The 72089-nt window shown below is 39.8% G+C and overlaps 3 protein-coding genes and 2 long non-coding RNA genes across 8 annotated transcripts in view; 3 read left to right on the top strand and 2 right to left on the bottom strand.

Annotated features, from left to right (window-relative positions):
- Positions 1-10021: 10021 nt before the first annotated feature.
- Positions 10022-12745, top strand: LOC125244481 (piggyBac transposable element-derived protein 4-like). Its single transcript, XM_048154561.1, has 2 exons — positions 10022-10487; positions 10872-12745. The coding sequence occupies exons 1-2, from the start codon at positions 10175-10177 to the stop codon at positions 11885-11887; spliced, it is 1329 nt and encodes a 442-aa protein (XP_048010518.1). The 5' UTR covers positions 10022-10174; the 3' UTR covers positions 11888-12745.
- A 6087-nt stretch (positions 12746-18832) lies between these two features.
- Positions 18833-26642, top strand: LOC125245310. 3 transcript variants are annotated; one of them, XR_007179486.1, is made up of 6 exons: positions 18833-22571; positions 23081-23153; positions 23781-23913; positions 24072-24177; positions 24551-24663; positions 24739-26642. It is a non-coding gene; the product is annotated as an uncharacterized LOC125245310 (long non-coding RNA). The 3 variants fall into 3 exon arrangements; XR_007179484.1 differs by having other exon boundaries at positions 18835-23153; XR_007179485.1 differs by having other exon boundaries at positions 18837-23153; positions 25252-26637.
- Positions 26643-28538: 1896 nt separating this feature from the next.
- Positions 28539-29831, bottom strand: LOC125245349. The gene is made up of 3 exons (XR_007179495.1): positions 29683-29831; positions 29101-29173; positions 28539-28597 (listed from the first exon to the last, which is right to left on the bottom strand). It is a non-coding gene; the product is annotated as an uncharacterized LOC125245349 (long non-coding RNA).
- Positions 29832-30629: 798 nt separating this feature from the next.
- On the bottom strand, positions 30630-33747 carry LOC125244732. The gene is made up of 6 exons (XM_048154948.1): positions 32405-33747; positions 31882-32311; positions 31629-31798; positions 31283-31537; positions 30883-31190; positions 30630-30794 (listed from the first exon to the last, which is right to left on the bottom strand). The coding sequence occupies exons 2-6, from the start codon at positions 32015-32017 to the stop codon at positions 30713-30715; spliced, it is 951 nt and encodes a 316-aa protein (XP_048010905.1). The 5' UTR covers positions 32018-32311; positions 32405-33747; the 3' UTR covers positions 30630-30712.
- A 32144-nt stretch (positions 33748-65891) lies between these two features.
- LOC125244041 (NACHT, LRR and PYD domains-containing protein 3-like) overlaps positions 65892-72089 on the top strand; it is a 58791-nt gene continuing 52593 nt past the window's right edge. For both annotated transcript variants that reach the window (XM_048153973.1, XM_048153965.1), the window contains exons 1-2: positions 65892-66450; positions 66567-66654. The gene's annotated coding sequence lies outside the window, so the exon portion shown is untranslated. The remainder of the gene's footprint in view (positions 66451-66566; positions 66655-72089) is intronic.

Genomic DNA, 72089 nt, shown 5'->3' with positions numbered 1-72089 from the left:
TCGGACCCTTCGTTCCTGCGGGCCGGAGTTCCCCTCGAACAAGTGTCCAGGCACGCTGTGGTCTCCACAGATGCCTCTGCCACGGGATGGGGGGCCACGTACAACGGGCATGCAGTGGCAGGTCTTTGGACGGGGCCTCAGCTGCATTGGCATATCAATTGCCTCGAGTTGCTAGCGGTACGTCTTGCGCTGGCCCGCTTCAAGAAGCTGTTGTCAGGCAAGCACGTTCTAGTCCGCTCAGACAGCACTGCGGCCGTTGCGTACATCAACCGTCAAGGTGGTCTACGCTCCCGTCGCATGTCGCAACTCGCCCGCCATCTCTTGTTGTGGAGTCAGAAGTATCTGAGGTCCCTTCGGGCCACTCATGTCCCAGGTGTGCTCAACCGTGCAGCCGACGAGCTGTCACGGCAGCCTCCACTTGCGGGCGAGTGGCGGCTCCACCCCCAGGCGGTCCAGCTGATTTGGCAGCGTTTCGGCGAGGCCCAGGTAGACCTGTTTGCCTCCCCGGAAACTGCCCACTGCCAGTGGTTTTATTCCCTGACCGGCGGCACGCTCGGCACGGATGCCCTGGCACACAGCTGGCCCCCGGGTCTGCGCAAATATGCGTTTCCCCCAGTGAGCCTTCTCGCACAACTCCTGTGCAAGGTCAGGGAGGACGGGGAGCAGGTTCTGTTAGTGGCTCCGTATTGGCCCACTCGGACCTGGTTCTCAGACCTCATTCTCCTCGCGACAGCCCCTCCCTGGCCGATTCCTCTGAGGAAGGACCTCCTGACTCAGAGACGGGGCACCCTGTGGCACCCGCGTCCCGACCTATGGAACCTCCACGTGTGGTCCCTGGACGGGATGCGGAGGTTCTGAGTGATCTCCCGCAAGCGGTTGTAGACACCATCACTTCCGCTAGAGCTCCTTCCACTAGGAGTCTCTATGCGTTGAAGTGGAACCTGTTCGTCGAATGGTGCGCCTCTCGCCGAGAGGACCCCCGATCATGTTCGGTCGGATCCGTGCTTTCCTTCCTGCAAGAAGGGTTGGAGCGAAGGCTGTCTCCCTCCACCCTGAAGGTGTATGTTGCCGCTATCGCCGCACATCACCACGCAGTTGAGGGTAAGTCCCTGGGGAAACACGATCTGATCGTCAGATTCCTGAGGGGAGCGAGGAGATTAAATCCTCCTCGCCCTTCCTCCGTACCCTCTTGGGATTTGACCCTGGTTCTCACAGCTCTCCGGGGTCATCCCTTTGAGCCTTTGCAATCAGTCGACCTGAAACTATTGTCTCTTAAGACGGTTCTTCTGGTTGCATTGGCTTCCCTGAAGAGGGTAGGGGATCTGCATGCATTTTCGGTCGACGAAACGTGCCTAGAATTCGGGCCCGGTGATTCTCACGTCATCCTGAGACCCCGGCCTGGATACGTGCCCAAGGTTCCTACCACTCCCTTCAGAGATCAGGTAGTGAACCTGCAAGCGCTGCCCTCGGAGGAGGCAGACCCAGCCCTAGCTTTGCTCTGTCCCGTCCGCGCTCTGCGCGTTTACGTGGATAGAACGCGAAGCTTCAGGACCTCAGATCAGCTCTTCATCTGTTACGGAGGCCAGCAGAAGGGAAAGGCTGTCTCCAAGCAGAGGATGGCCCACTGGATAGTGGATGCCATCGCCTTGGCGTATGATTCCCAGGGCGTGCCTTGCCCGCTCGGGTTGAGAGCCCACTCCACCAGAGGGGTGGCCTCTTCCTGGGCGCTGGCTCATGGCGCCTCGCTGACAGATATTTGTAGAGCTGCGGGCTGGGCGACACCCAACACGTTCGCTAGGTTTTATAGCCTACGTGTAGAGCCGGTATCTTCACGTGTACTCGCATCCACTAGTCGGTAGACGTGTTGTACCCACTCTAAGTGTCGGCTTGCAATGCCATTCCCGCCACTGGCCGGATACGTGCATACTTCTCTCCAGTCGTGTTCCCCGCTTGGCGAACCCTGTCGAGCTCCTCCGCCTCCCCCTTCGGCTCGGACATTGCGGAGTGTCTGATGCCAGGCCTACATCCGTCGCTGACGCTGTCTGTTGGCTGGGGCCCATATGTCGTGACCCCTCTACGTGAGCGGTCCCATATGTGTATTTTCCACGGTTTAAAACTCCCTACGGGCCGAGTCCGTGTCTTTCCCTTAGCAGAGCCAGCTCTGCTGTCACCTGTCAGATGAGTCTCCCCCTAACCAGGTGGAGCCATCCCAGGGACTCCATATGCGTACTGCCCCCCGGGCCAGTCCATATGTGTATTCCCACGTAAACTCCTCCCCCATTGGGTAGGTAGTGGTCTCCGCAGCGTCCCTTCGGGTTCGCTTCCCCAGTGTGTCTAGTTTACTTAGTGGGTAGTGGTTAGACAGCAGTAGACTCTCTCGGTGTAAGCTCGCCCCCTTCACCGCCAGCCGGTGCTATGGGCGGCTGAGCTTGCGCTGGGCACTGGAAGGGGTTTCGTAACTGTGGCGCTTTAGTTGGGATCCCAATTCGTCGGTCACTACTGACGTACGTCGAACGTGACCGACTGAAAGGGAACGTCTCGGTTACGTATGTAACCCTCGTTCCCTGAAGGAGGGAACGGAGACGTACGTCCCGTCGCCACAGTTTCTGTACCCTCGCTGTAGCGCGGACACCAGTTGTCTCCTCAGCGAAAAACAGAGTGCGATTGCATCTGCTTCCTATTTATATACACCTGTCGGGGGCGGTGCGCATTATGCAAATATCGCACGCCAATTCCATTGGCTTGTTTTAGTTTACACGAAGCTGATAGGGCTCTCTAAGCGATATCCCAATTCGTCGGTCACTACTGACGTACGTCTCCGTTCCCTCCTTCAGGGAACGAGGGTTACATACGTAACCGAGACGTTTCCTTTTAGTGTCTTGACTCCTGGGATTTGTAGTCCAACTAATTTGTAGTCCTACACCTTCTACCCCATTACAGAGGCAAATCCCCAGTAAAAGTAATAAATCATAATAATAAAGTTATACAAATCATAACAATAATGTCAATTTAAGCTTTGATTTCATTAATTAAATGTAAGCACTTCACGTTTCAAAGCCTGAATGTGGCGCTGTTGTGCGTTTGACAGGCGTTCTTCAGACTGCTTCAGAGCAGTTCACAATAGGAGGGGAGGGGGTATTCATATTCAGTGAACTGCGAACAGGTGCGCGTGCCAGAAGGGAGTGCGAGTGCATGGAAATATTAACGCGAAGGGCCTTGCATCACCAGTGCAGACCACCATCAGAAGCTGAAAGCATGCCTGGACTCGGCGATTTACCTGACTGAATTTGGTGAGTGATGGTTTCAGGCCCGGATTGGCTAATCGGGAGCACCGGGAGAATTCCCGGTGGGCCGGTCTGTTTATTTGGCCGTGAGGGCTGGTGTTGTCATGGCACTGGGTTGAAATATGGATGCTCTAGAAACTGTGGACGCGGCTAAATGTACTAAGCTGAGTAGCCTAACTTTTTCCTAAAAAACATTCAGTGACGGATTTAGGCCTGGACGGCCCAGGGTGGCACGGGGCACCCGTGCAAGAAAAAACAAACAAACGAATGAGCGATCGGGTTTTTACCGCTCATTTGCACGCAGCGTCAATGATATCATGTCACTCGGTGGGTAAATTAACCTGGTCGAGAGGGACTCGGAGTGTGCGCTCGGAGAAGACAACTCACTCAAAAGTATACGAGAAGAAGGGATGAGGTGACGTCTGTAGGGACAGTGGGACAAGTTCTAAATCAACGCTAAATTATGGTAAGGCGAAAGGTCTAAGCCACCGGAGGCCAATTTAAGTAACGTAAACAAATAAAAAGGAAGAGGGGGAAAACATGCAAAAGATAAAGGCATGTATGCAGCTTACTCATATCATAATAATAGTAGGCAAATAATAAAATATGGCCTATCACTTATGTTATGTTGCTTGCTATGCTATTACACATTGGCCAACAATATTCATTTTTCTGTCCAACTAGCTTAACCAGAGAGTAAAATGTGATTTTGTAACATGTAACTTTTTTTTAAACAAACATAATAGCCTACTTTAATATTTTACTGTAAAGTTGTGCAATTTTGTAGGATTTATGGTATTTTGTTTTATTTGCCCCAATTTGTAATCATTTAAGTATATACATTTATATAAAATAGCAAAATTTTATGCTAAATTCACTTTAATAAAGATCTACATTTCTAAATTTCATTCATAGTGATAGACATGAAAAATGTGCATGGGTTTAGTGGACGATTACTGCCATCTACTGGAGAGCAAACACTTAATTAAATTAAAATTAAAATAACATGAATTTTTAACTACAGCCACTAGATGGCTAGAGAATTAATAAATGGTTCTCATTATAAAATCATTATTATAACTATAAAAATAACTTTATATCAAATTTTAGCATTTTTTTGTACTATCATTTGTACTATCATGAGTATTTGAAGATATTTTTGAAAAATACAATTATTTACAAGGTTGTAGAGAACAGTGCACTATTGCAGACTTATACTGAGGTTTTAATTACATTATTTTAACATAGTCAGTTGTGAGTTAAAGTGGGCCGGTCTAAGGCATGAAACTGCAGGGCTGGAAATGAGTCCCAATCCGGCTTTGGATGATTTCAATAATTTTAATATTTTATAATATTCTAAGTTAAATTACAAAAGGAGCTCTGTTGACATAGACTTAGCTAACGTTAGCTACAGCTTGATGAATTGAGTCATTGAACACAGCAGGAGAGAACGCAATGTTAGCCAGATAGCTAAAGCTCCGGTGGAAAATTATTAGCTAACGCTACCGTTTTTGAGGAGGTAGATTTTGAGGTGAGGGGACTGACAAGGCAGAAGGTAAAGTAGTCCACCGTTCTATCAATAAGCAGACCTGCCAACCTGTACGCAATTTGTGTAGCGGATACGCATTTTGACTTCAAAGTACGCTGGTACAATTTGTCACTCTAAACTACGCAAAAACCTGGTGACGCCTCTGTGCACACACAGTCCTCAAATCAAGCAACAGCAAAAGAAGAAGAGTTTGACCAATCATAGCGCTAGGTTCTTCCCCCAAATAGCAAGTGGGGATGATTGACAGATGCGTAAAGCATATCATTAAAAAGAGACTGAAAATCGACACCAATAAAGATTCCCACTCGATCCCCCTTCATAATACTTAGCAAGGAGGCCATAATAATTTTTGACTCATGGCTGAAGTTAAGTTTCTCCAGCTCTCCCCAGGTTGGCAAAAAAAGCATCTCAAAATGCATCAGATTGATGCTTTAAAATATGGAATATTTAAATTTTTCTTCCGGGGGAGCAAGCCCCCGGACCCCCCCTTATTATCTTTTGTTTTATTTTCAAAATAAAGTTTGAATTTCATCTTTAAAAAACAAGAAGTCAGTTTTTATACACTGCTGTGGCATCATGATAGGCATCATGACCTTTTTGGAGAGTATCATGGGTAAGATAGAAACTTCTGGTAAGCAACATAGTAAGAAAAGTGGCAGTCATGAGATATTAATAAGAAAACCACAAATACAACACCCTTCAGTATAATTATGATTGTCTTCAGAAATAAATGGAAATGTACCATATTTATATCAGCAGGATCTTTTAATTGGAGGTCCAAAGTAATTTAACAAAGACAATTATTTCAACATAGATATTGTAATTCCAAAGGAAAAAACAGAAAACCAGCATGTGCACTAATATTGGCACCCCTCCTTAATATTTGGTTGCACACCCTTTGGCAGCGATGACAGCCTCCAAACATTTCTTATATCCATCATAAGCTTCTTGCACTTCTCGGGTGGTATTTTCTCCCACACTTCCTTTGCAATATGCTCAAGCTCTTGAACATTTGCAGGGTTCCTTTCTCCAATGGCAGATTTCAGCTCCCCCCAAAGACTTTCAATTGGATTGAGATCAGGACTCATTGCTGGCCATTTTAAAATAGTCCATTTTTTCCCTTTCAACCATTCCTGCATGCTTTTGGAGGTGTGCTTTGGGTCTTTATCTTGCTGGAGGACCCATGATCTTCTCCTCAAACCAAGTTTCCTTACACTGGGCAAGACATTTCGCTCTAGAATTGCTTGATAATCTTCTGATTTCATGATGCCTGTGATACGGTCAAGTCCTCCAGTACCAGATGCAGCAAAGCAGCCCCACAGCATTATGGATCCTCCACCATGCTTGACTGTTGGTATGGTGTTCTTTTCCTTAAAGGCTTCATTGGGCCGTCTGTAAACATACTGTTTGTGTGCATTACCAAAAAGCTCCACTTTTGTTTCATCTGTCCATAAAACATTGTCCCAGAAAACTTGAGGTTTGTCCAGGTTCTCTCTCGCGAAGATCAATCATTCCTTTTTATGTCTTTTCTTCAGCAATGGGGTCTTCCTTGGCCTCCGCCCATAAAGCCCCACTTTGTTTAGTGTGCAGCATATGGTACTTGTTGAAACAATTACACCAGACTGTGTTTTTTCCACCATTCGCACCAACTTTCGAAGACTTCTGTCATCAATTTTTTTCTTCCCCCCACGTCCAGGGAGGTTCTTGACAGTTCCATGCCTGGAAAACTTCTTAATAACATTACGCACCGTTGCCCCTTCATGCCCCTTCATGAAACAGGGATACCAAGGTCTTTGGAGATGGCCTTATACCCTTTGGAGGTCTTGTGCTTGCAAATAATAGCATTTCTGGTGTCCTCAGACAGCTCCTTTGTCTTTACCATTGTCACGCATGAAGAGGGAATAACAGGTGGCTTTTTAAAACACCAAAATGATCATTCATTGGCTAATTCATGTCACATGGGTGGAGGCAATTCATCACAGGTGATCCTCATTTGTGATTTGCAACGGGTGAGCCAAATTGGGTTTCCATACTGATTTGCAGCAAAGGGTGCCAATACTATTGACACGGCAAGCATTATGTTTTTCTATGTTTTCCTCATAATGTTTATCTTTTTAAATGTTCTTTATCATTTGCTGTTTTGTATCAAACACAAGCTATCTGTGGTAATATGTTGTTTCACTTGATAAATTTCAGTAGATATTCCACAATATGTACATAAACTTCATGGGTGCCAATAATGGTGAGCAGGACTGTACATTTATTAAGTATTTAAAACATGTGAGTTAAAACACGCAGTTATATCTGCATTATTAATTATTTATAATGCATTTTTAAATTACTTATTACTCATTAACAAACACCTTTATAAACCTTTACAAAGGGAACCTTTGTATGTAACAAAAAACAAGAATGTAAAGTGTTACCAACCACATCAATCAGATAAGCTGTACCAAGACTTTTTCTATTATAAACCCACTTACCTGGACAGCTTTCTCTGCTGTGTTGTTGATTCATCTGCTTTCAATAAACCTGCTGTTGTTTACATCACTTACCTCTGTGTTCCTCGTCTATCTGTTGACACTCCAAGAGTCCACCTTTGCACCCCTCCTTTCACTTGTTGGCCTTGAGAACCTCCTCCCCTTCATGGATGTGAAATGCTTTTGCTTTGTTAATGTTGTCCAGAACCTTATAAAATAATGTATAATAGGTTTTTAAAATTAGCATTTCATTGTAATTGACAATGTGAATACATTGTTGTTTCACTTGATTTTTTTTTGAAATAGTGTGTTAAATTTGTTGTCAGTTTTTTGTTTTTAATAATGTCAGTGCAATGAAAGACAGCACATCTTAAATTCTTTCAGGTAAAGGACAAACTAATACATTCATAATATAGTATACAATAATAGTGTTGAAAGTGTTATCACGTTTTTTTAATACTATATTTATATATCTATAGACACACACATATATATACATATATATCATATTAAAAATATATACACACACAAAAATGGCTAGGAAACAGTGCATTTGTACAAAATGGCATAGTGGTTACAGCTGTTTGAGTTCATTTGTACTTTCTGAATTTAGTATGTAGTAGTGAATGTAGTACTGAATGTAGTAGTGGGTAGTAACACTAAGGATTGTGTGTTTTAACCCTTAAATGGATACCTCAGGTCTTTAGTGACCCGGGACATCATTCACTACCCTCCTCCTTGTTCATTTTTTAAAGTTAGACATCAACCTTCTTGGTATTCTTCAATCAATTCATTCTAAAGAATATAACAAGAAAAAAATCATAAAATTATAAAAGAATGCCTATTTTTGTATTCATTTTTTGTCAAAATTGTATCGACCCGAGGTGTGTATAAATGTACGTATATTTTTTTCTGCACAACAATAATTGAATCTTAGATGACGGTATAAGTGCAATTCACCTTTATTCCACAAGGTGGCAATGTCTGATACACAATGATGAAGTGACGATCCATTCAGACAAAAAACAAAAGAATAAGCAAAACATGAAATGGCTCAGCGATTTACTGCAGAGCAAGTACTGAACGCAATGAAATATGAATGTAACTGTCACTGGATGGATCTGGTGAAGCTGTTAGCGATCGAAATATTGATTTTGAAGATGTTGAAAATTATATAGTTTTGAGAATATGTTTGAGATCGCGAATGGGCTCATATTCGCGACCTCAAACATAAAAATAGCCTATTATTTGTTGAATTTACTGGGAAATGAGCTCTGACGAGGACAGTGATGATGGCATAAAACATCTGCTCAAACTGAGCCCTTTCAAGTTCCAAAAGGTAACAAAATATGATTTATTTTATTCTTCTGTAATTGTTACTCTAATATCAGAGGAGCTTTATATTATCACAACAGGTAGAGATCCATCCGTGTTAGATATAGATCCGGGTCGATAAAGACACGAATATGTAAGAATGATTGGCGAAACAGTCATGCATTTAAGGGTTAAAAGAAGATATACTTTCACAGTGTGATGTATTGATTTGTTATATTGAAGTACAGAGAAAATGTTGAAAGTTGAACGGTACAAGGCAAACAATATCTTAAGTGAAACATTTAAAATAGTATAAAGAACAAGCAAAAGAAAATAGTCTACAGTTCTACAATTTTGAAATGAAAACTTATGAAACGTATACAATTAAAAAGTAATGTAATCATAAATAGTATAAAAGTGCACATAGTATATCAGCAAAGCGAATAAGCTGTGATGATTGGGTTATTTATCTTCATCTTGTGAAGGGTCTTCTGCTGGTGGTTCTGTTTGGGTTATGATGTCATATTTCTCTGTGAAGTGAGAACGAGGTTGTTATTTTTTTTGTTTGTTTGTTTAGATGTGATAACTTGCAAATGTAAAATGTAATGATATGAATCATATAAAAATGTTTACCATCTTTGCAGAAGTCTTGTGTTGCTGCTAGTGTTTCAGCAGATGCTTGAACTTCTGAGAGGTTTTTTTTTTGTGTGTTTTCTGTAGCTCTTTCCGAAGTGTAACAATTGTCTGTTGGAAAGCAGTTTTTTTTGTTTTTGCCATCGTGACATAACTGACATAATATCAGAGGCAAGGATGCACAGTTGGTGTGCTGTCTCTTCAGGGTTGACTGGCACTTGTACTATTGAAAAAGGAAATTAAAGAACATATGTTTAAATTTGCAGGCATTATTATGAGCAGTAGATTTAAAGGTGCCATAGAATTGAAAATTGAATTGACCTTGGCATAGTTGAATAACAAAAGTTCAGTACATGGAAATGACAGTGAGTCTAAAAGACCTCCAAAGAACAGGCAAATCTCAACATAACACTGACTGTTATGTAACAGTCGGGATCATTAATATGTACGCCCCCAATATTTGCATATGCCAGCTCATGTTCAAGGCATTAGACAAGGGCAGGCAGTATTAACGTCTGGATCTGTGCACAGCTGAATCATCAGACTAGGTAAGCAAGCAAGGAAAATAGCAAAAAATGGCAGATGGAGCAATAATAACTGACATGATCCATGATATTTTTAGTGATATTTGTAAATTGTTTTTCTAAATGTTTCGTTAGCATGTTGCTAATGTACTGTTAAATGTGATTAACTCTTTTCCCGCCAAACACAGAATTTTCCGGGTTTTATGATAAAACGCTTCCCCGCCAAACACGGAATTTTCCGGGTATCCGTGTTTTAGGTGGTATACGGTAAGGAAGACCTGTGCGCATGCTCTGAAAGAGTACGGAACTTTTTGATCAAATAAATTCACTGCGATCGGCTCAAACATGAATGGAGTAGCGAGAATGTAGGTCAAAATATCTGACGGACAAATGAAGAGGTATACGGCTGATCAAGTACTGGAGGTGTTGATGGACTCGGAGTCCGATCACTCCTTATTTGATCATTCTGAATCTGATCGGGACGAAGTAGTCAGTGAGAGAGATGCACATGTTGTCACAGAAAGTTCTAGTCATGGACGAGCAGCAGATAGATTGTTCACCCGTCGATCTGGACGAAGACAAAGTTCACCTGTGTGTCGAAGAGTGGACAGTGACAGTTCAGACTGTGATACTTCGGACAGTGAGTGGACGCATTCAAGGCCAAGATCTCATTCGTCGTTCCCAGGTTGCAGAACGCGTAGAGGTAAGACAAGATAAGAAAATATATGAGAAAGTGTATATGATATATATGAGAAATATATGAGAAATCTTTATGCACATGTAATTCACAATGTTGGATAATATAAATATTATTTATATATATATATATATATATATATATATATATATATAAAAACACTATAATGTTTGTGTGTGCATGCATTTATGTGTGGCTGTGTGCATAAATATGAGCGTGTAATGGCCAAATTGTTTCTCTCTTTGTGCACATTTACCACATTGTAATATGTATTTACAGGTGAAACTCGAAAAATTAGAATATTGTGCAAAAGTATATATGTGTGTGTATCTATGTCTTTTTATTGAAAGTAATTCCAATTATAATATAATTCCATATAATTATTTACAGGTAGAACACAGCGAGGCAGAGGCCGGATGTGTCGGGTACATCAACATGGTGCTGCTGGTGACCAAACAAGGGCCACTGTGAACCATCCAGCTGAAGATACTGAACCTGATGATCCTGAGTGGCATGAAATTAACTGGCAGCCAAAAAACATTCCCTTCACTGAGAATCCTGGGCCTATTGGTGATGCTGCTGCTCTTGAGTCAGAACAACCTTTAGACTTTACTGAGTTGTTCATTTCTGATGTACTTTTTCAGAACATTGTTGATCAGACCAACCTGTATGCTGATCAGTATATTCAGGCTATGGGTGACACTTCAAAACATGCTAGATGTCATGCATGGAAGCCTGTCACAGTTTCAGAAATGAAAACTTTCATGGGCCTCCTTTTTCTCACTGGTATCATTCATAAGCCTGAACTTGAAATGTACTGGTGTACAGATGACATGTTAGCTACCCCCTACTTCAACAAGGTCATGCCTCGCAACAGGTTTGAAATCATATGGAGATTTCTTCACTTCAATGATAATACAACAAGGCCAGACAATTGTACTGACAGGCTGTACAAAATCCGCCCTGTGTTGGATCACCTTGTGTCCAAATTCCACGAAATGTATCAGCCCAAGTCAAACATTTGCATTGATGAGGGGATGTTTCTGTGGCGTGGGTGCCTAGCTTTCAGGGTGTACAATCCCCAGAAACCCATCAAATATGGAGTAAAATCCTACATCTTGTGCGATTCTGATACAGGCTACTGTTTTAACATGAAGCCATATTGTGGGGAAAGCGCAACCCTGGGAGACACAGTTGTCTCTCTTCTTGATCGCCTAGCAGGTCATGGCTACAGATTGTTTATGGACAACCTATACAACTCTGTACGACTGTGTGAGCGCCTACTTGATGTGAAAACCCATGTATGTGGTACAATTAGAAAAACAGAGGTGAACCAGCGGTCATTCGAGATGTCAGAAATGCTGACCTTAGGATTGGGGAAACAATCATGTGTCACAAAAATGTGATGGCATGGAGAGACAAACAAACAGTGAAAATGGTTACAACATTCCATCAGAACAACATGTAACATGTTGAGGTATGGCAGAGAGGCCACCAAGAAAAAGTTGCAAAGCAAAAACCAGAATGCATTGTGGAATACAATCATGAAATGAATGGCATTGACAAACTAGACCAAAACATTGTGTACTACCCTTTTATGAGGAAGTCACACAAGTGGACGAAGAAATTTGTCATGTATCTGTTTCAGATCAGTTTGTTCAACGCTTTTGTCATTTACAAAGCGAAAAATCCACAGGGTAATTGTAACACTCTTCTCTCATTTATCCAGAGTGTTCTAAAATCATGGACTAGCCAAGAGTATGCTAGTGGTGGGGAGAAAAGTGCTACTGAAAACACTCCAAGAGCCCCATACAACACTGACCCAAAAAACAGGCTGAATGTCAGTTTTGCTGTTCATGAACTTGTTCCAATCCTGCCCACTCCCAAAAAGCAACACCCAACCAGACGATGCAGAGTTTGTGTACGTAAGGGGTTGCGGAAGGAGACCTCGTTCTACTGCCAAAGCTGTGGCGTCCCCTTACATCCTGGGAAATGTTACTCTGTGTACCACTCAAAAGCAAATTACAGTGCCTACATTTAATATATTTTAGATTTATTTATAATTGTAATTTATTTTGGAAGGTTTTATATATGATGGAAACGACATCTGAATGTATTCTGCTTGAAAATGCACTTGTTTGATAAAAATGCCTTTTTCTCAGCTTTTTGTCCAGAATGTTGTGTTTTTGACAAAACCTGTCTATGTTCAGGTGGCAATAAAAAAAGAAAAAATGAAGATAAAATAAAACAGTTTTTTTTTTGTTTAAAAGCAGAGGCTCAGATCTTTATTTTGATATGTGGCATGTTCATATATTCATAGAAAAAAATATTTTGTGGGCCATTAAAATTTTGTGAAAATCGTCAAAAACCCTGGCGGTGGCTGGCAACTTTTTAAAAAAAGGCTGGCGGGGAAAGAGTTAAAGTTACCATCGTTTATTACTGTATTCACGGAGACAAGAGAGCCATCGCTATTTTAATTTTTAACTCCCTCGGGTCGGTGGTCACGCCAGCCACAAAAAAAATGAGACTTATGTCTAAAGAGACGTTGAAATGTCAGATTTTAAATCGTGTAAGTCAAATCAAAAACAAAAATTCTGTGTTTATGTAATCTGTATGAAAAAAGAGCCATGTCAGAAGTCCGTGATTCAGCTCATTATCCACTAATGCGGCCACACCCACGGAGCGAGCGCTATTCTGAGGCAATACATGTATACATCGTCTCAATCGTGTATTATTGTCTTCAAAAGTGTTTATCTGGATGCTAAAGCCATGGTTAGCGACCTCTAGAAGACATTAGTGATGTGTCGTTCTTGAACGATTCGTTCATTTTGAACGATTCGTTCATTTTGAACGAATCTTTAATGTGACTCGGGAAGAACGAGTCGTCTCGGGGGGTGATTCGTTCAGTCGCGCATGTGCAATATTCTACAGGTTCTGTACTGCTAGAAGTAGTTCACCTGATGATTCAATTGATTAGTTCATTTCATGAGTCTTTCGGGTTTTGAGTCGTTCCTTAATCACGTGACAGACCCATACGCTACCAATGCATTCTGAGCCGGAAAGAGAATTGATTAGTTCTTTTTATGAGTCTTTCGGGTTTTTGAGTCGTTCCTTAATCACGTGACAGACCCATACACTAAGCCAATGCATTCTGAGCCGGAAAGAGAATTGATTAGTTCTCTTCATGAGTCTTTCGGGTTTTGAGTCGTTCCTTAATCACGTGACATACCCATACACTATGCTGTGTGACCCAAGCACATTATATTTATTAGTAAATAACGTTAACTCTCTCTAGTTTTGTTTGAGTTTGTGTTACAACTGTTAAAGCTGAAGTTATCATAACCTTGATGTTTTAAACTAACATTAATAATTCAAATTCAAAATGTTATTTGCTTTTAATTTATGTCATTATGTCCTTTTTGAGCAGTCTTCTTATATTAGACCAATATGTCAAGTCTGCCTAGGAAAAGTAATTATTATAACAGCAAACTCAAAATTGGAGTAAAAATGAACAAACTAGGCTATAAATACTTTGTATTGTAGGCTTGGATTATTATATTATTATATAGCCTAGTGTTTATTTACAGATAGACAGTCAAAAAGATAAATTAATCAATATTTTATTTATAACAGGGCTTTATTTATTTATAATAACACACCACAGATCCTCAAGAAACAGTAACAAAAACAGTGACAGAAATGTCAGAAATAGCGTATGGGTCTGTTACGTGATTAAGGAACGACTCAAAACCCGAAAGACTCATGAAGAAAACTAATCAATTCTCTTTCCGGCTCAGAATGCATTGGCTTAGTGTATGGGTCTGTCACGTGTTTAAGGAACAACTCAAAAACCCGAAAGACTCATGAAATGAACTAATCAATTCTCTTACCGGCTCAGACTGCATTGGTTTAGCATGGGACTGCCTGTCACGTCATTAAGGAATGACTTAAACCCGAAGGACTTGTCAGACAAGAGGTGAGGTGAGCTTAATCAGCTTGTCATAAACTGAAGACTCAGGTAAAGAATTAATCATTTCTGAATCTTATAGCATTGTAGTTTTGTATTGTTTGTAGTGGGATCAACGTGTGCATAAGTAGTAGATGTGTTGGGGAAGTAACACGTAACATTTTAATTACATTTTGCTAAAATGAACGAAATGACTCGAAAAAAGATTCGTTCATTTTGTTGAACGAGACTCAAAAGTCCGAGTCAGTAAAATGATCCGAACTTCCCATCACTAGAAGACATGCCATTAGTTCCTGGTTCCTGGTTCCTGTTCTTCTTTAGATGAATTTGTGGACTAAAAATGCACAGAGCGCCCTCCGGCTGCAAGTATGAATTGAAAACACAGTATCCAGCGCTCATAGTGATGACAATAAATATTGAATATATGTGACCTGATCCAGCAAAATGAGTCACAGTGACCCAAATTTCAAAATTGGGACTAGTCAAAGTCATACCTTGAATGGTTTTAAAGATATACCCATTTGAATTATGGTCGTCTGCCCTCTTTTTCAAATTGAAAACCTGAGAAAATCGCTTCTAAAGTTTTTTGCCATTTTTTTGTTGATATCTTTCAAAATCCATTGCATTAAAAGGGATAAACTATTTATTTTACATCTTAATTTGACCAAAGACATTTTTATATTTATAAATGCTAAACCAGGCAGAAGCTCAAATTATTTGAAAGTATTTATTTGAATTAACACTTTAAGACCTGAAGGCTTTTTTAGAGTGTTTTTTTTTTTTTTTTTTTTTTTTCCCTGAGCGACACACACAAAAGTAAAGACTCATAACTCCAAAACTGTAGCAAGGAGAGTCAAAAGGTAGGTATCATTTGATAGAAAACATTTAAAATTTTAAGAAAATATAAATTACATTACATTTGGACATTTTCTTGCTGAGAAACAGCTGATAAAAGACAAAAATATATATACTTTTTTTTAAATAATTTTTTCTTTTTTTTTTATTTGACATGGAATAACTCAGGAACACAATAATATTGCTAAAAATATATATTTTGGTGATGCTCTCCTATATGTGAGCTGCATCTGGTTCAAATTTCGTCGTGATAGCATAAAGAATAGTTTGAAAAATTGTTGTTCATTTTTTCCGCAGCCAGGTGGCGCCAACAGGCGGTAAACTCCGGTTTAGAGGCGCTTCTCAGCACTCGTTAGGAGTTTTTCAAAATGGTTAGACGCATTAAAAAGATGAGATTCTAAGCATTAAAATGATATATATTTTGTGTTATTCCACGTTGGAAAATGAACATGGATGGTTCCGGGAACATTGGATACACACTGCATCCCGGAGAGACGAGAGACATGTTTTTAGCCAAGTATGTTAAATCATTTCGTGAGTAATATCTTGTGATCAACGCAATATATTATATTGATTTTGGATTCATTTTAATCTTGAGAGTCTGCTTTAAATATTGATGTGCCATTTTAATGATCTGTGTATTTTTCATGAAGTTATGAGCACGTGAAATATACATACTTGTATTCATTTAGCAGCTGTGCTGTTTTTGTTGTAAACGCATATTACTCAGACTCATTAGAGGGTGAAAACAACACAACAGAAGCATGTTGGAGGCTTGATATGAAGGCTTCAAGTCTCTGGTTTTGTATGCAAAAAGAATTTTTGTGCTACCTATATGGATTCAATTTTTATTGGCTTTTAAAGAGAGACACGCAAATGGGAGTTTTATTTTATAAGGCGCGCTAGTCTGACAGGAGGATGGCTGGACCGATCGCGTGCCTGTCAGTCGAAACGGGGCTTCCCATTGTTAAAAATCAGCGTTTAGGTCAGTGTGTTTACATTTCTAAGCTGTTTGATTGGTTCTATACAACGTGTAACACCATATTTGTAGAGCAGAGATAATGACGTTTCAGGGGATACCGGGAAATGCTCATAAGTGACGAGAGGAGTTGAGAAGTTAGGGGCGTCCAGCGAATTTAGTAAAACCATGTCAAATTTAATAGCCATTTAAATACCTTTACTCAATTATCTGGACTACGAAACTTTGGGAGATTATTTTTGAAAGTCTGTTCTTTGAAATTAGCTTAAGAAAAAAAAATCAATTTTTTTCATTTTTTTTCCACATTATTGGCCCATATCTTAAAATAGAATGTTGCGACTTCCAACTCATTTCGCCAGATCGGGTCACATATTACTCCTCTGTATAGAAAATTGACATAAACATATGAGAATCCATCAACATGCCTCCACGCATACATTATTTCAGTGACTTAAGTTTTTTGTTTTTTCAATAACCACGCATAAACGTTATTCCTTCAAAAACACAAATATGTACATACATGTTCCTCACATATTATTGTAGCCTAGTTTGTGCTGAATACAGTGTAATGACACTTTTTCTATTAATATGTTTATGAACAACTCCAGGTAGTGCGAGAATCCGGCCAAGTACCCGATTCCCCATTACGTACCGGGTCCTCGGGCGTGGGTTTTTGTGCGCTGACCGGTCCGAATTTTTTGGGTCAAACGGGAGCGCCCCCAATCCGAGGCCCTTATGAGGCAGTACCGGCCGCATCCAGAGGGTGGCAGACTCAACGTCCCAGTTCCTGGCTACTCGAACGAGCTTTCTCTGCCATTCGTATAATCGTGGACCGGTCACTTTCTCGCTTCCCTCCGTTCCCCGAACCCACTATTTGCCCGATTACCCACTATAGTGGGCAAATGACCAGGTGACCACTGCTGACCGCTCCTAAGCCACGCCCCCTGTCCCACGAACCCATGATTTGCCCGATTACCCACTATAGTGGGTAAATGATCAGGTGACCCCCCCTGACCACTCCTAAGCCATGCCCCCCGTTCCACGAACCCATTATTTGCCCGATTACCCACTATAGTGGCCAAACGATCAGGTGACCCGCTGACCACCTCCAGGTCACGCCCCCATCCCAAAAACCCACTATTCGCCCGATTACCCACTACAGTGGGCAAATGATCAGGTGACCCCCCCGACCGCTCCTAAGCCACGCCCCCATCCCAAAAACCCATTATTTGCCCAATTACCCACTATAGTGGGCAAATGATCAGGTGACCACCCATGACCGCTCCTAAGCCACGCCCCATCCCCAAAACCCATTATTTGCCCGATTACCCACTATAGTCGGAAAATGACCTGTTGCCCCACGTTGAACCCTGCGGAACGCTTTATTTGGCCGCTCTCATGATTGTTCACTAACCAGTTAAACCATTCTCATTCATCAAGTTGAACTGTCGTTCCAAACCTGATAAAAACTATTTTACGGCACTCGGCAGGCCCCCCCGAGTCCGTAGCACCAAGTTTCGTCGCAAAATTCCACCGCCCGCGAACCCACTATTTCGTTTCAATGGAATAAATATAAAGTGGGATATCCATATCTCGGCTCAGGAAGGGTCTAGCGCCACCTAACTTGCGCTCCTGTCTACGTCTCAGCGCCCCCTATCAGAATTCGAGAAGATCCGGGAAACTCGAAAATTTCGGCCGAAATTTGGCACACTCTGTCGGATGAATTCCACTAAGTTTCAGGTGATTTGGGGCTTTCTGGTACAAACGGGAACCGGGGAATCAAAAAACATCCCATTTCACAATAATGTAATGGCTGCCGAATAATGGGTTCTTGGACAAATTGCTTATAGATGTCTTTTCATATTTTATATAATTTTTCATGGATGAAACCACCTGTACCATGGTCTGGTTGGATCCGCTTCACCCGAGGGAACCCCCTTCCTCCGAGTGCTCATTTTGCGGCACCACTTGGACATTGTTGGCTCCTGAAAAAAACGAGAAAGGCAAAGCGTCAGTAAACACACCTACTCGTCACACAAACGGTTTAAACGAGCCCCTCGTGACAAGACGGACTTATGGAAGCGGATTCCCTCGGGTAGTGGTTGTGGTTCCGCGAGCGGCTCCCAAAAGGCGAGGAGACAGACGATGGCAGAGATCTGGCCGTGCATCGTCCGCTGCAGGCTGGCGTGATGTGACACACGGCCGACTGCCTCCCGGAGATTCACAAGCCTCCTCCGGAGGTCTGCGGTCTGTCTGTGCCCCCTCTGCAGCAGGCTTCTATAGCGGATAACACCCCAGTCTGCCTCCCTCAGTGCATCATACAACTTCGAGAGGTCCCTCCTTCTTTTGCTGACCAGGGTGCGGCGGCTCGGTGTGTGGTAGGGCCTCTGAGGGTCCTCGGCCACCGCCACCTCCCCCGCCGTGGTTTGGTATCCTAGACCGCTGTTGGCGTTTACCATCACCTTGTATATATATATATATATATATATATATATATATATATATATATATATATATATATATATAAAAAAATACAAATAAAAGAACAGTGCAATAAAGCCGTAAACAAAAGTGCGGAAGGCGTCACCTACCGTGGTGAAGAGAGAGTCAAGGTGAAGTGTGGTGAGGGTGAATGGTAGTGTGGTGAGGGTGAATGGTGGTGTGGTGGATGTGTAAATGAATGACAAAGATTGTCGGGGCAGAAGCCTTTTATACTCTTTTAGGGCCAACCAATTGGGGAGTTGGAAATTAAGGGGTGTGAAATTGGAACCAGTGTTGCATCATTTATTTCAAGACACAGTGTTTGTAAATGATATTTTACATTTAATGAATAAAAGTTTTTATGGATTAAAACACTCGAACTGTACTAAGCACACTCAACCAAACACATTTGTCTAGTTTCCAAGTCATTTGAATGCTTAACTGGAATAGAAAACCCAAAGACCCATGACCTCGAGGTTGGGCTCTTTCAAAAGAGACCCTCCACGAGTTCCGGGGCCACTCGGTTCCCGAGATATGAATTTTTAAAGTTTCAACAGGAAAAAAGACCATAACTCTGGAACCCATAAAGCTATCCTAGCAGCGGTCTCGTTCGAACCGTCTAATCGAGTTCTACACGCGGTTCAAATTTCAGAACGGTCCGCTGCGTCTGAGATATTCGATCAAAACGATCCGGCGCTTTTCAAAATGGCGGCCCCCATAGAAAAGCGCTATTCTCTGCCAACTTTTGCTCATAACTCGGGAACGCAAAGCCCCAGAACGCTCAAACTTTGGTCAAAAACTCCCCTCTGCCCCACGACCTGATCACATCCGTCGCGGGCACCGGGGACGCCCCCTGGCGGATCGTGGATCCGCGGGGGTCCCGAACTTTTGCGGGCCATAGCTCCCGAACCCGGCCGCCTAGGAACACCAAACTCGGGTCAGAGGAGCCTCTCCACGGGCCCCTTCCAACGCGCCCGGCCCAGAGACTCTAGCGCCCCGTGGGACGGAGCTACGGCCCTCCACAGATTAGGGGGCCATTCAGAACCGATCCTCCCCGGGCCTCGGGACCAAGGCTGGCTGACAGCCCCCACCGGGACCCCTCAACACCCGAAAGCACGAGCCGCCACCACTTTCCCTTCCCGAGATATTAACACTTTTATCCAAAACACCCTTATATTCAAAGGGCCCTATCTCCCGAACCCAGTCGACTCTCGGCTCCAAACTCCGGCCGTACAGCCGGCCCAGAGGGACCCTACGTCAGGCACAGTCCCCACCTCCTGGGACCTTCCCTTTCCGAGATACGGCCACTTCCTGTCCAGATTTGACCGGCTCTAGCTCCCGAACCCGGGGGCCCCCGACCTTGGGGTTGGTCTTGTTCGACGGGGCACATCGAGCCCTTTCCAGCAACACCCTCCCCGAGCCAAGGGGTCGTTGAGTTCCCGAGATATACGGCAAAAATTCCAAACATTTGACCGCCCGTAACTCCAGGACCCCGGGGCCCAGGACCTCGAGGTCGGACTCGTTCGATAGAGGACCCCCGAGACCTTCCTTTGACCTTATTTTCAGAATTTTCCTCCACAGTGTTCCCGGGTGATATGAGCTGAAAACTCAAAGATATGCCCCTTTCCCAATAAAACCCTATAACTGTACTAAGCACACTCAGTCGGATGCATTCCATTACCTTTTAAAGGCGGGCGTACACGGTGCGAATTCTGATGGTCGGAAGATCGTATGTCCACGCACACAACACGAGTGAGTTTATCTGAAAATCGCGTGGACGAGGTGATATACGACACGATTTTTAGACCTGCCGATTTCCGAAGCGAGAGAGAGAGAGAGCATGCGAGCGGAGCGCGAGCTCAAATCAGAATACCCTTTGTGACATGCTGGATAGAAAATAGGCACATGTGAAATCATTTTATTTTTCTCATCGACTAGTTTTTCAAGCCATTAGTTGACTAATCACATTGATTAGTTGATTATTCACATTCAATTTCTTAAATACTGGAGAGAATAAACTATTTTAATTAGAATTTATATAGCACTCAAGTGCACGCATAGCTTGCCATAAAGAATCGGCAAAAGAAACGATTATGAATTTGACAAAAAAACAGCAAGTAGATATTTTAATTGTTTTTTAATAATATAATGTTTTCTAAATCAGTGACGGCTGCAAAGATGAAGTTGACATTGCTGACTCTCATCTCCACAGTGGATGTGCAGAATGCACATTTCATTTGGATTAGGCCTACATAATCAGAGAGTAGCCCATTTATTTTCGTTTTGAATTACTTCGTTTAAAAGAACACATTTCAAGCTTTCTATAGATAGCCTATTTTTCTCGTGTCTGTGAGGCAAACAGCCTATAGTTTCAGTTCATTTAGCCTAGTTGCGCTCCAGATCAAGTGCAAGTGATAGCGCTCGCGCATCCATGAATATATTTGCTTCTTATTTATTAAATCCAGGCAATTGGTTGATGAAACATTGATTAAAATTAAGATACAATTTTTACAAAACGAAATTCACGTTAAAGAAAGGCTTTCTACAAAACAAAACTTAATGAAGTGATTAAAATCATGTCTGACCCACTCCATGTTTCCAGATGTAGGCTATTGCGCATATATGATGTATTGTTCACTTGTCTTAATCAAATAGATGAAATTAAAAAATATAGGCATATTTAAACATTAATATAAAACTAAATATATTTTCTTTAATGGCTACCAACACGTACAGTACAGTGAAATTTCATGTCGTGGTCAAGAGCGGATCATGAGTCATATCAAGCATAATTTATTTTTTAACCTGATAACTGTAGCTCTTGGGCGATCCGCTGTAAAATATCATCTCAGACGACCCTGTCATGTATAGCCTACACTGCTTGACACATCATACAGCGCTCGCCCAAAATTCAGCGAGTTTATTCTCCTTTTCAAATTCACCATGGCGCTGTCATCTTCATCTCTATCTTCTTCTTCTGTGGTTTTTCTTAGCTCCTGATTGGTTAACTTCAAATAGATTGAAAAATCGGCTCGTTCAACCGCACACATGTCACGAATTCAAACCGATAGCTCCCGAACTTTTTTGACATGTTTAAAAATAATCGTGTGGTCGGGAAGTGCTCGTAAGGCACTCTGCTCGGCTCGTAATTCCTCACACATGATACGAGCCGCGACCATGCGAGCATACACGATTTCCACACGATTTAAAAAAATAGCATGCGAATTCGTCAACCCAGTCTCATATGAAAACGTATCCTGACTACGTTGGTCCAAAGTGCAAAACGTAGAGGGGTTACAATAATGGCCCTTAAATTGTATGACTGTTACAATTTTTTTTGCCTATTGTTTTGCGTCCAAGTCACGTGACTTTAGAGAGCCCGGCCGTGAGAACAAAAAACATGGCGGACGTTTCTCTACTTTTTAGTGAAAAAAACAATATTTTGAGTTAGTTTCTGCATAAAAATAAGGTTTGATTACATTTTTAGCGAGAAATATATATTCTATTTTCATAATATTCACTCAGTGAATGTACATAATCACTCGCTTGCGCGTTGTTGCAAAGATTTTTCTGATCTCGCCAGAATAATGTGAAACTGCTACGTTTTGTTTGCTATGAACAATATTTTGAGTTAGTTTCTGCATAAAAATAAGGTTTGATTACATTTTTAGCGAGAAATATATATTCTATTTTCATAATATTAGCGTCAAAAACTGACGCGAATTTTATTGGTATGAAATCACGCTGAAGAAGTCTCCTTCAGAACACATCGCGATATTTGGCATCAGTTCGCGTGTGCTGGATGTTGGTAAGTAGTCGTAAATACGCTGTTCTAATGTTTGATATAATGTCTTTTCTGTTTGCAGATATTAATCAGATTAACGTTAGCTCCCTCATGTTCAGTCACTGCATTATATCTGTCACCTCCGCTGAGGTTTTGCTTTTCATTGCTTTCTATATTAAATACTAAACTAGGGTGATTAAACACTGTCACGTGACGTGCAATATATTGCACAATATAATATAACATATTCATATCAGGTTCAAAGTAGTACAAGTGTAGTTTCAAAATGGTATTTGTTGTAGAAGCACGGTAAAAAAACAACACTTACCATGCTTTTTACCACAGTATTGGTAGTTTTAATGTGATTTTTGTTGTAAATACAGAGTAACCACAACACTTATCATGCTTTTAATGCCTAATAATGTTAAATCCAAAAACTGTAAGGTCAATAAGAACTTCTTTCCTATATATATTTAGGCTATATATAAACCTATATATTATAAATAATGATATTTTCTTTTCTCTTGTTTTAGCTGAAAAGACAAAAAGGGCCTTTCGGAAATGGATGAAGGAGACAGAAAGCTGCAAAGGCAAATAATTGCAATGGTATGTATGTGTTGCTTTTAACCCTTTATCAAACATTTTATCAAGCATTTGTTAAATAGTCTCACAGTAAATTAAAATTAAAGTCAAATCCTGTACATATTTATCACCTTATTTGTAAATCAGTTGTGCCCCTTCTTGGACAGTTGGACGTCCCACACATAAAAGTTTATATTAATTCCATTGAATTCTTTAAAATGATTACAGATTGGGCCCAAAATGTTCCAATGATACATGATGTCTCTCCGCACCTCATAACTACCTCTGTTTGCAAGAGTGGAAATTATCATTTGACTTGTCACATGACATCAGATATTCGATTATTTTGTCATAATCAAAATAATTGAATATCTGATGTCTATTCAATATCTAATCAGTTACACTGCTGATAATGTCCTGCTTGCATGTGAAACATGTTATTTTTTTATTTATTCTTTTAAATATAAATATAGCTTGCTATTAAAGACATATGTTTAATCATGGAAATGCCCACATATCAGTGAACTTATTACATAAATGCATTTAACATTTAATTATGCAACACTCTTTACAGAAGGAAATCCTACAGTTATGTGTAAATTGACAACTTGAATGTGATGTAATAAATTTACCTTCCTTTCTGTCTTGCAGGATTACTTGCAGATTACTTAGTCCTTCTTTTTAGGATCTCTACAACATCAAACTCAGCAGCTCTTTTAAGAGCCGACCCTCACAAGAGCTACTAGTGAGTCGCTGCAAATCTGCCATGATCAGCCCTTTCCAGGTAAAGTTTCTAGATATTTAAATCAGTATTTACTCATCAAATGCTCTCCTGGATGGTATGGTAAATTAACTTATTTATAACTGTCTCAATTTGTATGTTTTAAGAACAAGAGTAATTGCACACAGAGTAAGTAGAGACTTTCTTGTTTTTCTGTGCAGAGAAGGAAGACCAATCCTTATATTAAAACAAGCTCATCGAAGTCCTTTGTTTAGGGTGAGGAAGGAACATGACCATCTCATGCCCAAAGAAGACAGAAGTCCATTGGTATGTCTTGTGTTGAGGCAATGCTGTAATATGTAGTACAGAATTTAATGTTGTTCTCTCAAAGGACTATTAAGTTCTTAAAAAGTTCTTAAAAACTGTTCCTTCTGTTTTTTGTTTTGTTTTTTTGTTTGTTTTTTTTTTAGATAAAAGCAGACAAGTGTGATAAAAAGCATTTAGTTAATAAAAACACTTTACATTGTTCCATGGGGTTCTGGAAGCTTTGGAAGATAATGAGTTAATATAATATAATATAGTATAATAGGAATGAAATAGTAAATGTTCTTTAAATTATGTGTAATACCTAGTTTTTTTGGCTTGAAATAAGGCCTTATACTGCACAGACCTAAAACATTGTATTTGTGTTTTAAAACAGATAGCAAGTGAAGTCACTAACAGAAGATCCTAGAGGAAAAACGACTGATGTGCAGCTACGGAGGAACACAAGAGGCAGAAACTATGCATGGCCATGGCTTCTTCATGAGTATGGTAAGTCCTGTGCCTATTCTTAATTCTTGCCTTATAGTTTTTATTGCAGTATTTTAACAATTTTACATTGTACAGGTTATCACTTGGTTTTTGACCAAATTATGCTCTTGAAACAAGAAACAGAAGAGTATGTTGTCCTGAAAGAAATCAAGGCTCAAAAGAGAGCATGCCTTTCTAAAAGATCTTTTAAAACAGGTTGCTGTTAATATGGGTAAAACAGTTTTTGTTCAGTACTTAGCTTACAGTCTGTGCTGCATTTTTATTATAATATATATATTATGTACTGCTGTTTTGTAAAGTTAAATCAGGAACAGGCAACTCTAGCCCTTTTGCTGTCTCCTTTTTGAGGTGGAGAGTTTACCTCCAACCATAATTGAGCACACCTGAAAATTTTATCCAAAGTCTTCAGGTGTACTTATAGACAGTTATAGGCAGTTGGGTTTGAGGTTGGAGCTAAATCTGCAGGACCGTGGACGCTGAGGGCCAGAGTAGCCCACCACTGTTTAAATCATGCAGAACATAAGCTGACCTGGCTGTCCATTAAACTACTTAACTTGAATTGTCTGTGTTTTTTTGTTTTACTTTTAGACCAGGACTGAAGAACGCCTGACAATGGGATGTTAAGACTTCTTCCTCTGGTTGAGAAAAAGCTACAGCACATCAGTGATCACATCTTCTGGTCATCAGTTGTACTGTAGAGTACAACTGAACAAACTGTTTAGAAGAAGAACATGAACATGATAGAGACATGTACAGGGAAGAGCAAGAACCCAGTTCAGCTGTGATAATGAATCTTTATTTTAAACTCAATATCAAATCTGTTTTCTGGATCATAGTTGACTGGATGGGATTCTGTGGCGCTCATTTGTGCAATAGGAGTAAAGTCTGTGAATGGATTATTATGACGTTAACGTATTTTTGAAGACACGTTTTTATTTATCTTGAATCTCATTTGTCTTTATGCAAATTTCAACCTTATGCTGTATCCTCCAATAAGGTGTTGTGTAATAAATTATGGTGAACGTGGTGTTTGGTAGAGTAAATACAATTTAACTAAGCTGAGTTTATTTCATAATTTAAAAAAATGACATAATTACCATGATTGTTTTACTTAATACATAAATATATATTACATAAATATTTTTGATCTAATTCATGATATTTGGGACAACAATGCACCAAAAGTTGCATATACTTTAATGTTGTGACAAGGATGGCAGTTTCCAGATAAATAAAGGGAAGGAATGTGAATAAAGAGAGGCTGCAGTGGGTTATACTGATACAAACACTTCAAGCAGAGCTGAAGAAGATCGATGTTGATCATTCTGGTACATCTACTACTGCATTCAAAATGACAGCTGGACATTACTGATGTCAGGCATGTGAGGAGCAAGAAGAGGGGGTGATAATGACATTTTGGCACAGTTTCTTATTTTACTGAATAGTGCATTATCCTTGTGTAACAGTAATAGTGAAGTGTAAATATAAATAGTTTTTAGTTTACTGCCAACACTGGCAGCTGGATAATGGCAAGTTGTTGTGGGTTCATCCATTATATTTATTGGTGTTCATACAAAAAAAAAGCAAAGAAATAATCAACTACTATTCAATTAATCAATTATTATTATTATTGTATTACAACATTTTGTTATAATATTTCCATATTTCATCAGATGGTCTCACAATACCCATCAAAAACCTATACAAGCATGATGTTAGAATGGAAAATGAGGAAATGATAAAATACTCCAATAATTAAATGTGATTCAACAAAGTTTGTTATCCATGATGAGGAGTACACACCTGTGTAGATTTTAATGCCCTTCCACCCCCAAGGGGCCAGTACCGGCCCCTGGAAGAGCAAAAAAATGAACATTTCAAATGGCTGTAACTCAAAGTCCGGTTAGCGTATCAAAGAGAAAATCAACAGGACAACTGCTTATGCTATGATTACTAAATAATGTTGAGCACAGTTTTCAGACATACATGGAAAGCTGGCATAAAGGTTTTTTAATAGCGATTACAGTAAAATATTAAATTTCAGCCTGTCCCTCATATATGTAATAAATGTTTGCACAATAAACATATTTAGATATCGAGTTGTCCATTAAAGATCTTATTATTTTAACATTTAGCATTTCTTTACTAAACGTTTTAAACTACATTACCCATATGTCTCTGTCATTCTATCAATGAACGGGAAACATGGCGCTGTAGTTCATTGAGAAGCTAGGGTTAGGGTTGGGATCTCGGTAAAGGAGTAATTTCTCACAACATGGAAACACTTTATAGTTAACTTAATGTATGAGTAACGTAATATTCACACTAAAACAAACTTTGTAAGATAAAGCGCCGTTTTATATGGGTTGAAAGGTAGTCCAATCACAGCGAGTTCTGAGATAGAGTCACAGCCAATCACAACACAGCTGAACAGATGCGTCACGCTTACTTGTCCATTTATGGTAAATGACGACAGCTCTCCTTCGGTTCCGGCTGACGAGAAAGATTCCTTAAATATATAATTAATCTAATTAAATATAATAAAAAATCACATTTTACAACGAAAGACTCCTTTGTGTTTTAAACTGATGCATAAATATATTTGAAAGAGATATAATTGCATCTACTAAAGTGCTTCTAACATTTACAGTAGATATGTAGTATATTAAAGGTATACATTTAATCACTTATTTATACCATTCTTCACCATTTGAACTCTTGGAATTAAAATAAATATAAATAAAAGCATAATGAATGTACTCGATTTTATAATCATATTCCAATATTTAGTGTCAAAGACAAATGTAGTCCCCAAACTACTGCACAACAGTATAAAAATCAGTTAATTGTGAGAAAAAAATATATCCAGTTACAGAGGCAATCTATTATAGTGAAATATAACTACAAAAATCGATATGATGAAGTATTATTTTTACAAACCAAGAGATGAGATAAAATTCCATGTGAAAATGTTTCTTTAAAGAATAGGGGGAAAAAAATAACATTTTACATTCTCAACTTTAATACAATACAATATTGTGTTTATTGTTCACTTTTACTGTAACTAAATGAAAGGCAAATTCAAATAGTTAATGCATTTTATAAATGTTAAATATTTTCAGCAATAAAATGCTTCTATAAAATACATTCATGGGTATGTTACATTTACATTATCCAGGTACTGATATAATGATACCATAGATGTAGTTAAGGTGGACATTTACTATAGTGACACTGTAATAAAAGGTTTAATGAAACAAAATGCAAGACATTTTCAAGTCCATCTAAATGTAGAGGTAACAAACTCACAGAATAATGTCCAGAATGTCAATGTGTCATTTCTGTAATACTCTATATCAGCACCAAACAGAATTAAATAAATATTGATTGTTCTCAGAGGGTTTTCCTGAACACTCTCACTAACTTCAATTGTTCGGACAAACACCTGCTATACACACATGCAGAAATACATATTTGACTATAGTCGCAGCATTACTAGAACTAGTGGATGGCAATGAATATGTCTTTTACCAAAACTCCGGATGAGCACTGGTGCTTCTTTGATAAAGGCAAGAATATGGAAAAAGATAAATGACTATTTTCAATATTGGTTCTGCACGTTTCAAGGAGATCATAAGGAGGAGTCCACGTGAAGACTTTTAAAAACTGTGACAGAGTGAAGGGTGCACCTCCCTGACACATCCTAAGCATGACCAAACAACAACACCCAAAGACAGAGATGAAGTGGACACCACCAGGAGAATGCAGGGGAAGACATGGAAACGAAGGCCTGAAGAATGTCGGTGTCCCATGGGAAGATGTGGAGAACGTGGCCACAGATTGGATACGTTGGAGGACACTTGTTACCCAATGTGTCCCAGCACAGCACTTGATGATGATGTTGTGAGTTCATACATAACCGTAGGATTTCCTTCTGTAAAGAGTGTTGCACAATTAAATGCATTTATGTAATAAGTTCACTGATGTGTGGGCATTTCCATGATTAAAAGTATAACAAGCTATATTCATATTTAAAAAATAAAAAATAAAAATAAATAAATAACATGTTTCACATGCAAGCAGGACATTATCAGCAGTGTAAATGATCATGACAAAATAATCCAATATCTGATGTCATGTGACAAGTCAAATGATCATTTCCACTCTTGCAAACAGAGGTAGTTATGAGGTGCGGAGAGACATCATGTATCATTGGAACATTTTGGGCCCAATCTGTAATCATTTTAAAGAATTCAATGGAATTAATATAAACTTTTATGTGTGGGACGTCCAACTGTCCAAGAAGGGGCACAACTGATTTACAAATAAGGTGATAAATATGTACAGGATTTGACTTTAATTTTAATTTACTGTGAGACTATTTAACAAATGCTTGATAAAATGTTTGATAAAGGGTTAAAAGCAACACATACATACCATTGCAATTATTTGCCTTTGCAGCTTTCTGTCTCCTTCATCCATTTCCGAAAGGCCCTTTTTGTCTTTTCAGCTAAAACAAGAGAAAAGAAAATATCATTATTTATAATATATAGGTTTATATATAGCCTAAATATATATAGGAAAGAAGTTCTTATTGACCTTACAGTTTTTGGATTTAACATTATTAGGCATTAAAAGCATGATAAGTGTTGTGGTTACTCTGTATTTACAACAAAAATCACATTAAAACTACCAATACTGTGGTAAAAAGCATGGTAAGTGTTGTTTTTTTTACCGTGCTTCTACAACAAATACCATTTTGAAACTACACTTGTACTACTTTGAACCTGATATGAATATGTTATATATATTGTGCAATATATTGCACGTCACGTGACAGTGTTTAATCACCCTAGTTTAGTATTTAATATAGAAAGCAATGAAAAGCAAAACCTCAGCGGAGGTGACAGATATAATGCAGTGACTGAACATGAGGGAGCTAACGTTAATCTGATTAATATCTGCAAACAGAAAAGACATTATATCAAACATTAGAACAGCGTATTTACAACTACTTACCAACATCCAGCACACGCGAACTGATGCCAAATATCGCGATGTGTTCTGAAGGAGACTTCTTCAGCGTGATTTCATACCAATAAAATTCGCGTCAGTTTTTGACGCTAATATTATGAAAATAGAATATATATTTCTCGCTAAAAATGTAATCAAACCTTATTTTTATGAAGAAACTAACTCAAAATATTGTTCATAGCAACAAAACGTAGCAGTTTCACATTATTCTGGCGAGATCAGATAAATCTTTGCAACAACGCGCAAGCGAGTGATTATGTAGGCTACATTCACTGAATGAATATTATGAAAATAAAATATATATGTTTTGCTTAAAATGTAATCAAACCTTATTTTGATGCAGAAAATAAAATATTGTTCATAGCAACCAAAACGTAGCAGTTTCACATTATTCTGGCGAGATCAGAAAAATCTTTGCAACAACGCCCAAGCGAGTGATTATGTACATTCACTGAGTGAATATTATGAAAATAGAATATATATTTCTCGCTAAAAATGTAATTAAACCTTATTTTTATGCAGAAACTAACTCAAAATATTGTTTTTTTCACTAAAAAGTAGAGAAACGTCCGCCATGTTTTTTGTTCTCACGGCCGGGCTCTCTAAAGTCACGTGACTTGGACGCAAAACAATAGGCAAAAAAATTGTAACAGTCATACAATTTAAGGGCCATTATTGTAACCCCTCTACGTTTTGCACTTTGGACCAACGTAGTCAGGATACGTTTTCATATGAGACTGGGTTGGAATTCGTACGACAGCAAAAATCGCACCGTGTACGCCCGCCTTAAGTCATTTGAGACCTTCTGGTACTTATGGTTTTTTTTTTTAATGAAATGTGTATAAGACATGTGTTTTGCACCAAAAAAAGACATGACAGTAGGAACATTTCAAACATTTATTGAACAATAAAAAACACAATAAACAGAACAAATGAAAGAAAATGTAAATAAAAATTTAAAAGAAAACGGTTTGTTTCCGTGCCCTCTTGGCAACCTTCAGCAGCATCATCCGCTTCAGGGGTGATAGGTGAGCCCGAGGGAATCCCTTCTTCTTTGACGTGCCCTGTTTGCGCCGCTTGGACGGCGCAGTCGTCTCCTGAAAAGAAAAACGAGAAAGAGTCAGCAAACACACAACGCACAAACGGTTAAACGAGCCCCCACCCAGTGAGAGAAGAAGGACTTACGGAAGCGGATTCCCCGGGCGTTGCTCCCCCGACGGGCTGCCAGAGGGCGACGGGCTGGAGGAGGTGGGCGGGCTGGTGGCAGGTGCCCGGCGCTTGCCCGAACTCTTTGCCGGCCTTTTCCCCGACTTGGACTTCGGGGACCCCGGGGCGGTGTCCTCACCCTCCACGGCCGCCTCGAACAGGCGGCGGCATTCGGCCGCCTGCCTGGCATCCAGGTTCAGGGCGTAGAACCGGTCGGCCATGGAGGTGTCGTGGCACATGAACTGCGCAACCTTCTGCCGATCCCCGGGGGTGTGCAAGTTCTTGGCCTGCGCGGAGAGAGGAAAGCACGGTTAGAAACGACAAACGCACGCACGTCAGAAACTCAGAAACTGGCGGAAAGCCGCGGGGGAACGCCTACGTGAGTGGCGATGGAGGTCCTGATGTCCGTAAACGTCGGACTCCCCGGGAGGCCCGTCCCAGCCCATGCCTCCTGAAAGTATTGATTCAGGTTCTTGCACGAGCTGGGCTTGGAGGTGAAGAAAAAGTAGTGCGCGTGTTCACCTCCAACCAAGTAGGGCCTCATGTCCAGGAAGTCGGCCAGCCACCCGTACTCCTCGCCACTCAAGGCCAGCTGTGCCGCCCCGAAGGCCTGGTTGGTCTTATGAGTCGAGATCTGCGGAAACAGAGACAAGCGTGTGGCGTGAGAGGGAGAACCGTGAATGGGAGAGAGAAGGAGAGAGACAGAGAAAAACAAAAGCACTCACGTTGATCACGAAGCACCCCTCCTGCGATCCGGTCTTGGCCACCTCCACCTCCGCAATGGTCATGTTTTGGAACACCCCACCGCGATGGCCGTAGATACAGGCCAGGTAGGCGGTGAGGTGCCCGTAGAAGGACCATTGCAGGGCCCTGTCGGCTGTCTCTCTGAGATGGGCTGCGAGAAAAGAGAGAGAAGCGTTAAGTGTCGAGGCGCGGGCGAGGTCGGAGAGACGAGTGTGAGAGGAGGCAAAAACTCACCCAGGATGTCAGGGATGGCGGCCTTGGCGGAGGCGACGCACTGGCGGAGAGTGGCCTTGGCGATGAGGCGGCCCTCCTTGGCCTGTTTAACCCTCACCTCGTGCATGTCCACTTTCCACCGCACTGACCGGATCATCGTCTTTATCTCCCGGGGGCGGGGTCTCGGCCACGTAGGCCAGGAACTGGGCCACGTTTTTGAGATAGTGGTGCACAGTCGGCTCCGCGATCTTGGCCTGGTTCAGGCTGTTGTGCCAAGACCGCATCCTTGCCGTGTGGTTGAGGAAGCCCAGGCTGGCCAGGTCCGTCTGCCACGCCGCCATGTACCCAATGAAGTGGCGGATCCTGAATATTTTGGAGGCCACGTTGTTTACGAGCCTCGGTCCAGGATCCGCCCCCTCCTGGTGGCCCCGGTACTCCTCGAGGAGGACGTCTGCGAAAAGAAAACACACAATGGGGTCAGAACAGAGAGAGAAACTTTGGCCGCAGAGCGAGACGGGGAGAAGCGACAGAGCGCGGTACTCACTCAGAGCCTCCACGTGGTCCGGGAAGGGGTGCTTCTCCGGAGAGGAGGTCGACGCCTTGGCCGGCGGCCTGGGGGGCGGGGGCCTGGAGACCCGAGTCTTGGCAGGCTGGTTCCTCCTCCAAGGTGAGGGCCAAGGGCTCCTCTTCCTCGGCCTCGGCCTCTCCCGGCGCGGGGAGGCGAAGGGAAGACAGCAGCCTGCCGGTCACTAGGGCGAGCTGGCTAGATGGTTTACCCCGCGACCTCCTCTGCAGCAGGCGGTAGTGGCGAGTCACCTTTCTGAGTGACTCGCTCAAAATGTCCACCTGCTTCCGGAGGTCCTCCTTTTCCTCCCCGGCAGCTGGGGTCGTTGCAGGTGCTCTGCTGCCTTGCCGCCTCCTCCTCGTCCATAGGAACGCTAGGGTCCTCGAGCGCCATGTACGTCCAGAGTGGAGACCATGGCCATGGCCGTGTTGCTGGCCCGCAGCTGAGCGAGACCCTCCATGATCTTTTTCCATTTGAGGGTCTCTGTGGCCTGCCGGCGGGCCGCGACCATGATCTCGGTGTGGGTGGCCAGGTGGCGGAGGTGTATTTACCGCAGGCGGGCAGGGGGCAGGTGCCCTTGCGAACGTCCACCCTCCCGGATGGAATGGCCAGTAGCAGCTTCCTTTCGGCCTTGTTCCTGACACCGTGGCTCAACCCCAGGTGCTGGCTCAGCTGGCTGTAGCCACGGTGGCACAGCGGGCAGTCGCTGACAGGCATGTATATATGTTATAGTTATATAGATATAGATATATAGATATATAAATATAGATAATAAAGTAATAAAGTAACAAAATCAAATATATAATATATAATAATAACCGTGAAGAATCAAGATGTGCAGAATCAAACAGCGAAAGAAAAGTGCGGAAGTTGTCGGCAACCGTGGTGCAGTGAGTGAGGGTGTAGGGTGATAGAAAGTGTGGTGCAGGTGTAAAAAATGTAAATGAATGACAAAGATTGTCGGGGGGAGAAGCCTTTTATGCTCTTTCGGGTCAAACTTCAGCTCAAAGGGATGGGAAAGAGGACTGAGAAAAAGGCCAACCAATCAGGGACGGGAAAATTAAGGGATGGGAAATTGGATCCAACCTCAGCTCAAAGGGATGGGAAATTGGACTGAGGAAAAGGCCAACCAATCAGGGACGGGAAATTATGGGATGGGAAATTGGATCCAACCTCAGCTCAAAGGGATGGGAAATTGGAATGAGCATTTAAAGACACGGTGTTTGTAAATTATATTTCACATTTAATATCAGTTTTCATGGATTAACCCTCTGGAGTCTGAGGCTGATTTGGGGCCTGGAGAAGTTTTGACATGCTCTGACATTTGTGCTTTTTTCAGTTGTTCATAAACATATAAATGACAAAAGTGTCATTACACTGTATTCAGCACAAACTATGCTACAATAATATGTGAGGAACATGTATGTACATGTTTGTGTTTTTGAAGGAATAATGTTTATGCGTGGTTACTGAAAAAACAAAAAACTTAAGTCACTGAAATAAGGCCAAAATAAGTATATTAAATCTGTGTTCACAAGACTTTTGGGTATTGGAGGTTGTAAACTAGAGTTTTTGCTTCAAAATTATGTAAAAATTATGCTGCCTACTCCTTCATATAAAACAATATATTGATTTAGTTTTTGTAAGACACTTTTTGCCAAGAAACACAGTATGCGTGGAGGCGTGAATCACCACTGAAAAATGGGCCATTCTCACCTGAGAAGACAAAAGAATTGGATAGTAATGAGCTGAAATGACTTGCATATTAATGAGGCATTTCAGTCAGGTAGGCTGTGAAAAAAACCTTCTGTGATGTCTCAAGCTCATCATGATATATGAAACATACAGAAAAATATTATTACAATATAAAGTAATGGTTTTATATTATACTTTAAAATATAATGTATTTCTGTGATGCAAAGAGTCTGAATATAGGCTTTTAGTTTAAAAGCATGCACATTTGGAGAAATATTGGATTCTCATATGCTTATGTCAATTTTCTATACAGAGAAGTTATATTTATTTAATATTCATTGTCATTACTATGAGCGCTGGTGTTTTCAATTCATCCTTGAAGTCGGAGAGCGCTCTCTGTGCATTTTTAGTCCACAAATTCATCTAAAAGAAGAAGAGGCTATTCCATGAATGGAGTTTCCAATTCATACTGCAGCCGGAGGGCGCTAAAGAAACAAAAACTCATCTAAAATTCATATATAGAAGAAATGAAAACAGGAACTAACTGCATGTCTTCTAGAGCTCCCTAACCATGACTTTTACATCCAGATAAACACTTTTCAAGACAATAAATACACGATTGAGACGATGAATGCATGTATTGCCTCTGAATTTGCGTCTGAATAGCGCTCGCTCCGTGGGCGTGGCCGCATTAGCGGATAATGAGCTGAATCACGGACTTCTGACATGGCTCTCTTTTCATACAGATTACATAAACACAGAAGGTTTGTTTTCGATTTGACTTACATGATTTAAAACCTGACATCTTAATGTTTTTTTGGACATAAGTTTAATTTTTCTGTGATTAGTATTCACTTAGTTACAGTTCATTTTCTGAGAACTATCAGATTGGACTTCGTTCAGAGGGAGAGGAGAAATCACGCATCATCTTAGTTTTCTTTATTTTACAAAAAGCACAACATTGTGTTTTTACTCTGAGTGTATATAAATAAAAGAAGATATTCTATAGTTTCAATTGATATATTACTTATGTCTCTATGACAAAAAATGACGGAGTATTTTAAGTCTGTTTTGCTGCAATGTGAAAAAAAACCTGCAAAACGCGCCGGCGCGTTTTCAGACCTCAGAGTGTTAAAACACTCTAACTGTACTAAGCACACTCAACCGAGCAGATTCATCTAATTTCCAAGTCCCATAACTCTGGAACCCAAAAAGCTATCCTAGCAGCACTGGTCTCGTTCGACAGGGGACCCCGAGACCTTTCCAACGAGTCCCTCCACGAGCCCCGGGGCCACTTGGCCCCCGAGATATGAATTTTTAAACTTTCAACAGGAAAAAAGACCATAACTCTGGAACCCAAAAAGCACCGGTCTCGTTCGAACCGTCTAATCGAGTTCTACACACAGTTCGAATTTCAGAACGATCTGCAGCGTTTCCGCGGAGATATTCGACCGAAACGATCCGGCGCTTTTCAAAATGGCGGCGCCCATAGAAAAGCGCCATTTTCGGCCAACTTTTGCTCATAACTCGGGAACGCAAATCCCCAGAACGCTCAAACTTTGGTCAAAAAGTCCCCTCTCCCCCACGACCTGAACACATCCATCGCGGGCCCCGGGGACGCCCCCTGGCGGATCGCGGATCCCTAAATTTCGCGGGCTCTAGCTCCCGAACACGGGGGCCCCCGACCTCGAGGGCCCCCGACCTCGAGGCAGGGCTCCCTGACGGGGCTCCTCGAGCCCTTTCCAGCGACACCCTCCCCGAGATATAAGGCAAAAACGCCCAGACTTTGACCGCCCGTAACTCCAGGACCCCGGGGCCCAGGACCTCGGGGGAGGGCGCGTTCGATAGAGGCCCCCGAGACCTTCCTTTGACCTTATTTTCAGAATTTTCCTCCACAGCGTTCCCAAGATATAAGCAGAAAAGCCAAGCACCACAGTTCCCATGTATTCAATGGCCCCACACAACAACTTCCCCAGACACAGTGTTTTTAGATGCAATTTAAGATTTGATGTACATTTTTATGAATTAAAACACCTCTACTGTACTCGCCGCACTCAGCCGGACGCGTTCCGATGATTTTCAAGTCACCCCGAGTGCTTAATTTGCACAGAACGGGCAGCGTACAGAAACCCATTATTTGGCGGCCATAACGTAATGGGCAAATGGGATGTTTTTTTTGTTTCGGTCAATAAAAGCCTTGAATTTGGGGTCAGGACCTAGGGCCGTCGAACGCTAGTACGTGGGGCCCTCTGTAATCAGTGTCAAAGAGCCGAATTCCTCGGATTTTGGGAAGCGCCTCAAAAAAAATCAGCAAAAAATATTCGCTGAAAATTAAAAACATGTGCTCGTCACTTTTCTCGGCCTTTCGACCCCCGGCGAGGTCGTAGGGCCGCCAAACTTTTCAGTCCGACTCGGGGGCTCGTGGCGAGAAGAAAAATGGCGCCCCCTGGCCGATCGGCCCTTTCTAAGCGGCGCCCGCTAACCCACTATGGCAAACTCATTCGAATAATGGGCGATTGGGCTGTTTTTTTGTTTCGGTCAATAAAAACCTTACATTTTGAATCAGGACCTAGGGGCGTCGAACGCTAGTACGTGGGGCCCTCTGTAACCGCGTGTCAAAGGGCAGAATTCCTCGGATTTCGGGAAGCGCCTTAAAAAAAATCTGCAAAAATATTCGCTGAAAATTAAAAACATGTGCTCGTCACCTTTCTCTGCCTTTCGACCCCCGGCGAGGTTGTAGGGCCGCCAAACTTTTCCGTCCGACTCAGGGGCTCGTGGCGAGAAGAAAAACGGCGCCCCCTGAAAAACATCACCTTTTCAAACATCCAGGTGTCAAAAATACACACTAACTTTACTGTCTACTTCTGCAATCTCATGCTTGAGTTTAGGATATGGATTTTCCCTTGTTGGTTGTCTGTCCACAAAGTAAAATGAGCATACATGGATGTTATGTGGCAGAAATGTCAAAAGATGTGCACCAGTGATCTTCTCTAGCTGATGACAATTACTAATCGAAAGTTCAGAGCATCCTTCAGGAAGTAACTGGTGCCCCTCATGAAGAAGTGATGAAGAAGGTGGATAGTCAAGATGTAAAATGTAAGTGCAGTTTCTTAAATTAAATAACCCTAATGTATATATGTATACATAGATATGTCACTACAGCACCTACTAGGGTCCCATAATTCAGTGGGTCACAGAACGCCATCACAGGTCAATTCAACATACATTCATTTTCACTATAGCCTACTTAAAATGAATGTTCTATGTTCTTGGTTTCAACCAAATTGGCAAGCAAGAAAATATTAAAATATACCAAAATATATATTTTTACATTGAGATTAACTGGATTGTCAGTAAAAGATGGCAGGACTCAACTAAAAACAACAACTTCTGTTCAAAATGTTGCTGGTAGTTCATGTCATTATTTTGGTATTCTTAAAGCTCTTTCCAAAACCTTGAGAAAAATCTGGTCTTTTGTTCTGAACATGGCCATCCTAACTATGTAAAAATTGTGATGAGTGTCAGATGAACATCATGTTGAAGTTTTACAATTAACAGATGCAGGAATCTTCATGATCTCATGTTTTCCACAGGATTACATGCACCTTGTGTGTCTTGGTTTAATGAGAAAACTGCTGGACTTATGGCTTGCTTCAGGGCCTTTATGCTGTTGTTTGTACAATCATTAGCTTGAGACGTTATATTCCTGTGGATACCTGGGTAAGGTTTTCTTGGGACCTGGGACCGAGGTGGAAAGTTTCTGTTACACACAGGTCCACTGGTTCTTCATAATGTTCTGTCAGAGCCAGTGTACAATAGTTTTATGTTATCGGCGGCTATTTTCATTCTCTCCAGTCAAACTCTGTGTAGAGGTCGTACTGACTTTGCTCTCAGATTGCTGGTGTAAAGCATTTTAGTCAGCTGTATGGTCCTCTATTTGTCAGCTACAGTTTACATGGACTAACACATCTTTCTGAGGATGTCAAACACATGGAAGACTTGAATTAATGTCTGTGTTTCCATGTGAAAACATCTCAGAATAGAGAATAGAGAAAATGATAAGAATTTGTCACATCCCCTATCACAGGTTATACGACGATCCTCAGAAACAGTTCTGTTGTAAATGCTCATATGAGAATCTTCTTGAAGAATCTGCATGAAAATGGCCTGATCCCAGCAGGTTTTAACGAACTTTAATGTCAGTTCCACAAGGTTGTTATAGGCAGCACTAGAGTTCATCTCTCAAGTGTATGAGATAACTGTCAAAATCTGAGCTTCAGTGTCAGGAGAAAGTGTATGTGTGATCTACGAACACATGAACCTTTCTTTCACTGTCCTATGTACTCTGTTTATTAGATCACCTCTTAGCTAGGCTGAAATACATTGAGCTGAATGGACATGTAATGAAGGATGTGAGGTCATGATGATGTTACTGAGAATAACACAGCACTGCAGCATACAGATTACAGAAGTTTAGCTTCATGTTCAGAGAAATGGAGTTGAACACAGAATGGAGTAGATGCTTTGGCCTCATCTTAAGGGAATCTCCCTACATCAGCAATCAAGCAGCAGGAGACGCAGAGCCAGGACTGAAATCAGAAAGCTGTTCACCACTGGTGTGCTGCATATCTCTTATTCATGTGTTCTCAGCCATGATTACAGTGATTTAATTCACCTTTTCTTATTTAAACAGACAGCTATGAGGAAGGTTCAATGTGACCTTCAGTCAGATGCAGAGGAGTCAGGCCCAAAGTTCTTTTGTGATGGACTCTGAAGATGATGCTTTACAGCAGGACAGCACAGGTCTTCCTGCTGCTCCAGCAGTTTGATGGAGCCACACAGGAGAAGACTTTGAGTCCTGATGGCTCCTGTTTGATGAACCTGCACTCGCAGTACTGAACTGAACACCTGACCCCTTATCCCACAGCAGCACTCATTTTATTCTGCACCCAACCTGTTTGACATGAAGACCGTGACCCGAGCCGTACACACATTAATGCTCTGTGTAGTGCCGGTGAAGCAGACAACTAGAGCAGCAAAAATACATTTCGATTTAAATTATGCTTCTCACAGTATTACAGTATTTATGAAATGAATATTATGTTATCACAAATTTTAAAATATATTACCTTTTGTTGAATATATGCTTTGAAATGGGAATATTTAAACGTCAATTGCGGGCAATTACCGCTTGGTGCCACTCTCAGCCTGAGACAGGTTTGCCCATCATCCTGCATGCAGTGATGGTGTTTATTCATAAAGGGTCAATTAAGTTAATGTTGTTACATGAATTGAATATTTAAACATGTAAAATTGTCTTTAACAAATTAAGTTAAACATGAACTACAGGTGCTGGTCATATAATTAGAATATCGTGAAAAAGTTTCAAAAAAGGAAGAAAAAAGACAAAAAAATTTTTATTGTAAATTATTTTAAAAAATGAAACTTTAATTTATACTAGATTCCCTACATGTAAAGTAAAACATTTCAAAAGTTTTTATTTTTATTTTTTTATTTGTTGATTAGAGCGTACAGCTCATGAAAGTCCAAAATCCAGTATCTCAAAATATTAGAATATTTACATTTGAGTTTCATTAAATGACCATCCCTACAGTATAAATTCCGGGTATCTCTTGTTCTTTGAAACCACACTAATGGGGAAGACTGCTGACTTGGCAATGGTCCAGGAGACAATCATTGACACCCTCCACAAAGAGAGTAAGTCACAGATGGTCATTACTGAATGTGGTGGCTGTTTACAGAGTGATGTATCAAAGCATATTAAATGCAAAGTTGACTAGAAGGAAGAAATTGGGTAGGCAAAGGTGCACAAGCAACAGGGATGACCACAAGCTTGAGAATACTGTCAAGTAAAGCCGATTCAAACACTTGGGAGAGCTTCACAATGTGTCAAATGAAGCCGGAGTCAGCGCATCAAGAGTCACCACACTCAGACATCTTCAGGAAAAGGACTACCAAGCCACTCCTGAAACAGAAACAATGTCAGAAGAATCTTACCTGGGCTTAGGAGAAAAAGAACTGGACAGGGAACAGTGGTCGAAAGTCCTCTTTTCAGATAAAAGTAAATTTTGCATTTCATGTTGAAATCATGGTCCCAGAGTCTGAAGGAAGACTGGAGAGGCACAGAATCCAAGCTGCTTGAAGTCTAGTGGGAAGTTTCTGAAGTTAGTAATGATTTGGGGGGCCGTGACATCTGCTGGTGTTGGTCCATTGTGTTTTATCAAGTGCAAAGTCAATGCAGCCATCTTCCAGGAGATTTTGGAGCACTTTATGCTTCCATCTGCTGACAAGCTTTATGGAGATGCTGATTTCCTTTTCCAGCAGGACTTTAGCACCTGCCCACAGTGCAAAAACCACTTCCAAGTGGTTTGCTGACCATGATCTTACTGTGTTTTATTGGCCAGCCAACATGCCTGACCCCTGAATCTATGGGATATTTTCAAGAGAAAGATGAGAAACAGTCGATCCAACAATATACAGATGATCTGAAGGCTCAATAGTGCCTCAGCAGTGCCACAGGCTGATCACTTCCATGCCACACTTCACTGATGCTGTAATTTTTGCTAGGAGCAAGTCATTTGCTGTAATATGTGCTGCCGATCAAGTATTGAGTGTACAAATGAACATACTTTAAAGAACTTGGACTTTTCTGTTTTGAAAATCCATTTTTTGTTTGATCTTAGGAAATATTCTAATATTTTGAAATACTGGATTTTGGACTTTCATGAGCTGTACGCTCTAATCATCAAAATTAAAATAAAAAAAAACTTTTGAAATGTTTTACTTTACATGTAGGGAATCTAGAATATATTAAAGTTTCATTTTTAAAAATAATTTACAATAAAAAAATGAACTTTTTCGTGATATTCTAATTATATGACCAGCACCTGTATAACTCAAATGATTGTGATGTTATTTCATAGCCAACTTTTCATAAAGGAACATTACGTTATTTAATGTTAACAAACACAACGAATGATTTTGTAATTATGTAACTCAAAGTTACATGATTAAATTAACATTTAACGTTAATGTTTCAAAGGAAAGTCAGTACGTTAAGTCAAAAGATGTCAGGAAAGAAAAAGCAATACACAAGGGAGAAGCTAGAAAAGGCAGTTGAGGAAGTGAAGGCAGTAGCAAGCTTGAGGGCAATAGCAAAGAAATACAACATACCACACATAACTCTACAAGACTACAAAAAAAGTAAATATTCCCACAACCCTCATCCTAATTCGGCCCTGACACCTGCAGAGGAAGAGGCCCTCATTTCTTTTATTTTCTGGATGGCGGACCATGGCTTTCCATTAACAAGATTTCTGGTCAAAGTTCTTGCTATTGGGATTATTAAAGAGAGTGGCAGATCCCAGAGCACCACTGTTAACATGGAGAAAGGGCCAAGTGATGTCTGGTGGGCCAGGTTTAAGAAGGTTTAAGAACACATAGTTTGGAGGACAAGCCGCACCTCATTTACAACTGCGACAAGACTTCCCTGGATCGGGGCTTGTCTCCAGAGCCAAAGTTCCTGTGCCAGACGGGGAGAAAACATGTGTACTAGCAGCAGAAGACAACCAGGGAGCACATCACAGTGCACTGCTGTGTGAACGCAGTCGGGGACAGCATTCCACCTTTCATCATTTACCCCGGCTGCCTCCCAAGTAGTGCCTATAGGCTGGATGGGCCCCCCAACGCCCTCTATGGCATCCAGGAAAAGGGTTACATGGACTCGGAGCTCTTCCTGAAATGGCTCTGGCATTTCATCAAATATGCTCCTAAGGAGAAACCATTAATTTAATCATGGATTGAATCATGGATTTAATCATAATTGTACTGACATCAGTAACTGTAATCAAATTACATACATTTTAAATGTAATGCGTTACATTACTGTGTTATCAAGAAAAGTAATTAGACTACAGTACTTTGTAACGAGTTATACCCAACTCTGGACACAACCCAGGTAATTTCAACATTAATACAATGATAATTCATCCTCTAAGCTACTTGTATTTCTTTTCAAGTGTGCTAATGAGTTTCACAAATGTTTTACTTTTTTAGGTGGTGAGAGTGCTCCCATCTGCAGATGGAAGTGACACCACTCCATCCATCACTCCCGTCACTCCTTCAGCCACTCCATCCATCACTCCCACCACTCCTTCTGCCACTCCATCCATCACTCCCACCACTCCTTCCGCCACACCATCCAGTGGTCCCTTCACTCCTTCAGCCACACCATCCAGTGGTCCCGTCACTCCTTCAGCCACACCATCCAGCGCTCGCGCCACTCTCACTCAAACATCCAGCACTCTACCTACTGACACAACATCAGCCACTCCCTCCACCACTCAAACACCTCGCTCCTCCTGTAATAGAGTGGCTCCCAAAAATTACCTGGTGGCAGCAGGTATTATCCCCGAGAGTCTGGCTAACGTCCTCATGAGGCCAGCCCTAGAGAGGAAGGAGAAGGTGAGGCATCTCATTCCGTTGCCAGCCCGTGTCATCACCAGTGACCAGTATTTCAACCTGCTAGTAGAAAAGGAAGCTGAGGAGAAAGAGAAGGAAGAAAAAAGAGAAAGTGCAAGGAAGAGATGGCAAAGAAGAAGGAAGAAAAAAGACAAGCCCAGGAAGCCAAAAGGCAAAAAAAGCAGGCAGCTCCTCCGACTGAAGATGACGGAGAACACTGCGCTCTCTGCCATCTCCAACTGGATCAGGAGATGAGGCCATAGATGAATGGGTCCAGTGTGATCTGTGCCATTTGTGGTTTTACTTGCGGTGCACAGGGGTGGAGGAAGTGCCAGACACTGCCTGGCTTTGCCATAAATGTTGTCTGTCCACATAGAAACACGTTACATACACACTCACACACATAATGTAAATAGTCCACACAGAAAATGAACATTAATTTCTAGTTATGGTATTTTTTAATCAGTTTAGTGTTAAATGTAAATAGTTGTAAACACACACACACACATGCACCCTTACATAAGTTTGGAAGTTTTCACATTGGTTAATGTTAATCATTAAATTTTTTAAATCAATGCAAACTGTTTGTCCTTCTTCTTTATCTTCAGAGAGATATGGTAACGTTATTCACTAACGTTTCACATGGTTAATGCTTAACTTGCATGCAGTAATGGTGCGTTCAAGTCCTCCTGGTAAGTTCGTATTTACGAGGTGGGATGTCGTGTGTACGACGGTAGGTGCGTTCAAGTCACTTTCGTCGGAGTATGATGGCGGTGTGCCTTCTCTAAATTAATTACACAAAATAACAACACTTCTGCTTCTAGAAAATGTAGAGCAAAGAATGTGCATTAGCTGTATGTTGCTTTTTTAAGTTGTTTAATTCATTTATGAAGCCATTGTAAACTTTATTGTTACATATAACATTTTTACATTGTGATGCTATCGTATTTTTGCTGGTTAATCATCTTACTTCGTTGTAAATAGAAAAGCCTGACAATGTCACTGCTAAATACCTGTAAGTATTTTGGTATTTCACTATGTTTCTGACTGACACGCCCCCAACTCGTACAGATCGGAGCTTAAAGAAAATTACGAGCTTCCCACTGGTATTTACGACATTGTGGTGCCGTTCATGTCCGTTCTGCTCATAAATACGATCTTTCCGACATGACTTGAACGCACCATAATATCACGACACAATCATGCCTAACTCGCATGGTCCTCTACCTTATTAAAGCAATTAATATTTTAAATCAAAACCAAATAAATAGGTACTCACCTTCCTTATTTATTTAAATGATGTTTTCTTCTGTTAAAATAAATAAACAGCTCACAATTGATCAGGTAAATGTCCATTTTCGCCATTGAAATCAAGTTATCCGCTCTGTACGGAACATGATTTTAAGGCTGTACGGAACACCATTAAAGGCGCTCTAAGCGATTTGACGCGTTTTTAGGCCCAATTTTTTTTTTGTCACATACCGCAAACATCTCCTCACTATGCGCTAGCTGCCTGTCCCTTGAACACACTGTAAAAAAACGCGGTCTCTGTAGTCGCCACAAGCTCCGAAAACTGCAATAAAAACAAACTGGTGCAGCCTGGACCACTTAACATAATAAACATGCTCCAGTCAATAACCGACAAGCAGCGTCAATACGCAAGCTACTTACATTTTAAATGCGCGTTCATGACTGTTTCAGGAAGCACGGAGGGGAGGGCCAGGAGGAGTAGGAGGGAGGGTCTAGCTAGCCTCTATTTTGTTTGACAACACTTCGAACGTCAACAGGAAGTTACTCCGCTTAGAATCGCTTAGAGCGCCTTTAATGCTTTCATCTTCCGTACACAGGTGGAGGAGGTACTTTTTCCCACTTTTCTCAAAAACTATTGGGCCAAAAGACATCAATTACAGTGTGGCCTGTACAAAAGGTATTGCCCCAGAGAATGATCATACAAACTTGCTTGTCTGGCTCTCAACAATGGAGGAGTGGTCGCGGACGTGCGGTGAATGGCGAAAAATGTACGGAACATGGTTAGTCTACGTTAGCGGTCTCAGTCGTAAACGTTTGTGCTCTTCTCCGACTGTCAACAATTAAAATCAGCTTCAGTTGAAGGAACAATCGGTGTTCAGTTCAGTCTTAAGAGTGTTCCAGCTAATCATTAGGTGTGTCCCCGGCTTATGCTATTGAAAGAGCTGCTTCCAGCGGTCATAGATCCTCTTCTTAATATCGTTAATTCATCTTTATCACTAGGATACGTACCAAAAACTTTTAAGCTGGCTGTTATTAAACCTCGTATTAAAAAAACACAACTTGAATTAGTCAATTACAGGCCGATCTCAAATCTCCCTTTTCTGTCAAAAATACTAGAAAAGGCAGTTTCATCAGTTCCTTCTTAGAAAGAAATAGTATCTGTGAGGATATATATATATATATATATATATATATATATATATATATATATATATATATATATATATATATTGAAACAACCTGTGTTTGGATAACTTCAGATTCTACATCAAGTAGTTTTGGCAGTGGAGAAATCTCCCTTTTCTTAAAAATAAAAAATAAAAGAATGGCTGCAAAATAGACCTCTACAATTATAATTCTTGGCCAGACAAAAGTCAAGCAAATTAAAGATTAAAAAAGTCACCGGTTTGAGGGATGCACATTCAGCCTCTTCATTTTGGGATGATGACAAATGACTTTCATCCTGGTCACCCTATCAGAAGATTTTCAGGGGGAACATAGATAGTTAAAAAAAAATTGTAAAGTGCAAGGTTAAACAATGCTATGAAAACCAAAACCCAGAAATGGAGAAAAGAAAACTGCAATGACTTTTGAATCAAAATCTATGAGTGTCAGAAATAAGTATAACTCAAGCATTACAGTGTTGGTGCACATTAATCTTCCTTCATGAATGTAAACTTGGACACTTGTGCCTAACATTTTTAATATCGACCACTATTTTCAAAAGGAAAATGACATTATTGTACAATACAGAAATGAATAAAAGTAATAACAAATACAATTTATATTTAATCTGACATTTCTAAAGCACTTTTCATGAATATGTAAAAAAGTAAAAACGTTTTTTAAAAGAATGGCTAAATAGGAATTTGTGGATTTGAGGTTGATGTGGGCAAACAATTCTGTTTTCATGACAGTACAATTGGAAATGGCACAACTAAAGATATAAACACATTTGAACCTGGCATATATGTAAATGTATAAAAAAAAAAAGTACTTTGAACACCAAGGACGTTTCCACAAACCCAAGAAATTAAGTGTTCTTTTGTCAATGTGACATAATAGTGATGCTGTGCTTCATAAGCACCAATAATAATAATATTAATCTTGAAATAGCTCAGCAGGTTGACTCTTAAAAGTCAGCCTAATGACATATTACCTTTAAAAGAAGCAGGGATGCCTGAAGAATTTTTTTTTTTTTTGCAATTTGTAAGTGTATTTGGCACTTGCAAATCTTTGGACACATTAGTCCAAAAGCCAGCTGCTTTGTGGATACTGTAGTCCTTTATACTGGTCCCGAGTAGTGCAAATTTATTTATGCTGCTTACAATTTCTTGTTTATTTTTGGAAATTCTCTGTGCCCTTGAAAGTAAACAACTAATAATTATTGTATGACATGCCTTTAAACATCTTGTTCCATTAGGATATTTATGTGAGAAAATTAATTGCAAACAATGTTTAAGTGGTAATGCACAGTTTTTAAAATTAGTGTGCGAGTTTACTAGACTGGGTAAACCCAGCCTGATCTGCCGGCGATTTGATTTCGCCCGGCAACTCAGTCTGGAAACCCCTACATTCATTTCTACTGCTTCTGTTACACTTTTGCGGGAACCAATCACAGACTGGCTTATCCACCTTGCTCGCTATTGGCGGGTATAACACGATGACGATAGAGAAGCGACGGCAAGCACGACCGTCAATCCAATTCCTTTTAACCTCTCGACAATGCTGAATGACTTCTTTAGTTAAGCAAACAAATCGCTTGAGTGGGTGTAAATACCACTCACTTTCATGTTTTTTTTTTTTTGCACAACCTGCAAAAATCGTTCGATGCCATTGTTGCTTCTGAAAACCGCTGATCAATGCTACAAACCAATACAAACTAAACCTGTCTGGAGTTTTCCGTCGCTCTGCAAAGTACGTCACCCGGATCGTTGATCTGATTGGTTGAAGGACAATCCAATGCTCGTTGATCACGTCTCTAGTGCAGTAGAAAATACATAGCAAACTCCCCAGACCAATGTTCAATTTTAAATTGGGCTTGGTCTGGTGATAGCCAGACAGTGAGTTTACTGTAACCCTTGCCTTTCCAAATGTGGAGAAAGTGCAGATTCTGAAATAAAAATTCATGAACAAAATTAAGTAATCTCTCATACATATATATATTTTAACTTTTTTAAATGCAGAGATAAGGTCAAAGTGTCCAAAACTGATAGAAATTCTGATTAAATTGACAGTAGGCTAAGCTATAGAATACGATAAAAAATGTTAATTATGTATGATCCCGGTTTTCTTCATAATTCAGAACGAAAATTACAGGGAAATTTACAACGAAATGTAAGTTGAACTATTATTATTACTTTTTTTTTTTTTTTTTTCATGAAGTGACCTCAGAGGCATTCAATTTTATGGAACAGCTATATAATTATGTAGATTGTATTTGTGTTTCGATTCAAAATTGTTTTAATGACACATGGCATGTATTAGGTATACAATACAAGGCAAATTTTGCCTGCGCAAGATAAATCCAACGTGCAATGTCGAAATAAAAGTGAATGCAAACTGTCTCTTTAGGCAAATAAAATTGTATCTGTTAAATTTATGGGGAGACGGTATACACTTAAGGAATGTTATATTATTATTATTATTATTATTATTATTATTATTTTAGTAAAAAAAAATATACAGAGCCCTCTGTCCTGAAAAATCATTAAACACCTGCTTGTAAGATTCAAGAAAAACAAATAGAAAACCTGTTAGATATAACACTCATTATTCTTTCACATCATTTCCTTGCTAAAAGCAGCGTGCTACAAGTGACAAGCAAACAAGTTGCAAATGCAATAATTACAAAATAAAGGAAAAGGTTCATCACTTACTCTAAATGTGCTTTTTTATTGACCTTTTCTGCAGGACCAGTGGTGGAGGAGATAAAGGTCGTTGGCCTCTGTGAAGCCAATGGGGAACTGGCAGTCCTGACAGAGGACTTCGCTGAATTCACAGCACCCCTCAATCTCCTCAACAAGAGCGTTGAGGAGTTAGTCAGTGAACTCACCTTCATTTGGTGGTCATGCACAGACAGAGATCAATCGAGAAAATATCTATAAATAATGAAACGTTAGAATAAAGTTAAAACATTAAAGGTATTGTTCTTGCTAGTTTATGTTTCAAATTAATATTCACGTGTTACTTATATATTTATAGTTTAGTTATATAGTTTGTTAGATTATGGTTACATTTGTTTATTTATTCATATTAATTAATAATAAAATATTTATTAGGTTAATTTACAACAGCTATAGCTTAAAACAACTTGGTTTGCTTCATGTTCTTTGTGTGATTTAGCAACTTTTATTTTGTTCATTATTTTGTTCATTATTTTGTATAAAGTTCATTATTTGTGTAATAAAGTACATCAGCATAAAACATTTTGCATGTGTGTGTGTGGGAGCCTGATATAATAATATATAAAAAATGAAAAATTAAGTTATTAACAATTATACTATATACTATACTATAATGACCTTTTTTCCTGGTATTTTTAATTTCACGCATCAGCAACTTACATGGATCATGGATAAGACATTTTACTGTTAAATTTGTCATTATTGTGATTTTAATCATGATTGGTTAAGCCTGACTCTCATACCACAAGAAAACAACAAACGGTGCTAATATACACACACGATGTGGTGTAATACTACCAAATATATATATATATATATATATATATATATATATATATATATATATATATATAATCATAACATTTATCTCCATACCAAAAACCCAGATGGCATGACAGTGATTTATCTTTTATAAATCGATAAAATGTTAATGTCTGTGACGATGACTGTTGTGTAGACTGTAATTATTTTAAATATTTAACTCTTTGAAATGTTTAATGTTTAATAAGAATAAATAGAGCTCACGGCCGTCGATTCTCAAGTGAAACGAGACAAGGCTTGGACCCAGAAACGAAGTCCTCTCAAGCGAGGACCTCTACATTCCGATTGGTTGCCGCCGAACCGCGTCATAGATCATCACTATAAAGTTGACCTGACAACTCTCCTCGACGCTCTCAACGTCCAAGACGTGCCGCTCTCATTGAAAATGAATGACTTCCTGTCACTTTGACGCTCTCAGTTAGTTTGAACACACAGTTAGTTGTAGTTGGTGTGGGTGACTTAGCGGACTCACGGGGAAAAAAAACATCAGTTATCTTTTTTTATGACTAATTACTCAGCATAGTCAGTATTAAAGAGAAAATAATCACTTTATCCGATGTTTTTGAATAAAATAGCCTTGACAGCCTACTTACTGAAACTCCACTCAAATAACGTTATTGTCTGGAGAACTGTGTTCTCTCCCGCCGGCGCTGCCGGATTTCTACACACGAGTGTGACGTGCGCAGTGGACCAAACCACTGTGAGGCATGGGAGGGGGGACTCAAAATGTTTCTAAACTTAAAACGCCCGTTTGCATTTGTATTGCTTTACTACTTACACAATTATTTTAAATAGATATCATTTATTTACAATACTTATCGTGGTTATTATATTTTTCAGCACTCAGATAGGGGGGTCCTGACCGCTTTACGCCCCTGGATGCATATCATCTTGTATCATGCATGACAGCAACTTTTTGCCTTAACTGAACTGAAAAACATTAATGTCGATTTTTATTTGTGATATTGTAACAATTTCGATTAAAAAAGTACATTAAGCGTTTTTGTATGGGGTGGAAAAGGTCATAACAGTATTTATATCATTTTTTACCTCTAATACACCACTATGTCCAAATGCCTTCCGGTGCGTGAAGTCTGAACGTGCTCTGGTGTAGTTTAAAGGATGATGCTGCGTTCCAGGCAGGTTTTTGAGCCTGTAAGTCACGACTTCAAATCATGACTAACAACTTTGTAGTGTTCCAGGAAAGTCACGCCAAACTGCGTAAAAGTGTAATCAAACCACATGGCGGACCATACGGGGCTTATGCTCATTAACAATTATTTCTTTCGCCAAAGGTGCTACTCCTTGCTTATTTGAGGGAAACATAGGAGGAAAACAGTGCATAAGGCAAGAGAAGCTGTACCTTTTATTTTACCGTGCACTTGCATAAACACTGCATCTGTAGGGACTGCCATTGTTGTTTCGCAGGCTATGTGATGTCAGAACCCGTAACTGGGAGTACATTGATCTAGTACAAGTTCACGGGTGGGAAGTCACGGGTTTGACTGCTGTTCCAGTGCACTTTCACAGGTAGAAGGTTGGAAAAACACGGGTTACGGGTTGCCTGGAACGCGGCATTAGTCCACTTTCAAATAAAATTTTCCTGATAATTTAGTCACCCCCATGTCATCCAAGATGTTCATGTCTTTCTTTCTTCAGTTGAAAAGAAATTAAGGATTATTCTCCTTATAGTGGACTTCAATGGCCTCCAATCGGTTGAAGGTCAAAATTACAGTTTCAGTGCAGCTTCAAAGGGCTTTAAACGATATCAGACGATCAGCCATTTTCTAAAAAAATACAAATGTATATGCTTTTAAACAAAAATGATCACCTTTCAAGTAAAAAATAAAATAATAAATAAATTTCCATATTCTTCAAAAAGCTTACGCTGTATGTCCTGCCTTCCCTATTCTACTTACGGAAAAAACAGAACTGGCGCCACATTCATTCCGTAAGTTGAATAAGGAAGGCGTGTGCTTTAAAATGTAAAATGTGCTTTTAAATCTTTTTTTTTTTTTAAAGTATGTTAAAAGCACATTTTAGTTCATATTCATTGTGTCTCAAAATAGCACAGTTGAGTCAAGTCAAGTCAAGTCACCTTTATTTATATAGCGCTTTTTACAATGCAGATTGTATCAAAGCAGCTTTACATTGATAACTGGTACATAATTTTTGCTGCACAGCAGCTCTTCAAGAATAGTGTCAATGCAGGCAGATCAAAGCACTGTTGAATAAATGTCAAGAATACTGTTGAATATCAAATGTCAAGTCAAATGTCAAGTGTCCCCAACTAAGCAAGCCAAAGGCGACAGCGGCAAGGAACCCAAACTCCAACAGGTGACATCAGGTGGCAAACAAGTGGCAGATAGGTGTTAAAATGGAGAAAAAACCTTGGGAGAAACCAGGCTTAGTCGGGGGGGCCAGTTCTCCTCTGGTGAACAATGCTTTGTTACGAATCAGGTTGCTATCATAAATCTGATAGGATCGCAACATTCAAAATATTTATTTCAGTTCCATCCAGTTGAGGATCGTATTCATCACGCCGGAATGGACGGTTTGTTGAGGAACTGTGCTACTGGCTGTCGTGTCAATGAGGCCTTAACAGTGGATGATCTAGTCGACTCGATCTCTGCTGATACTTCAGGGCTGCGTTGTGGTCGTGTCCAATTGAGGATCGTATTCATCACGGCGGTATGGTCGGTTTGTTGAGGAACTGTGGCACTGGCTGTCGTGTTGATGATGTCTTCACAATGGATGATCTAGTCGACTCGATCTCTGCTGATACTTCAGGGCTGTTTTATGGTCGTGTCAAGAGTACACTTAGATGTTCTTAAGATTATTGTAGGAAGTACTAAAGAACAATTTTAGTATATTAAGTACAAAATTAGTGCGCACTTTAAGTACATTATGGAAGTGTACTTTTTTCACTTAGGTATCACTGCATGAACCTTAATACAAAAGTTTCCTTCTGCATTTTTGGGAAGAAAAATCACTTAAGACATCCGAAATGTTCAACTCCTTCAGTACATCACTTTCAACTGACATGCGTGTCAGATGATTAAAGCCCTTTTCGGACAGGATTAGTTTAACATGGGGAGGTGGGGGTAAAGTAATTATTACCAGAGCTTCTCGGTGATTTTAGTCCCGTCCGAATGTGCCATCTCAGTAATCATCACGGACAATGTCAACTTGGGTAAAGTTGGTTTTATATTCGCTCATTCGGACATCGGTATTCAATAGCCTTGTTAATCACACAACATTGGACATTCAGAGGACATTCACAAGTAAATATGCCATTAAAACAATACTTACCTATTTTGATCGACTGTGAAAAATGTTGTAAGTTGACAATCGTTGGTTGTCAATATCATATCGCTGCTTAAAATTCGCAAACATTAATTTATTGCACATTTATTGGAAAGTCTGAATTTATCAGAAGTACGAATGTGTGAATATAAAACCAACTTTACCCAAGTACAATGTCAGTAAAGATTACGACGACTTTTACCTTCTGTAAAAAGGTCCGGAAAAATTACCTCAGGTAATACTAATCCCGTTCGAATAGACCCGCTGTAAATATGTACGGTAAAATTCCGTCATTTCCTGTTTAAAAGTAGTTTTCTGCGCATTTTTCAAGCATGGAAGCACTTGAAGAAACATTTATTTGTGTTGTAGGTGGTGGGACAAGTCTGTGGCAAACGCAAAAGTAACGTTAGGTTATTTTCTATACCATTCAGAACAGAAAGAAGATTGAAAGCACTTGTCAGAGGCACAAAACTAATTTTATCTTTAGCAAAGTGCCTATTACCATCATAATACAATCAGAATTTAATTAATAAATCGTTTGACCGGACCTTACTGTTATATATAGTTTATATATTTAGATTATATGCCTTTGCGCACACGATATCAGGAAGCAACGTATACCCACATGACAACAGGGAGGTGACGGTGGCGCGTAAATCGAGTTACCCCTCCCATTTCTGCTAGTTTTACTGAGATGTCTTGTCCAGTGCGAATTGGCCAATTAATATTATAGACGTCCTGAGGTAAAATTACTTTACTCCACCTCCCCATGTAAAACTAATCCCGTCCGAATAAGGCTAAAGTCTTTCTTGTGCCATTGCCGAGCACAGTCTGTTTTTTACCAATGACAGTTTTGAAAAAGAACATTCTCCAGAGGCATTAGTGACTGGGAAAGCTAAAAAAAAAGCTGCAGGGTAATGTCCACATTTGGGAATACAGTGTGAATGTTCCTTTTATGAATTAGCTGTAAACACTCCCTTGCTGATTTAACATCCGTATTCTTAATGTACCCCTTAAAATGTTCTGATTCATCGAGGAAATCTTCTTGTAAGCCGCAATTGTATTTATTTTGAAGCAGTGCGGCAGATGAGCGAATTTGTTGCGGCGAGAGTTCAGTGATCTGGTTTAAAAATCCAAACATGTTGTCCAGTCTTTAATTGTAGGACTCAGATATCTTGCTTACCGCAGCAACAAGTTTATCAATGATAGTATTAAAAACATTGACAACAAATTTATGTCTACCTGACATTGCAGTATCACAATCTGGGCTTGATGACTCGTCTGCTTGTTTTGGTATCGTCTGGTTCTCTGTGTGTCTGCCTTGTAGTTATTAGGGCTGGGTATTGACACAATTTTCACGATTCGGTTCGTTTTCTGTTCACATGCTTTCGATTTGATTCGATTCAATATATGATTATTTTGGGTCAGTTACAGTGTATGCCACATTTTCTAAAGGAAAAAAACTACACGTGGGAGTCAGTTGGTACTACTATAACAATATTGAAGGCTAAAATTAACTTATTTATATGCAAACCTTTAAATTACAATCAATGATGTTTTTTTTAATAATAAATAAAGTTTAGACTTATATAATCATATTTCTACACCAATTAATTTTTTTTAAATATAAACATTTAAATCATGGCTGTCATTTATTCAGACATGATTTGATTTATTCAAACATGCATTAAATATTGAAGAACATTAAAAAATATATATGCATAGCTATATTTATCAGAATGTTGCTTTCTAGAGTACACTTTTCTAGCTGAGTAATGAGTTTATGGTCACTGAATATGGTTTTCTGAGGTAAATGTGATGTTATGTGATATTGTTTATAAGTCGTTTTAATGACATCTTTCTGAGGTTGAAACACTGATTGAACTATTACACGAGGCATTATCCATGGGTTTCATGTGACGTCACTGTATTTTATCGTCGCCATATTTGTGTCCGGTCACAGCTGCGCACTCTGTTTAAGTCTATGGTGACAGCAGCTACAACTACCAGAGGAAGGCCAACAAAACACTCTCAGAAGGTTCACAACAAATTTACAATATGTCTGAGATATGTGGTGCTGTTAGCCGTTTCAACAGTCGTCAGAACTACAAATTTATTTGATCCCAAAGGAGTTAGATCAGCAGAATTATTGGCTTCATTCAGAAAGGACCACACCACTTGCAGCCAAACAGCAATGCACAACATTAATAACTGCTGGGACTGTAATTTACATAACTTTATAATTGTATACAATATTGTATTAAAATATTGTGAATTCTAGTTGCTGTGTTTCGGCGTGTTATTACAGGATTAACAAATTCACGACACGAGCTGACTACTTAAAGTACATGCGTGCATGATTTTGTGCAAATATAAGTCGTAATTTTATGTCTATCTTGTATAAATATATATGAATTATCCTATATAGGATGTGTTCCTTTGAGTTAATTAACCTTCTAGAAAAGTGCTTCATTTTACGGGTGTTCATTCAGTGCGTGCAGCTCAAATAATACTGTTATCAAAATGAGATGATTTGAGAAAAAAATCTGTTATTGTTCGTGATCCTTATTAATCAAACCATGTGTTGCTGAATATAATACGAGAACAATATAAGAGCTTATTAAAAATAATGCATTCTTTTTTTTTTTTTTTAAATATGAAAGTTTTAATATTACTGTAAACATTTTAATGACTTAATCATTGCTGTTTGAGCTGCGCATGCTTAAGTTGTAGAGAATAAAAACCCATAAACTGAAAGTTAATTAACTCAATGGAACACATCCTATATAAAATAATTCAGATATTTATACAAAATGAAAATAATACTACAACTAGTATTTGCACAAAATCACGCATGTATGAACTTGAAGTAACGTCATGAAACTCCGAAACACAGCAAATAAGCCCAAATAATTCACAACGTTATTTTACAAGTATATACAATTATAATATAATTTATAAGAAGACAGTCCCAATCATATTAATGTTTTGCCTTACTTTTTGAGTGCTCGCGCTGAAGCTATATGATCATCAGCTCTGTGGGTTATTTCCTCAACGAAACACATCCTTCATGAGAATAATCAGATATTTATACTTCATAAAATTAATATTACAAGTTTTATCTGCACAAAATGACGCAAATGCACAAGTGAAGTTTGAACAAGTTATGTAATCAATGTTTAACTCCAGTAGACGCGCTCTTCCCACAACAACACGCTGAAACAACATAGAGAATTCACAACATTTTATTACAATAGTGTTCTCGTTATAATGTTATGTAAATTACAGTCCCAGCAGTTATTAATGTTGTGCGTTGCTGTTTGGCTGCCAGTGGTGTGGTCCTTTCTGAATGAAGCCAATAATTCTGCTGATCTAACTCCTTTGGGATCAAATAAATTCGTAGTTCTGACGACTGTTGAAACGGCTAACAGCACCACATATCCCAGACATATTGTAAATTTGTTGTGAACCTTCTGAGAGTGTTTCGTTGGCCTTCCTCTGGTAGTTGTAGCTGCTGTCACCATATCCATGGAATCTTGAGAGGGACATGGTGGCTCTGAAAATCGCGACCACTGCGATCATCCCACAGGCAACGTGTGGACTCCCCTCTGGACCTGTAGATGCCGGCCAAAATCAGTAGCCCCATGTAGGCACAGAGATCTGTGGAGTCCACCCCGGTCCAGTTTTTCATTGTGTGGTGCCCATGGAGGTTGGTCATGCTGACAATGAGGTCAATCATCTCCTACGTAAAAAACAGATTGAACACAGAATCCACGTTCTAGACCAATGTGATGGCATAATGCGTCGGCCCTTGAGTCACGCCTCTGGCAGGCTCAAGAAAGGGAGTTGTCTCCACGTTGGTGGAAAACTACACTTCGCTGTTTCTCCCAATCCACCCAGATCCAGGATCCTCTGAATCCTTTTAGCCATCAGTGGAAGATGGAGAGGATGATGAGGGTGCCACAACAAAATGAGGATCTGACTCTCCTGAGTCTGTGGTGTCAGAGGGAGAAGACAATACATCCTGCAGCTTGCTGGCTGCATAATCATTTCTAAAACTTCGGTACAAGTCAAGCCCTTTCTTATGTTGCTTGCTGCTCTTCTCACCATCAAATGACCAGCAGGATAGTATGCAGGTTTTTAAATCCACTTACCTTGTTTTTGTTTAGTCTGTACTTCTCACCATCAAAAGGCAGCAGGTGTAAAATACACTTACTTTATTTTTATTTACTCTATGTAGTTCTAAGAGCTGAGGTGCATATTTTGATTTTCTCAGATACATTAAGGCAAGTTGGTGTAAGGTCTCTCTCACGCGTGCTCTCTCTCTTTCTCTCTCTCTCTCTCTCTCTCTCTCTCACACACACACATTATAATGTGCTGTTCTACTCCATATAAAAGCCAGAAACTAAGCTTTTTTTTTTTTTTGCACAGGCCTAACTAAAGGGATAATGGCGCCACCTGGTGAACACCAGTAAAAATGACAAATTTGACCTCTTCTCACCAGGGAAAACCACCAACAATCAGAATGCATGATTATATGTCATGAATTTGCAATGAAAAAATTTTGTTATAATAGTCAACAGCCACGAACAGTAAATGAGGGAGAAAAAAAATTAAAATCTAATGCCGCACAAAAACTAACAATGCATCAAAGCCAATGTTGTTACTAATCTTTGACATGCCCAAGACTGTGATAAAAGGGAAAAAAAAATATCCAGTCCACAATCATTTTTATATTGAAAATAAGTCATTTTGTGTGTTTTTTCCCCCAAATCAGTGACATCATTTATGAACTTGGCAATTAAAGAGTAAAAAATCCTGGATTTTTTTAAATATTTAGTAGTTTTGATCAGGACTGAAGTTGATTAATAGATTTATGCAAAAAAAAAAATTGAAACAATATTTATCTGATACATTTTTACAGCAGTTTAATGGATGTTTTCATCTCGAACATACTGAAAGGGTAGTGAATTTGCCCACAGTGTATTGTTGAGTTTTTGAAAATTTTCAAAGCATTTTCCAAAATATGTGTCAAAATAAGATTTGTCACCAAAAATCATTCCATTTGCTGAAACACAGAGAAAGCTGTGGCCAAATTAAGACTCAACAGCACCCCATAGTGGACAAAAGGGTTAACCCTTTAGAACCTAAAGCTAAAATAGCCTGTTTTCACATATTATGTTTTTTTTTATTATAAAATTCTCTAACAATGTTTTATCTTCAAGTGCAAGGTGCCATTTTTTTCAGAAAACAACTGGCTTTCAATAGACGAAAATAAAAAAAATAATAATACATTTTCAGATTTTTATTTAGAAAAAAAAGAGAAAAATGATGATCGAAAGAATTTAACACTTCAAACTTGAAAATTCAACTATATTACATATATACAAGTCATTCTGTTACACTTGGGTGCACAGTTTTCATTCAGGAGAATTTTTTTTTATACACGCATACATATACTACATATGCACGCATCGGCACGCAAACATTTACGGCATGGACACATTATACAGATGCACACACCAAATGCAAAATGCGATTCTCACTTAGCCTCGTTCCAAGTCTTATAAAAATCATCCCAATTGACTGTGTACTCCTTTGCCATGATTTTGTTTGTTTCTTTTATTATTTATGCGATCCAAAACGTCCTAAACTGCCGCTCTCATATCTCTCCGTTCAAATCCTCCTTCCACCCGCTCTCCCCGAAAGCGGCTGCCATTTGCTGACGGAAGGCACACAAATTACCGTAATAACCCTTATACTGCCGAAAAGCCCTTGTTGTCTACTGTCTGTTGCAATTTGAATTATTACGATGGCGTAAGTGGTTCAAGAGTTACGGTAACATGAATACAGCTTGGTTGGATGTGTCGTCGACGACACATCCGGTTTTAAAGGGTAAGTACCTTAATAAGCCAAGGCACAATAAGAAATAATGGATATATTTACATTCCATGTTATAAAAAAATTATAGCAAACGAGTCACTTTATATGGTCACATCATCATAGCTCCCAACCCTAGCTGACAGTACTAAAACATAGCAAAACACAGTAACAGAACATGTAATCACGATTAGCACCTCTCTCAAACAGCATGCAATCCTGATTTCAATTTTCCTCGGTGACTAATAGCACCTGAAATGTAAAATACATGAAATTTCTCAAATCGTGAAATAATTTGGTCACATCATCCACCCTTGTGTAAACTTTGTGAGTAAACTTTTGCAAACCCATGTCTCTGTCAGTAAGTTTAATAATTAATATTGGATTATTAAACAAATTAATATTCATTTGTGTGTGTGTCCTCATGATCCACAAGTTTTGGGAATGAAAATCATCTGCCACATGATCTTCAGAAGAAGTGAGTATTCATGACATATTAACATTAATTGAGTAAATTATACTGTGCCCTAATGTGTGAGGAAATGTGAAACCTTAATTTCTTTTCGACTGAAGAAAGAAAGACATGAACATCTTGGATGACATGGGGGTGAGTAAATTATCAAGAAATTTTAATTTGACTACAGTGGTTCAACATTAAAGGTGCCCTAGAATGTTTTTTCACAAGATGTAATATAAGTCTAAGGTGTCCCCTGAATGTGTCTGTGAAGTTTCAGCTCAAAATACCCCATATTTTTAATACATTTTTTTTAACTGCCTATTTTGGGGCATCAATATAAATGTAAGTAAAAGTATAAAAGTAAGGTAGTCGGGTAAGAGATTTGTTGTTTATGTGATGTTTTTGTTTGCTAGGTTATTTAGACTTCCTTACTCCCAGGTAGCTTACTCCTTTTGTTTGTCATTTTGGCTTTAACCCCCTCCTGAAGCTAGAAGCGTCTTGTTATTTATCATTACTTGTTTGAGTTCTCTATTGTTTTGCCTTATTCTTAATGGTTATAAGAGTCTTTATTTTGAATAAAACCTTGAAAGAGTTAATCTGTGTTTGTTTGAGTTCTGGGAGTGCCAACAGAACCAACTCTCTCTCTGTCTCGGGGAAGGGGGGAGGGGGGGGGAAGGGGGGGGGAAGGGGAAGGGGGGGGGGAAGGGGGAAGGGGAAGGGGAAGGGGAAGGGGGGGGAAGGGGGAAGGGGAAGGGAGGGGAAGGGGAAGGGGAAGGGGGGGAAGGGGAGGGGAAGGGGAAGGGGAAGGGGGGGGAAGGGGAAGGGGGGGAAGGGGGGAAGGGGAAGGGGGAGGGGAAGGGGAAGGGGAGGGGAAGGGGGAAGGGGAAGGGGGAAGGGGAAGGGGAAGGGGGGGGGGGGGGGGATCTTCCTTAAAACCATCACCGGCTGAGAAAAGTTTTTTTTTTTTTTAAAGGGCACCTATTATGCCCCTTTTTACAAGATGTAATATTGGTCTTGGGTGTCCCCAGAATGTATTTGTGAAGTTTCAGCACAAAATACCCCACAGTTAATTTATTATAACCATTTGAAAATGTCATTTTTGGGGCCTGTTTTAAAAAGAGCTGTTTTGGTGTGTACCACCTTAAATATAAATGAGCTGCATATCCCCGCCCTGCCTTTGGATGAGGGCGTAACTTGCATACCTATGGCAATAAACAGTCGGTGAAGCAGAATGGCTGAGAGTGAGAGACCCGCTGTTTTGAATGGCATTCAGCCGTACATGTTTGAACCAGAATCAGACCCAGATGATGAAGAGACTCCGGCAGAAGAAACACAATTGAGAACGGAGCAGGACGTCTCTGAATGGTTATTTGATACATTTATGTACTTATAGAGTTTTAATCGCGTCCCCTTTGCAATTATGGATGTGCAACACACACACACACACACACTGTGATAACTTTCGTGCAATTTTTTGAAACTACAAACACAAATACTGTGATAACGTTTGCTAAGTACGTTAGATACACACTATACAAACAAGGTTTAAATTATATACACAGACATTCTACGACGACGACAACAACTTTAGACGCATTTGTTATTGAATTGGCTGACATGGACTGAAATGACTATTTGCTCAAAAAACATTAAATACACTTACTTCTTCTGGAGGTGACGTTGGAACGCGAACAGTAGGCAACGATCCACACTTGAGGATTAACTTTGACGCAAGACCTGCTTTGAATTGACCCTCGTTCTCAAAACAGTCAAAAAATGATTCGCGCAAACATAAACGTATTTTGGAATTTTGAGTGGCGCCTTTCCTTCGTAAATAAAATCCATCCACTGCGTTTTCAGTGGCTCTGATGTCGGAAGTAAGTGAAAACTACTATGTTCATTATTACATCCCACTAGAGGTGGGCAGATCGATACTAATATCGATAATATCGATACCAACGTTGGTATCGGTATTGATCGATACCAACGTGAAAATATCGATACTTAAGTTTCAGTTTCTCTCGTTTTGCGACCTGGCCGTGTTTGTCAAAATGCTGCTGCTGTCACAGAGCAGAGCAAGCTCTCAAGAGTGCTGCTCGTGCTCGACACTACTCTCCTCCCCCTCTCCTGTGTTGTACCGTCACGTGACTCACCACTAGCGCTACCACCAGCAGTCAGGCGCGCGCGCGCCGCTCAGCCGCGCATTTCTAACAGCAGTCAGTCAGAGGCGGAGAATGGCAGCAGAGAGAAAGAGGAGCGTTGTATGGTTGTATTTTCAGGCCGAAAATGAGACAACAGCGACTTTTACCATTTGTATAAAGTCTTTAAAATTAAGTGGCAATACAACTAATTTGTACAAACATATGAAAAATCACGGACCAGAAAATGCAGAGCTGCAGAAACGGAGAGAGGAGGAGAAAAATCCCCCTACCCCTTTGTGACTTTGTTTATTTAAGAAAAAAATCCTGAAAAGAAGTGCACTAAAGAGGAGAAACATTTTTTGTTAACATGCTACTTGAATTTTTTTTTTTTTGAGTTTTTACATTTTTTTATATTTGTGAAGTAATCATTTTGTAACTTTGTTTATTTAAATAAAACAGAAGTAACCAAAAGTTGTTTCTGAACAAAAGCTTTTGTAGTACTGATTAATAACCCAAAATGCAAATCACAAAAACAAATTAAAAGTCATGAAAATTCATTTAGATTTAGGTTGAAGACGCATCCACCTTAATTATTAAAAAGTATCGGTATTGGTATCGGTATCGGCGATACTGGCCCTGTATTTACTTGGTATCGGATCGATACCAAATCTAGCAGTATCGCACACCTCTACATCCCACAACAGAACACTTATGTTTTGACATTACCGGCTGTCGTTGAAACAATGGAGGATGGTTGACAGATCACCGACGGCGGGGTCTATGCCAAAACCAGATTGTCAATCAAACCACGTGGGTGGGGCTTAGTGCAATTCTACGTCACAGTGAGAGCAATCTTAGAACAGGGCGTTCTGAGACAGTGCTTATGAATTATTGAGATTGTAAAAAAACCACTGGGTGGATTTTTCTCATTCTAGGGTGGTTTTGCTCACACACTGCCAACACACATTTATGGTCAAACACCATGTAAAAGTGAATTTTGCATAATAGGTGCCCTTTAAATAAAAATAAAAAAATAAACCAGAAAGAACAACAATCAAGACACAAGCCGTAATCACATCAACTGCAGTCAAGAAATGAATTAATACAATTATTATATTTTATTTACTGACAGTAGGAATAAAAGTAACCATCAGAATAAATAAATACACACATACAAGTCAACAACACATGAAACAACGCTTTATTCAAACTTATTGATCTAACAATCACGTGTTTACAGTCCTGCTGCCATCTCAACACGTCACCCGGGTAATTCTCGCCTACTCTTTTATGATTACTGAGGTTTCTGACACACTTATTCTCTCGCCTACTGCTTTTCCCCTACTATATAGTAGAGAAGTAGACGGTTTCAGACTCTTTCAGTCAGAGTGTCTCAACTCTCATATTTAACGGCTCTGACGAATAGTTGTTCTCACTGTCCAATGACAGCGCGTGTTACATTTACAGTAACAGAGGATTGGCTCTTCACACTGAGGTGAAAGTTGATTGGTTGCTCCACGTGGGTCCTGACCAATGGCATTTTTAACTCGATTGACAAATGGATAAAGAAAAGCAATTGGCCAATGCTTTTTAAAAAGAGATTTAAAATGATTTATTAATGTACTTTTTATTGTTGTATTAATCTACGTTTTAAAACATGAATCAAATAAATAGTTTTAAATGTGTGTATTTATTCATAGATGTAAAAATGTCCATTAATATTTGAATGATTAAATTGATAAATTGATTGTTGTTATTTTTCAGTGGGTTAGTGGATCTAAATCTGTAAGTGTCACTCCTGCTCCTCATAACGACACCACATGACACAATATACATGAACAGTGAGTTCAACATTTATTACAATATTTCAACATTTATTTCATCATGTGATTTTAAGTCATTAACACGCATTTATTGTGTCATGATATTTCAGTGTTAATGTAATGAAGAGACTCTATAACATCTGATTCATCATCAGCTCAAAGCATTATGGGTAGAGTCTCTCTGTTCTGATTCATCATCAGCTCAAAGCATTATGGGTAGAGTCTCTGTGTTCTGATTCATCATCAGCTCAAAGCATTATGGGTAGAGTCTCTCTGTTCTGATTCATCATCAGCTCAAAGCATTATGGGTAGAGTCTCTCTTGCTGCATCCCAATTCGCCTACTTCTACTACGTCCTAAAAGTATGTACTGTTTTTGTAAAGAAAAAGTACATACTTTTGAGTGTGCAAGCTTTGGGACATACTACCTCGTCATAATTGCGTCTTTAACGGACGTTCTGTCGCTTGGTTACGCAACCTGTAACTGTTGAATCTTCCCTGTCAATCATCTTGTCACAGTTAAAATCCTCCACATTCAGTTAAATTTAATTTCCTATCATTTCAGAGAGAAATGTAGCCGCACGTTGATCTGCCAGTCATGGGTCTTTCATGCAGAGAACTCTCCTTATCTTTGCATAATGATGCATTTAAAAGTTAATGACCAAATGCATCGTTATAAAAGTTCACAATGCTGTTGCAGATGAAATATAATGTGGATAACACTTAATAAATATCTTTTCGTACTGATTATTAATCACTCAAGCTCCATTATTTTAACCACTCTGCTTAACCGTTGGTCTCGAACATCCGTCATGTTTGTGTTTCTTTAACACTTTTTATTCGTATTTGTAGTTCTAATCGAGTCCTCGTCCACAGCGCAACGTGTTATGGGCAATATTAGCCGTTAGAAGTGTGCACGGATCTGCACTTAAGATTCTAACCGGAAAAAGTAGACCATCCGGGTATCTTTGGAATACTCATTTCAACATAGTATGATTTGGGACACACTAATTCTTTTTTCGAATACTATTTAGGATGGATAGAATGCGAATTGGGACGCAGCAATCTATTTCTCATGGCCATGAGTTAAATGCCCTAAATAATGTCAAAAACTTAGTTCCTGCAAATATTCTCAAATGGAGCATGGGTTCATCACTATAAAAAGAGCCATGCATACTGTTGGTAAGTGCAGGAATGCAGTGGTGTGACTTTGTGTTTCGGGGGAAGATTATCTTGTGCAGCACATCTACAGTGACACAGCCATGCATAAAGTTATTTGAGAGAACTTCTAAACACACATGCATAAATACCTGACAATGAAACATTAATTCTGATTCAAACATGTTTATTGTAAATGTACAGTACAAAAAGTTGTGATATTATTTGATTGTTTCTATTTTTTACACAAATATGTATTTTTTGATGAGTTGTTTTTACATGCACTGAAAGTTGTCAATGAAACAATATTTAAAGAAAACCACAAGTGTTTAAAATGAATTGTCAATTATTTACAACTAGTTGATTGAAGCGTCAAGATTACAGTATCTAATTTGAAACCATGCCTTAACTATTGCCTTGTTTTGATAATAATTTGACAACAGGCACGCAGCTGTACAGAGCTCAAAACATGTCAGGGTGTGTCGTCCTCCTGATGATACATTCCAGAACTTGTTGATTGGCTGTAGCTAGGGTGTTTTCCAGAAAGCAGGTTATGTGCCATACATGGATATGTGACAGGTTTAAGCAGAAAACCACAACTTTGGGTTCCAAAAACAAAATAACTTTCAGGGTACGAAAATAGCCATAGCAACTAACCTAACCGCCGGAGCAGCTCATGTTCCAGGGTTAGTTTACTTCAGAGGTGTTTAGATGTGTGTTATATAATTAATATACACTGAACAAAATTATAAACGCAACACTTCGCTTTGATCTAAGACTTTTTCTATGTACACAAAAGGCCTATTTCTCTGAAATATTGTTCCCAAATCTGTCTAAATCTGTGTTAGTGAGCACTTCTCCTCTGTCAAGATAATCCATCCACCTCACAGGTGTGGCGTATCAAGATGCTGATTAGACAGCATGATTATTGCACAGGTGTGTCTTAGGCTGGCCACAATAAAAGGCCACTCTAAAATGTGCAGTTTTATGGGATGGGATGCTCCCTCACAGGAAGAAAAGACTAAGAACATTATTTGACATATTGTTCAATATATAGATTTTATTCACTGAGAGACACACTATATGACAAAGGAGAACCCTACCATTTAAATGCTGTAATTTTGCATAATTTACGGTGCATAATAATGCATAATATAAGTGTAATTGAATGTAATTGTAGCTTATGTAATTTCAATAAAGGAAAATATTGTTCACACATTATTTGTAGCTTGTGTAACAGGTACAAAGTATACAGCTAAATATTGTTATAATTCACACAAAATTGTTCTCTTATACATTTTATATGGTTACCTGATCTAAATGTGCGCTTCCCCTTTAGGTGTTGCGTGGTCACAGTATGACCTAATTTCCTGTCTTGTCCCCCCCTCTTCTCTTTTGAAATGTGATTTAATGGGAGGGGTAGGTTTCTTTTGTCATCCTGCTAATTTTATTTAATTCTTATTTTAATTGAAAAAAAAGAAAGATAGACCTGTATATTTACATCCCAAAACAAATCTTAAAGATTCCAGAGGGTTACAAACTAAACAACCAGTGAGTATGTATATTATCAAGGGGAGGTTAATCAACCGAATCCAGCTGGAGAGTTTTAACATGTGCAAGAAAAGGCTTCCAGATTTTACTAAAAGCACTGTTAGGCCCCAGTAAAGAGTATCTAATCTTCTCTAATTTAATGAAAAACAGGGCATTTTTCATCCAATGTGTGTGAGGTGGTGGCTGAGGGCTCTTCCAATTTAATAAGACTACACGTCTAGCAAGCAATGTAAAAAAAAAAAAAAAAAAAAAAAAACTACAAAGTTTGAGAAGTGAGTGGGCAGTGGAAGGCCACCAGGCAACACCCCAAAAAAGGCCTATGATACAGTAGATGATGGTGGTATGTCTACAGATGCAATGGCTGAGAGAGAATTAAACACTGACCCCCAAAACAAAGAAAGAGCTGGACAGGTCCAAAACATGTGGCTGGGCCTAAGTGATAGATGTATTTAGATGACACTTATAGTACATTTGAACCCATAGTGTACTACAGAGATAGTATATTAAAAGCACATTTTAGTTCATATTTCATGCTGTCTCAAAATAGCACAGTTGAGTACACTTAGAAGTTCTTAAGATTATCTTAAGAAGTACTAAAGAAGAATTTTTTAGTATATTAAGTACAAAATTAGTGCGCGAAAATAGAGCACTTTAAGTACATTATAGAAGAGTACTTTTTTCACCTGGGCTCTCAATGTTAAACCATGTTGGGGTGCTGACAAAATTGTTTGAATTAATCCAGTGTAGCATGGACCGTATATTTGCTGCCCAATAATAAAACTGAAAATTAGGACCACCCAAATGCCTTGGTTTCTGCAAGACACTTTTTCGAATCTTTGGAGTCTTGCCATTCCAAATGAATTTACTGTAGAAATAGAGATATCTAGTGTGACAAAAAAGGACTTTGGGATCAAAAATAGGGATACATTGAAAAAGATATAAAAATTTAGGGAGCACGTTCATCTTCACACAATTAATTCTACCTAGTAAAGACAAAGGGAGAAGAGACCAACGGTGAAAATCCTTTGTGAGACAGCTGAGCAATGGTGAAAAATTGTCACCTGTACGCCTAAATATTTGAAGCTATGTAAAGAGGCCTTGAATATTTTATGTGTGTAAAGAACTTCTATCCGCTTCTTCTGGTTTATGCAGATCTTCTTCTTTGCTTGTTTTTGGATCTGGAGATCCTCTACTCTTTTTCTTATTCATTCGATCACTCTCTCTTTTCATTATTTTTCTCCACTGACCCACAAGCGACAGACTGAACCTCCTACTTCTGGTTGTAAATTTCCCCTTTTAGTAGCAGAAACTTCCTGCTGTGCAAGTATTGAGTAATAGACACAAGACATGGGCATGAATAGCATGAATAAAGAGTGACATTCTTGCTCACTGTACACGTCACTTGCTCTTCCAGCGATCTGATAATGCTGTGGGAACAAACCGATCCAGCCCTAAAGCTTCAGTGGATTACAGCAGTAAATTGAATGAATCCAGCAGGAGGAAAATGCTGTCGTGATTTGAAAATGTGCCGCTGATTGGGAGCGTTGAATAGCAAATGTATGTAGTATTTATAAATATTCAAGCAAATATATACAGTGACCGAGAACTGAGTGTGTGTTTGCTGATGTCTGACTCTCATTCTTCTGATTCTTATGTCTCTTCTTGAAAAACAGTTTCACTTCATTTAAGGAAGTCAAAGAAATTTCAGTTCATCACAACAGTTCAGAGGAGGAAAAAGAAGATTTACAAATATTATCTGAGGTGAGTGTTTCATCTTTCTTTAGTTGTGTGTGTGTGTGTGTTATGGTGTGTCACTGGTAACTTTGTGCTTCTGAGACTTTAATGCTGTGCTGATGATTTTATTTGAGTTCCTGTGACAATCTAACAGATGATCAAGTGTGTCTTGGTAAGTGAATCACAGAAGGCAGATATTGTTGTCACATGCTGTGAAATCACTGTTTTCTCTGTTGTATTGTGTTTATTAGTGAGTCTGTGATTCCTCAAACAGTATTTCTTATCATGCGCTCTGATCTCTTTGAGATAATACTGCCTCCTCCTGTTTATATGATGAACTCATAAGAGTCATTCATTGAAACCAGCAGCACTTAAATTAACTGTAAGTGTTGAATACAACAGCATGTGCTTCCAAATTCCCACTATTACTAACACTCATAAATCGCGTGCTACACGTTGGAGGCAGTGCAACCATAACAACCTGTTTATTTTACCCATGTCATCTAGTACATTATTTTCTATTTCTATTGGGCTCTGGAATTGTCAATCTGCTGTAAACAAAGCAGACTTCATTACATCTATTGCTACTCATTCAAGTCTCCATCTCATGGCTCTGACTGAGACATGGATCAAACCAGAGGACACTGCCACACCAGCAGCCCTCTCCTCTAATTTCACTTTCTCTCACACCTCTTGCCAGATTGGGAGGGGTGGTGATACTGGTCTGCTTATGTCCAGTGAATGGAAGTTCAATCCTTTACCATCTCTCTGTGACAATGGTTCATTTGAATCACATGCAATTACCATCACCTACCCTACTAAAATCCATGTTGTAGTTGTTTATCGTCCCCCAGGTCAGCTAGGTAACTTCTTGGAGGGGTTAGATGTGTTACTATCATCCTTCCCTGAGGATGGTACTCCTCTGCTAGTATTTGGAGATTTCAGCATCCATCTAGACAAACCTCAGGCTGCTGACTTCCACACTTTGCTTGCCTCATTTGATCTCAAGCAAGTGGCTACCTCAGCTACCCACAAATCAGGTAACCAATTGGACCTCATCTACACACACTGTGGCTCCACCAACATTACACTGGTTACTTCACTACACACCTCAGACCACTTCCTCCACTACAAACCTCAGACTACTTCCTCCACTACACACCTCCAGACCACTTCCTCATCACTTTTAATCTCAACCTGACCCCTAACTCAACACACACTCCACCACATGTTACTTTTCGGCGAAACCTACACTCACTCTCACTAGCCCATCTATCCTCTTTGGTCTCATCCACCTCCCCCTAACCAGTTCTCATCACTGGACACTAACAACGCTACTGACACTCTTTGCACCACTCTTATATCTTGCTTAGATGACTTCTGCCCCCTTTCATCCATACCAGCCTGTGCCACCCCCTCTGCCCCCTGGCTCTCTGATGCTCTCCGTGAGCATCGGTCTAGAGTCAGGGCTGCAGAGAGGAAGTGGCGCAAATCTAAAGATCCTACTGACCTTAGCTTCTATCAGTCACTCCTTTCTTCTTTCTCTACTTATGTCTCCAATGCTAAAACATTTTAGTACTATCACACTAAAATTAACAATTCTACTGATTCCCGCACTTTTCAAAATCTTCTCTTCTCTTCTTTGCCCTCCTCCTCTCCCTCCCACATCAGCTCTTACAGCTGATGACACATTCTTCACACATAAAATAACAACCATCAGCGGCCAATTCTCCACACCACACACTGACAATAACATCTCAACGGAAAACACACAAATTCTCCCCTCCTTCTCCATGCTTTCTGAGGCAGATGTTTCAAAACTCATCCTTTCCAGTCACCCTACTACCTGTCCGCTAGGCCCTATCCCTACTCATCTTCTTTAGGCCATCTCCTCCTCAGTTGTACCTGCACTCACTCACATTATCAATTCTTCCCTTCACACTGGAACATTTCCCACAGCTTATAAGCAGGCTAGGATTACCTCACTGCTTAAAAAACCCACTCTGAATCCAGCACTTTTAGAAAACTACAGACCAGTATTCCTTCTTCCTTTCATTGCAAAGACACTTGAGAGAGTTGTATTCAACCAACTGTCTACTTATCTCACACAGAACAACCTCCTTGACAACAACCAGTCTGGCTTCAAGAGTGGTCACTCAACTGAGACTGCACTGAAGCCCTGAGACTGGCACGAGCAACTTCAAAATCATCAGTACTCATCTTGCTGGATCTGTCTGCTGCTTTTGACACAGTTAACCACCAGATCCTCCTGTCAACACTCATTTTGAAGGGCATCTCGGGAACCGCACTCCAGTGGTTCAACTCTTACCTCTCAGGTAGGTCCTTCAGGCTATCTTGGAGAGGTGAGGTGTCTAAGTCACATCATCTTGCTACTGGGGTACCTCAGGGCTCTGTGCTTGGACCACTTCTCTTCTCCATCTACATGTCATCACTAGGATCTGTCATTCAGGATCATGGTTTCTCCTATCACTGTTATGCTGATGACACACAATTCCACCTCTCATTCCAACCAGATGATCCGACGGTTGCTGGTCGCATCGCATCGCAGCCTGCCTGACAGAAATTTCTGCCTGGATACAGGACCACCACCTTCAACTCAACCTTGCAAAAATGGAACTGCTTGTGGTCGGTGCCAACCCAACACAACATCATAACATTTCAATTCAACTTGGGTCATCAACCATTATTGCTCCCAGGAGAGCCAGGAACCTTGGAGTGGTGATGGATGATTGTTTAAGCTTCACAGATCATGTTGCTACAACGGCCCGGTCCTGCAGATTTGCCTTGTACAACATCAGGAAGATTAGACCCTTCCTATCGGAGCATTCCACACAAATTCTTGTCCAAGCTCTTGTTCTATCCAGACTGGACTATTGTAATGCTCTCTTGGCTGGCCTTCCAGCATGCACTGTCAAGCCTCTACAACTGATCCAGAATGCTGCAGCAAGACTGGTCTTTAACGAACGAAAGAGAGCGCATGTCACACCTCTCTTCATCAGTCTGCATTGGCTGCCAATAGCTGCTCGCATCCAATTCAAGGCTCTGATGTTTGCCTACAGAACGAACGCTGGCTCTGCACCGCTATACCTTAACTCACTACTTTAGCCTTATGCGCCCTCCAGAAACTTGCGTTCTGCAAGTGAACGGTGCCTTGTGATGCCATCACATAGGGGCACAAAATCAATCTCACAGACCTTCTTTGGGTCTGTTCCTGGCTGGTGGAATGACCTGCCATGCTCACTCCAAGCAGCTGAATCTTTAGCCATTTTCAAAAAAATGCTAAAGACGTATCTTTTTCATCAGCACTTGACCCAGTAATAGTAGCACTTACCTTGATTTCTATTCTTCTTCCATCTATTTGTGTATTTATTAAAAAAAAAAAAAAATCCTTGCTACGAGAACGTTACTGACGGAACTATGACTTGGCACAGCACTTACATACTGTTGTTCTCATGTTGATTTGATTTCTACTATTCTCATTTGTAAGTCACTTTGGAGAAAAGCGTCTGCTAAATGACTAAATGTAAATGTAAATATAAAAATACCTCTCAAATATCCCACTGCGAAAATAAAGCAAACATAAATACATACAGTTTGTTTACTATTTTAAAGCAGATCTGTGAAATGTGTGATTGGAAAAATATGCATAATAAAGCATCTGATCTGTGCTTTTACATGTGCTGAAAACCTATGAAGATTAGAGGAGTTTATCTGAAGTAAACTAAAACTGACAATTGCGAGATAAATCCACTACTTTAATGAAAAAACAGCAAACATTTGTGACCTTTCTCAATGCCTAATAAACAATACTCAGCCATCTTAAAAGGACAGTTCACACAAAAATGAAAATTTGCTATTAATTTACCCACCCTCAGGCCATCCAAGATGTAGGTAATGTTACCAACTTCAGAACAGGAAAATAAGGGACAATCGTGGTTCTTTATAGAAAAATAAGAGACACTTGAAATATTTGTACTGCACCACACAGTGGCCTTCATTTCTTAAACGATCGTACACCAGAAAAACTGTGCGTACGCTCGTTTCAACACAAAATTTGGCATTTATCAGTATGAGCGTGAGCAGTGGCTATGATCAAATCTCACATCAGGTCTCAGCTCGTGTACGCACGTTTTTAAGTCAGCAGGAACTTGTGTACTGCAGTGGCGTAGCCACGGGGGGGCCTGAGGGGGGCCCAGATTTCTGATCTATTTGTTATTATTGATTTGTCAGATACTCTCCATTCATTTTAACCAATAAAAAGTCGTTAAAGAATCAAGAACCTCTGACTGCAGCGCGCACAGTTTTCTTCTCGTCATTATAGTTCATTTGAGGCAGTTTCGTGGCGTTATTTGCTCTCGCTCAGATAATGCGTGTGCGGCTCAAACTTTGTTCCATGCAAATTAAACATGCTTTTTCTCTAGAATTGTCTTCTCTCCAGGACTTGCATAACTGACTGTTAAAATAACATCTATAAATTGTAAAGAAATTAAGTATCTTTTTATATAATAACTCCATGTACAAATTATATCATTTTCAAACTTAGCCTACTTTAATCAGCCAGCTCTCTAGATAGGTAATAAAAATATTTAATATTTTTTAAAGTGCTTATTGTAGCCTAAATAGATGCTTATTGAATTATTATATTTAGCGAACTACTGATCATCAAATAGGACTATATCAAAGAGTAATCAGAATGGCTCAGGGAATTTATGACTCTAGATAATCTGTATTTTTTTTTTAGAATAGAGAGATCACTGTTTTTCCATGGTTCAAAAAGCAAATTACACAATCAAACCAAATAATATGTAGGGCTAATTTACTTGAGGTTCGGACAAAATGTTTTATTTAATGTTCAAAATTAATTTATAAATGTCTAAACTGTTATAGATGAGTCTAATACATTTTTTTATCATTATTAGTTTAAAGAATTCATCATGAAAAAAAAAATGAAATTAATACATTTTAACAGTCACTGGTCACCACCTACTGAAAATATAACAGCAGGCACAACTGGCATAAACAAAGTTTACTTTGACATAAAAATACAAATAAAAATTATATATATATATATATATATATATATATATATATATATATATATATATATATATATAATAAAATAAAATTTTAGGCCCCTCATTTTTAGATGGGCCCCCCCAAAAAATAAAATTCTGGTGTGCAGCATAGTAGATCTGGTGGAGAACTGTTATGAGAACATTTAGATTATTTTCCTGACTGACAATCACTCACTCACCGATCATTAACCATTAAATGACACGATTAAAATTAAATTAGAATAGATGCATGTCTTAAAATACCACAAATGTTTTTTTGTTGTTGTTGTTGTTGTTGTTTTTTCAGGGATTTAACTTTGGATGTGCAAATGGCAACATCAAAAGTTGTTTTCTTTTTTATTAAAATATTTCTTTATTTTATTAAAT

The sequence above is a fragment of the Megalobrama amblycephala genome, linkage group LG1, assembly GCF_018812025.1.
Source record: "Megalobrama amblycephala isolate DHTTF-2021 linkage group LG1, ASM1881202v1, whole genome shotgun sequence".
Taxonomy (NCBI): domain Eukaryota; kingdom Metazoa; phylum Chordata; class Actinopteri; order Cypriniformes; family Xenocyprididae; genus Megalobrama; species Megalobrama amblycephala.
Note: the sequence above shows the minus strand (reverse complement) of the source record. Positions and strands in the feature narration are given on the sequence as shown.

Excerpts from the sequence above, each read along its gene's own strand:
- LOC125244481 (XM_048154561.1), top strand. The coding sequence starts at position 10,175 with ATGAAGAGGTATACGGCTGATCAAGTACTGGAGGTGTTGATGGACTCG. Across the intron at positions 10,488-10,871 it reads AGGTTGCAGAACGCGTAGAG|GTAGAACACAGCGAGGCAGA; the intron begins GTAAGACAAGAT and ends AATTATTTACAG.
- LOC125244732 (XM_048154948.1), bottom strand. The coding sequence starts at position 32,017 with ATGATCCGGTCAGTGCGGTGGAAAGTGGACATGCACGAGGTGAGGGTT. Across the intron at positions 31,799-31,881 it reads CGCCATCCCTGACATCCTGG|CCCATCTCAGAGAGACAGCC; the intron begins GTGAGTTTTTGC and ends CTTTTCTCGCAG. Across the intron at positions 31,538-31,628 it reads AGGGGTGCTTCGTGATCAAC|ATCTCGACTCATAAGACCAA; the intron begins GTGAGTGCTTTT and ends CTGTTTCCGCAG.